Source organism: Rhipicephalus microplus, chromosome 2 (assembly GCF_043290135.1).
Source record: "Rhipicephalus microplus isolate Deutch F79 chromosome 2, USDA_Rmic, whole genome shotgun sequence".
Taxonomy (NCBI): Eukaryota; Metazoa; Arthropoda; class Arachnida; order Ixodida; family Ixodidae; genus Rhipicephalus; species Rhipicephalus microplus.
The window spans coordinates 47,099,973-47,172,061 of record NC_134701.1 but is presented as its reverse complement, the minus strand read 5'-3'; the positions used below and the strand labels follow the sequence as shown (position 1 = coordinate 47,172,061).

The 72,089-nt window shown below is 44.5% G+C and overlaps 1 pseudogene; it reads left to right on the top strand.

Annotated features, from left to right (window-relative positions):
- The first annotated feature begins 36,331 nt into the window (after positions 1–36,331).
- Positions 36,332–37,428, top strand: LOC142783983 (uncharacterized; annotated as a pseudogene).
- The last annotated feature ends 34,661 nt before the right edge of the window (positions 37,429–72,089 follow it).

Genomic DNA, 72,089 nt, shown 5'->3' with positions numbered 1-72,089 from the left:
AGGGGCAGTGCTTTTGTGGACGGAAGCAGCGAGCTTATCCGCCCTCCTGTTGCCTTGGATCTCACGATGCCCTGGCACCCCGCACACTACAACATGTTGCTTGAGCGTGTAGAGTGTGCACAAAATGGAGTAAAGTGAGACAGGGACCGGGTTTTTTTGTTTTTATAGACTGTGCAGGGCCGTTACCACACTGAGGGAGTCTGTATAAATTACTGCTTTTTGTATTTGTAATTGTTTGATGTGTTTAGCTGCCACAAGTATCGCGTAAGCTTCCGCTGTGAAGATACTTGTGCCTGGATGTAGAGGGCCAGCATCCGAAAAGGATGGGCCGACAGCAGCGTAGGACACAGAGGAGTTAGACTTGGAGGCATCTGTAAAGAACTCAGGACTTGTCTATTTGTGTTGAAGTGCCAGGAAGTATGTTCGGATATGGGCAATATGTGCATGTTTTGTAACTTCTAGGAAAGACACATCGCATTCTATAGTCTGCCACTGCCACGGTGGCGGGTATGCTACAGGAGCCATTAAACTGTGTTCAAGCGACACTCCAGTTTCTTCAGCTAGACCCTACAGGTGAACTGAGAAGGGCTGCCTCATCGAAGGCCTGTTTTGAAACAGAATGTAGCTCGACAGATCAATATTAGTAGAGTATGAGGGGTGCTTCTTGTCTGCTTTCACCTTAAGAAAATATACAAAGGACATGTGAGATCTCTGTAGATGAAGCAACCATTCATTTGACTCAACGTAAAAGCTTACTACAGGGCTGGTGCGAAAAGCACCCGTAGATATGCGGATGCCCAAATGGTGCACGGGGTCCAGCATCTTCAAAGCACTTTGAGTTGCAGACTGATAAACAACAGCCCCATAATCTAAGCGGGTGCTAATGAGGCTTCAATACAGATTCATGAGGCATTGCCTATCACTACCCCAAGTAGTACGTGACAACACTTTTATAACATTCATGGCTTTTAAACATTTTGTTTTTAAATAGTTGATGTGCGGTACGAAGGTCAACTTGTTCCCCTAGATTAAGCCTAAGAATTTATGCTCGGCTTTGACAGACAGACGTTGCCCATTCAGTCGAATGTCAGGTCCGGAGTGCATGCCTCTCTTTCGAGAGAACAAGACACACGTGCTTTTTTGTGGGTCAAGTCAAAATCCGTTTTCATCTGCCCATTTGGAGACCTTGTTTAAACCAAGCTTATCCTGCCACTCACATGCCAAGTTGCATGACTTGAAGCTAAGCTGAACGTCGTTGACATATGTACAATAGAACATATTGCGGGGGATGGACAAGTGAAAGAAATTTATTTTGATAATAAAAAGTGTGCAACTAAGTAGACCACCTTGTGGCACGCCTGTTTCCTCGACAAATGTTTGGGAAAGAACACTGCCCACACGGACACGGAATGTCCGGTTTGACAGGTAACTTTCGATTATGTGAAACATTTTTACGCGCACACCAAGGTGGGACAGGTCTCTTAGAATTCCAAAACGCCATGTTGAATCATAAGCCTTTTTGATATCGAGGAACACAGAGAGAAAATATTGTTTATGGACGAAGGCATCTCTGATCTGTGCCTCCATACGAACAAGGTGTTCTGTGGTGGATCTACTTTCTCGAAACCCGCACTGGAATGGGTCGAGCAAACTGTTTGTTTCAAGGATATGTACAAGTCGGTAGTTTATCATTTTTTTGAAAACTTTGCACAAGCAGCTTGTAAGCGCATTAGGCCTATAACTTGAAGCTAAAGAAGAGTCCTTGCCCTCTTTCAAAATGGAAATAATAATAGCCTTTTTCGAGGAGGTAGGGATAGTGCCAAAAAAACCGATAGCATTGTACAAACAAAGTAAGGTTTTTCGTGTTTTTGCTGGTAGGTTTTTTAACATTTCATAGACCACACGGTCAGAACCGGGGGCAGAAGTACTGCAGGAGTTTGGAGATGTTCGGAGCTCAGCTAGACTGAAAGCTTGGTTATATGCCTCGTATCTAGTGGATTTGTGTCCGAGTTTCTGCTTTTCTATTCTTGTTCTGTATTTTTTGAAAGTGTCGGTATAGTGAGACGAGCTGGATACCCGTTCAAAGTGTGCACCGAGGAAGTTTGCCTGATCTTCCTAGGTATCACCCTGAGTGTTTACGAGTGGGAGTGAGTGTACTTTTCTTCCTCCTACCCTACGAAACATGTTCCAGACTTTGGCCTCTTGTGTATATGAATTTATCCCTGATAGAAACTTAAGCCAACTTTCTCTTCTGGCCTGCCGACGCGTTCTCCTGCCTCGAGATTTTATTTTCTAAAAGCTCTCAAGGTTTTCCGCTGTCGGCGAGTTCTGCACCAACGTCCATGCCCTGTTCTGTTCCTTTCGCGCATTCTGACACTCAGTGTTCCTCCACGGGACGTCTTGTTTGCCGGGCAGTCCAAATATTTGTGGAATGCACTTGGCTGCTGCGTGAGTAAGAAAGGCCGTGAAGTACTACTCAGCTTCATCTATGCCTAATCCGCATATGTCAGTCCAATTCAAGTGAGTAAGCTTTTCAAATTGTTCTCAGTCGGCTTTGTTTACCAGCCATTTGGGAACGTGTGGAGGACATTCATATGTTATTGTTGTACTCAAAACTAAAGGAAAATGGTCACTTCCGTATGGATTATTTATGACTTACCACTGAAGTGAAGGAGATGCGATACTGAGGTCTTTGGAAGAGTAAGTTTTGTTGGCAAGGTTATATATAGTATGCTGCCTCTTTCCTATTCAACAGACAAGCACCTGATCAAATGACGAATTGTTCAATGAGACGACCTCGTGCATCACAGCGAGAGTCACCCCACAGACCATTATGTGCGTTCAGGTCCCCAAGGACCAGATAAGGTTCAGGTAGTTCGTCAATTAAAGACTGGAATTGAAGTTCTTCAAGACGGTGGTGCGGAGGTATGTACAAAGAGTAGACAGTGACCAGTTTGTTTAGAATTACTGCTCGGACAGCCACCGCCTCGAGAGAAGTTTAAAGGGGTAATTGTGTGCATTCTATACCTTGACTAACTATAACCGCTACACCACCGGTTGGTGGCATGGCATCATCTCTATCCTTTCGCAAGATTACGTAGTTACGTAAAAAGTTTGTGTTTGTTCGTTTTAAGTGTGTCTCCTGTACATACAGCACTCTTGAATTGTGTTCATGGAGGAGTTCTTGTAAGTCATCGAGGTTTCGAAGAAGGCCTCGGATGTTCCACTGTAATACTTCTGTCTGCATATTTAAACAAGAGAGATGCTGCTGTGTGTACAAAGAGTATCCTGTGTTGGAGTGAGCTTGTAGTGCCATGATCACCATTATCATTTCTCACTCACCGCGCCGCGCCTCTCGCGCAGCTGATGCTAGCTCGAGCTGCGCGAGGATTAGAACGAGCTCACGCACCTGGCGCGTCGGACGGGGACAGCTACCGCGGCTCGGCTTCGGGCGTGGAATAAAGTGGCTCGATTGGCACGACCCCATCGGCCGCCTTCGACATCATCTCACGTCTCTTCTTTTCTCCTCGTTACATTGGTGACCCGGAGAACACGCCCTTCGCCGAGCGGCCCGATGCCATGTTCCCGCAACTCTGCCCGCCAGTGCCGCCGTTCCAATCGACCTACCCCAAGGTTATGGTTCATGCAGCTCGATGCCGTTCTGGCGTTGAATTGCGTCACGGACCAGCCGCTGATGCACGCCATTCTTCAAGACGCCCTTCCGGTAGAGTTGCGTCATCTCTCTGGCACTTCAACCTCCAGTCAGCAGCCTTACGATGACCTCTGCTCTGCGGTGCTTGCCCGCTATGGCCTCACCTACCACCCGCTGCCGTTCACCCGCGACTTACAGGTCTCGTCTGCGTCGCAGCGTGTGGTACCCTCCAGCCCGAAAGTCTTCACTGACCGGGACCTAACTTCCCCGACTACGTCTCCTACAACATCTCGTCCGGCCACTATTAACGCGAGTCCCACGTTCAAATGCCCATCCGACAAGGTTCAGAACATTCGCGCTGCACGCGACCAGTCAGCCACGAAATCCGACGAGCTTCTTCAATACGTTCCTGTAGCCAACGACCGGGTCGTCACGAGGTGCATTTTTTCGAAGTCCTCGGCCGATTGTCCCTCGGGCACTCTCGCCACCCGCATGTCTTCTCCGGCCTACACAGACCCCGATTTCTCAGGCATGTCAGACTCCACGACGGCTTCATCGCTGCATGCCCTGGAGTCTGCCAAGACTACGGATATCCTCACGGTCATTATTCGCCCCTTGGTCACGGAGACTTCAGCGTCGACGATGTCCGAAGGCGCCTCCCCACCCACCTCGACGCTCTGTGCGCCCTGCCAGCAGCGACCATCTTCAGCGCCGCAGTCTCCCGCAGCCGAAGTTAAAGTCATAAGCCGTCAACCACAGCCAAACTTCCGAGAGGCTGCGACTATGACTGACGCAGCTGAGGACGACGTACCTGGCGCGCCTATGGCACTGCAGACTACATATGCCACACATGCTGTAGAGGTTGTCATCGATCATACAGACCTGCACACCAACCCTCATGCGCGGAGAACCAATGGTTTTTCAGGTGTGCCACCCGATCCTCCATCAAAGCTCACGTCTTCTGAGCTTCACAACTATTCCCCAGAGCATTTGGTGCCGGATGCAGTCCGCCACACAGGCTCGTTGGTAACAAAAGCGACGACGTGCGGTCCAACTGCATATCTGCCGCCCTTGATAGTATGCCAACGAAATCGTCACGTTTGGCATAGTACAGAGAGGCCCTTTTTCAAGCTTCTGGCTAAACAGTCATGTGTTGCAGCCTTGGCCTTCAAGACGGCGCAAACACCTACGAGGTTTTCCCGACGCAAGGGCCAACCACTTGCCGTGCACATGACTAGCCGCAATGCACGGCGTTTCCGCATCCGTCGACTCGGCCTCACGCCCCAGCATGCCGGTCGCAGTGCTACGCGGAGGCCGGTGTTTCATCGACAGAGACGTCCACACCAGCACGACCGCGACGCTGCTCCTTGTCGACAGAAGGCTCGGCACCCTGTGCGCTGTCCGAGACCCCGCTGTGGCTGTGAAGCTTCAGTGCTCGGTCATCATGGGTGCATTCCGATCCTTCACACTATTTCGCCCACATTGCCGGCGCGAGCTCTTCAGCGCCTGTCCACAGTTCCAGCTGTGGGCACGTTTGTCAGCCGCGTCTACTCGAAACGGCGGGTGCGCATTCGAATGGTTCCGCTGCGTAATTGTGGGATGGACGTGTCTATGAACACAGTGACCCGGCACTTCCTTCTTTGTCCCTTGCGCTTCTCCCAGAGTCGCCCACCGGAGACACACTGCCTACTGATGGCCCATAAAGGTTGACAACCTGGCCTTGCCAAATGAACACTTTAGGGATTGCCGTTCATGTATATAGCATTTGTCGCTCTCTTTCTTTTTCATACGCCTTCAAATCGCGCAAAGCGCTAGGGGGGAGCCCTGTAGTGCCATCATCACCATCATCATTTCTCAATCACCGCGCCGCGCCTCTCGCGCAGCTGATGCTAGCTCGAGCTGCGCGAAGATTAGAACGAGCTCACGCACCTGGCGCGTCGGACGCGTCGCACCTGGCGCGTCTTCCGGCCCTGTTATTGGTTTTTTGCTTTTCTTGGCGCGCTCCAAGGAGGCGCGCCGCTCTTTCAGTACCAAGGGTACCATCGCATCTATTGCCTCCTCTGAGGCACTGGATGCCAGCAGCATGCGAGCTGGTGCTTTGGATTTTAGGCCTCGCCTGGTGAGGTGAGGCCTTGAGACCAGAAGACCCTGGAGTCTTCGGCCTAAATTTGCTTGGAGGCGGAGTAGATTGAACTACTGCCGCCTTGGGGGCAGGCGCCACAGCTGATGGCTCGCTTTGCGCTGGCCGAAGGGGTGGCGAGGGCTGGTGCGGCGTTGCCCTCTGACGCGCCGCATCAGCATATGTTGTGCCGTAAAATGGCGACACTCTTCGTCTTGCTTCTTTGAATGTGATATCTTCTTTGACTTTAAGAGTGACTATTTCTTTTTCTTTCTTCCAGTTAGGACATGCACGTGAATATGCGGCGTGTTCCCCGTCACAATTCACGCAGTGAAACGTAGTAACACACTTATCAGATGGGTGGCCGTGGCTACCACATCTTGCACAAGTTTCCTGACCGCGGCAGATCTGCGAGCCATGACCAAATCGTTGACATTTATAACACCGTCTTGGATTGGGAATGTAGGGACTAACAGAGAGTTTGATGTAGCCTGTGTCTATAGATGAAGGCAGTGTGCTAGATGCGAAAGTGAGTAATAAATGTTTGGTAGGTATTTCTTTGTTGTCACGTCTGCTGACGATTCGTTTCACATCCGTGACATTTTGCTCTTTCCACCCTTCAAGCAGTTCCTGTTCAGACATTTTAAGAAGCTCTGCTTCTGAAAGAACTCCACGTGTGGTATTCATTAATCTATGAGGTGAAACAGATACTGGGATATCACCAAATGCTGACTGCCAAGTTTTTTATAGTGATGTTTTTCAGGCAGCTCAAGGAGAAGGTCTCCACTAGCCATCTTTGTAACCTTGTATCCTGGGCCAAAGACCTCAGCCAGAGATTTCGCAGCAAGAAATGGAGATATGGCTCTGGCTTGTTTTGTTGGATTTTCACTGTGCACAACATGGAATTTTGGAAAGCATTGTCTGGGTTGGCTGAAAGTTGATATTTTATCGGTGCGTCCCCTCTTAAACGGAAGACGATCTAGGAGACGGGGAAATGCAGGTGTTCCCATAATAGTGTACTTTTTTTTCGGCAGCAATGGCGACCACCTACCATGGAGTCCAACCAGGGAACGCTGAAGCACTTAATAGCATAAGGCTGCAGACGCCAGCCGTACATTGCCACTATAACCAAATGTAACTACTCAAGGTTGAGTAAATACACAAGGTTAACACTTGCCACCAGGAAAATTGGAAGTAAACAGAAGAGAGAAGTCGACAGGACAGACTAAAAAAGAGAGAGATAAAGACGAAGTTGTAGGGGAGAGAGGTAGGAAGAGGTGACTGCCGATTTCCCCTGGTTGGGTCAGCCCAGGGGTGCCATCTACGTGAAGCCGGGGCCAAAGGGGTGTGTTGCCTCTGCCGGGGTGCCTTAAAGGTCCAATCACCCAGCGTTGGCTCAATCCCCAGGATCCCTTTTTCCCCGGACATGGCAAGGCCACGTACGGCTAGGCATGGGAGGGAATCAAAACTCCCCCCGTTAGCTCCGGTCTATATATACGCTAATAGAGAATACGTCACTGTTCTCGAAAAGCGCCGCAACTATGCTTTTTTCTGTTCATGTGTTGCTCCTCAGGCTTTTTTTTTGCTGTTCTAGATAGAACAAGCCCCACTTCTTGTGAACAGTGCTCAATTTTTTATAAGCGTACACTGTTGCGAGAGCAAAATTAGCTTCACCGTAAAGGAAGCGTGATTTGGCAGAGCCGCCACTCTCTAGCAGTCAACAAAGCGAAGGCCGCACTTATAGCTGTCTGTACATTCGCGTGCTATAGTTCCCCAAGCGCCCTTGAAAAGTGCTTTGCAGAGTGCCATCTGCATGGCACATTGTTTAAGGTGGAAGTGTTCAATACTGTATATACCTTTCAAATTAAGGTTTTCTTTGAAAAAGTGTTTCCATGTTCATGTAAATCATCACGAACTGTGTAAGTGGTGTAGGCACAGCTAACCATTTTTGAACCTCAATGCACGGCATTCATCTAAGGCCCTTTCCTGCACACATGCATGCCCAAGGAATGGATGCTTGGTCACAATGCAGACATGCATGCCTGCGAATTATTTATTAGGTACAAATAGTGCTGACCATTTTAACAGCCATATATTTCTTTTAGGAGACAGGCACATATTTTGTGCTACTAACAGCACCTGATCCAATTGTACTCTTTGAAATGTGTGGCACAGGAGGGCTTTCCTGCATTTGAGAGTGCAGAATATTTAGCCCCTAAGAAATTTTAATATAGAGCAACAATATGCAAATACAATCACGTAAACTATTTTACTGTGCAAAGCATACAACCCAAAAAGTCTCAATAGTAAATAGGGGCTGTGATCTACAGCACCTATATTGCAACAGTGAGATCAGTGTTAGCGACAAATTCAAGCTTCTGTTGTCTTAGTGGGACCGACAAGTGCCCAGAACATGAAGTGAGGTGTTTGCACAGATGAAAAGATTATCCCTCATAGCAACTCAATGCTGTTTTTTTTAGTGAAAAGTGAAGTTATATTTTTATTTCTTCATTCAAAATCTTGGAAATAACATGTGGCCCCACCAGGTAGTAGAAACTTCAATTATCTGATGTAGCCTGTCACGTGACCGTAAACTAGTTTATGTAATTAACAATTTTCTTGTTAGTATTGAAATATTGTTTGCTTCTTTATAGTAAACACTATCATTCCACAAAAATGTACATCTAAGCCCATATTAGAAGTACGCACTAAAGTGGCGCTTACTGCTTTTGCATAAATCATTATTACAATGCGTGTCAGCTTGTCTTGAGCATCTTTTCTAAGTGCTCATGAAACTGTGCACGCAGTTTTCAGGTCACTAAGATTTCGGAGCGAGTATTTTTTTACCAACTTGTCTCAGAAATGACGTGTTCTGCTAGTCAGCATGGCCACACATATGTGCAGAGATGTTTTCGGTGATTAAGCTTGGCTCAACTGCCGAGAGTAACGACGACAGGACAATCGATCCACAACACAGGCGCAACAACCTTAAATGCAGGCGCAAGCAACGCAAATATAGAAACTGAATAAAGCCACATCGTCTCAGTATAACAACTTGTTATTTTAAAAAATCGTTTTAAAGCTCGGAAGATATGTGGTTAAGCTTAGTTACAGGTACTCCTGCGAAAGCAGCACACTAACAGGATGCACAAGTTGCCAGTAAGGCTACTGTAATCGCTATCAACTCTCACCATTGCTTGCAGAAAGGGTCCATCTGTGTTTAGAGCCTTTCAGATCGAAAAATATTGTTTATAAAATTAGTCGATAATTTTAGGAATAAATACTGTGGCTACAAACTCTACGAAGGATAAGCTTCCTGTCACGCCAAAAAAAAGCTGGGTAAAAAAAATCAGCTATCAGTCACATTAAATTGTTTCTTGTGACTACACATTTTTTTCTCTCGTCTTCCTTCTTGGTTAGAGAAAACAAAACACATACGGTAAAAAACCGGAATAAAAACTGGGTATAAAATATGTTGTCTATCCCTTTGAATGTTTCTTGTGACTGGACAATTTATTTTTCTCGCCTTCCTTCATGGCTAGAGAAAACAAAACACATACCGTGTAAAATCGGAATAGAGCTCAAACTTTTTCTTAAAAAAAAACGCAATGAAAAGTTGACCTTCGTGTTATGCCCTGGTCATTGGCAAAGAACAAAAGATGTGAACGTTTACCAACAATGAACAGTAGAAGTAAAAAGCCTGCATGGCCATTGTGAGCATCAGTAGCGGCGCCGTTAGGCAAGGCCTACAATGTTTCGGCAACGCCATTTTGCTTTGGTTATCTTTGTCACTCTGCTGTTTTTTCTATTTCCTTTAGAAATGAGTAGTAGACCACGGCTGTAAAAAAGAAGTTACCCCAGTATGCCGAAGTGCATAGCAACCTGACAGCACATTGGGAATCCGGCACACCGGAAAAAAGCGTCCGATACTGGAAGAGCCAAAAGCAGCGCATCACACCAAGAAGAAAAAAAACATGAACGAACTGCAGTGCACCCAGAACTAGAAAAGCTACTCGTCGAATGCGTCCGGGAGCTGTATGCAAGACAGCCTATAACACCTGTATGCAGACACCTGTAACAGCGAAGTGCATCGACGTGAAAGCTCTCGAGTGCACGACTCTGGGCTCACGAGGGTGCACTTTAAAGAATCGCCATCGAGGACGTGCCGATTTATGAAGCGGAAGAGCTTTGCGCTAAGGTGGCGTACTTCTGTCTGTTCGCAAATGCTATATCAATAATGCATTGGTTGGAATGGAAGACTGGTGCACTATGAGACATTACAAGAGAAAAACACGTTGCACTCAAATTCATACGAGTCTGAGTGACAGAGCTCTGGAGCCTTCTGGCGTTTTACGTAAGATTACTGTCGAAATAAAATTTAATACCTCCACAGCGCAGCTGGTTGTGTCGCAGCAATGGTGCACCGAGATACTTTTCGATTTGTAAAGAAAATTCTTCGGAGATTCTGAGTTTGGGAGGAGTCGACCTATATTCCGGTTTTACTCTATATCAAAAATAAAGCTAAACTTTACATTCAGCATGCCACAGCTTTGGCCACTTTGTTCAAAAATCTCGTGGCAACTACTCTAGGAGCACTCAAAGTGAGTTTGAGAAAAATGCGCTCTATCCCAACAAAGGTGTTGAAACGCTTCCGCTGGTATTGGCAAATAAAAACCTAATACGCCGAGACAACGACTGCCAGACGCTCTTCTGCATTTTTCACACTGAAGAGCTTTTCCTGGTCTAGTTGCACGTGAAGGAAGTCACCTTCCTCGATGTTTCCCCTCTAGAAAACACCACGCATGGTGTTGCAGGAACGCACGGCTCCTGTAAAAGCAATAAAAATATTTCACCATTACCAAGAGGCTATGAGAAGCCAATTTTTATTTCTTTCCACATAGTCAGCTATTCTAGAGATTCCTGCGGGTTATACATGACCATAATATAACGTAAAAAATAAGAACAGCAAGTCCAGTATTTATGCGCATCATTTAGGTGTTTGATGTCAACAACATATTATTCAGTAAATCAGCAGTGACAGATAAATTCTCAAACACAATGGTGCCTCAGTGCTGATGAAGGAAAACCACATGAGCAGGGATGTAAGTGATATTTTGCTTTTTGGAGCAGATTCAGGAACAGAAAAAGTGCTGCTTTGGAGCAGCCTTAGGTGTCTTCCGAGCAGAAAAAAAATGCTAGTATGGGGCGGCTAATAATGTTTTCGGAGGAGATGCATGTTTCTAACAACTTCTGTAGTCTAAAGCAACTCATAAATATTTATATTTTTTAATAAACAGGCAGTATGCTACAATGCAGGTAGTACACAACTAGTGTAGTAGCATAATTTTCGTAAATCAAGGGTGAGTGCAGACTTGTCTTGTGTTCAGGTTGGGAGGACATCCCTAGTAAGTGCCCCATTTGATATATAGCTTTAGCACATGATATAACTGAGTTAGCAGTTAAGCATAGTGCAACCAATTTTTAAAAAGGCTGTTCATTTTTTACTGCTTAGCTGTGTTAAATGCCTCTCAGCTGTGTGAACTATGAAAAGCGCAAAAAAATTGAAGATAGACTGAATAGAACTATCTATTTGCTCACACTCAGACACCACGCTCGCTTTTTAAAATTTTAGGTCAAAGCATGACTGAAAGGGCATAACGATACTTATAGCGCAAGCTCAGAACAATAACGGGACGGAAATACAAGCACTTCTTGTAACATTCGTCTTCTCGTCCCTTTGTTGTAGTTCTCAGCTCGCACTAGAACAACCCTCATGTCCTACCAACTAGCCCAAACTGCCACACTTTTAAGCATGATATAAAGGGCTCGTGAAAACAAAGCTCGCCTTCACACGATAACGCGATCTCATCGCAAGTCACACGCACTGACCAGGCGACACCAGCTGGAGTATATCTGCATAGACGCTTTGTTTATTGAGGAACGAGGAACTGCATGGCATCTGCGAACACATGCAAGGGAAGCTCATCTGCATCTTTGCTATACACAGTCCGCTTCCCACAAGAACGCAGCCTAATATGGCGCGAGCAGCAGAGTTAAAGCTAGCGCAGATTGCGTTTGGACAATGCCGGCGGTTGTGCATTGTCCTTTTATGAGCAACTTTTTCATGACCACTATAATGCTTATATAAATAATAATACAAGCCCTATTAAAAAGATTGGCCAGCACGGCCTCGATTTTGTCACCCCTTGAGATTTTTCAGGACTTATGTCACTGAGTAGCATACGAAGATGATGGTATATACAGCTTGCTTTTGGTTTCCTTTAGGTTCACTGGATGGTTAAATGGTTCAACTGCTATGTTTTAGTTTGCCATTATCATATCGGGGCAGGTTTGGAGCAGATAATAGAAATATTTCATTTTGGAGCAGCATCAAACAGTATTTCTCTTTTGAAGCAGTTTGAGCAGCACTTCCATCAGTGCATGAGAGGTTAAAGCCGTATGTACTAGACACAGAACAATGAGATCAGCTTTTCCATTTGCACAGGGGAAGCAGAAAAAAGCTGTGGACATGCAACCATTGCACATTGAGGGATATAAAGGAAAGTTGCATTTTGTATGTAAGGAGCACTAACACCTGAGCGAGTTGTATAAATTTAACGCTGTGAAACTTCACACACGAGTCAGACAAACAGGCCTAGTTTGTTTTTTGTACATGGCACCCACGAGTACAATATGTGTGTATATTCCGGTGTATATACATGTAGACACATGTGTGAAATACGCATGTGTATATGCGTGTACAGATTCTTCCTGTCAACTTACATGTACACAGTTTGCATTGACGTCACCATGGCCACCCTCTTAGGAACCCCCGCTGTTTAAGATGCTGCACGAGCTCTAGCAATGACATCAAACTAACGCTATGCCTCTCGCATTCCTTTATGTTCCCCCTTGGTGTGGCTTGCCAATAGAAGAAAGCAGGGAGAGTACAGAAGAAGGTGGAGACCCAATGATTCTGTTGTCTTCAACACTTCTAATTTGTAATGAGATAAAGAGCCATGATTTTGCCATCTTAGGGCACCCAGCGCAGAGAACCTGTCTGTGACATCACGTAAAAATAATGTACTATATGCACAAACTGTGTATGGTTGTTGGTTTCAGTGCATCTTAGCATGTCAAATCAAATTCACTTGTGCCCTGCTGGAACGCATGTGGTTTGTTGTATTGCAAACAATATTTCGCACGCTATTGCTCCACATTTGTGCAGAAAGAATAGAAATTTTTTCAATAGCTTGCAGGTCTAACTACACATGACAACAATCTTCTGCTTTTTGTCTGCAATAAATACATGTCTTCACAAAAATTCAGGGTGACAATATAAAACTTGTTTATTTTTTCGATTAGCTCACACATTTGTTCCGTGTAAAATAGCTACACAAATATTACGCTTTGTTGACCGTAGGACTACTACCGTGAAGCAAACCACACTTGTGAGCATTGTTTGGGGCAATACTTATACTCAAGAAGTAATGTATGAGGAAAACTTTCAATAAACTTACCCCCTCTTGAACAAACAAAGACGACAGACCACCAAGTTCTTTGACATTTTCAGACAGAATCTGAAGGACTGCAATTGCCAAGATGTCTGCAAGGATGGCAATAAAATTGACAGTGAACACTTAGGTGCACTTTTTAGTGGTTTTCTAAAAGCGAGAAAAGTTAATTTTGTTAAGCATTTGCCGATTTCCCAAAACATTCTTTATCATTGCATGCAACTATGCCCAACACTACATCAGCTCTTTTTCATTCAGATATCAGACAACATGCCACCCTGGTTTTCCCGGTAGATCATTGTCAAGAAATTTCAGTTCAGCACTAGACATGAGTTGATAATCTCAAGAGCTACAGTTAAAGGACCAAAGATTCATACACAGAAGTACTCTAGAAGCTATATATTAAGTACAGACGTGCTATAATGGGATGACCATGAGACGAAACCCAGGAAGACTTATTTGTCAAGAAGTGGCAGTCTAAAATGTGCCCTGAAGCGTTTTCAAGACTACTCACGGCGCGTTCGTAGCCTCTCTGGAGACATTTCTTGCGCCTGTTCAAGCAATACCATTTGTAGCTGTTTCGCAAGAAATCTGTCGTGTTTGAGCCATTTTCACAATTTCGTTGATCCCTTCTGTGATACAAGGCGTTGGGTCAATCTTCATAAGTCTTGCAAAGTCATTGCAAAACTGCAGAAAAAAAGAGAAAAAAGTGCATACAAAGTGCTATGAAAGTTGGTACAAGATCTAATATAGCATTTGCATAAGGCAATTGAATAGGGCTAGCACAACAAGAGATTTATGACTGTCAGTCTTCCTTGTACCGCCTTTGGGTGCACACTTCCACCAGTTTATGCCTGGGGGATCGAGATCACCCGCCAAAGATACAGAATGTCAGCGATAATACCTACGTTCTATCAGGCAGAACGAGTCATCCGAGTTTTTTATTGAAGATGGCTGGAAAATTAGGCGGACGGTAACACACATTAACAGCACAGGTTACAAATATCAATACTTGTAGCACGACCTATAACATTTCAATATTAACTTCTGCTTCAATATGTGGGCGTGGAAACCGTTTTTTACCGCAACAAACACACTGGCAGACAGCGCTTCTGTGGTGAATTCGAGTCTTGTAGTTCACTGTTCGTCTGGCCTGTAGTGGGGCGAGAAACTCGAGCAGTGTTTCACGTAACATCCCTTTCACCGTCACCATGCCAGTGCACCTCAGCCGAAGATGCCATTAGATTCAGCTTTACTTCAGTTAAGCAAGCTAACAAGCTGTGTTTCATTCATAGCAAATAAACCGACTTACCCTTTCAAAGACCATCATGTACGGGTGCTTGACCTTAACCTCACGAACACTAGCTGACGCTACGTAAGAGAGTGTCAGGCGACCCGTAAAAGCCATCCTTTCATCGATTTCACCTTCATCGGGAGAACTTTTGCGGGCCTCAGAGATCAGACTATCTGTATGCATTGTGAAGCTTATTGCATCCTGACAAATTGTAGACATAAAAGAGGCGTAGGGGAAGCAACATCAAGATGTGTGATTTCAGCATAAAAGCATCTGCCCTATGTAGAGCAAGACTGCAGCATTATTTACATCTCTTGAAAAAATGATTGGCTTATTTACTATAATTTATTCAAATACAATTTCATGAACACATCACTACAAATTAGAAATGAATTCACCAGCCAATGACATAGTGCCAATGAGGCATCAAACTTCAAAATAATTGTTGTCATACATTAAAACTGTATGTTTGAGTACCCCCCAATTGCTTAATTTAATGGGTATTCTTGATTTTGCCTGCTATTGTTCTTTCTATTTGATGGTTTTAGTTTCGTCTAGGCAAATTTATTGGTCAATATTTTACTAACCTAATGAATTGATACATCCCAATTATTTCAATACCACTTCAAAAACTTGGTGAGTTTCTTAGTGCTTTAATAAAAACGGAAGTATTGTAAAGCAGAAAATCAATATAGCATGCTCCTTATAAACTTTGTGCACATTATTTTCAAAACTAAAAAGGACACTGTATTTTACCGAGAAATTTACCCAAATAAACTTGAGGATGCCGCAGTGAGCGATGGAAACGAAAATGATAGATTTAACCTTAAGAGAAAAGAGGAGAGCAGAGTGGAATAAACGGTACTTAAGGGTATCATAATTGAAATCAAGAAAAAGAAATGGACATGGGCCGGGCATTCAACACGTAGACAGGATAACCGCTGGTCATTAAGGATGACTGACTGCATTTCCAGAGAAGGCAAGCGGGTTAGGGGGCGACAGAAGGTTAGGTGGGCAGATGAGATTAAGAAGTTGGTGGCTATAAATTGGCAGCACCGAGCACAGGACCAAGTTGACTGGCGGATCATGGGAGAGGCCTGTGTCCTGCAGTAGACGCAGTCAGGCTGACGATGACGATAAAGATTTTAGTGAGGAATTCCCCTCACCCACTTTAGCACTTTGTGCCGCTGGAGCTCCACTGCAGCTGTTTCTTCAGACCCCTTCCTTTGCGATGCAAACTTGATACGGTTGTCACCGACACAACCATCATTAGGGAGACCCCGTCGCAGATTCTTGAATCTGTAGCGCAAGGCTATTTTACACTAGTTCTGAGGGGTGTATGAACAATGAAATAATACCTGTTGTACTCAAATTTTCAAGTAACTTACCACAAAGAATAGGCCCATACCATTATTTCAGTAGGCAATCTATAAACAATTAAGGAATAAGCAAATCAGTTCGAACACCGGTGATGAAAGAAACTTAAGCTCAGTACCAGTGTTGTAATCACCAAAAACAAGTAACTAAATACATTACTTGTCACTCAAACAAATGAGGACTAAGAGATTATTGGAAGTTTTCTGCAAAAAAGCTGACGCGTTACCCTTACTGACACCAAAAAAGAAATACCGGATGTCACTTATGACTCTGTCATTACAATTTTGAATGAGTGTTAGCAGAGTGAGGTACTGGGCTAGTTGGTTTTTAATAAATAAAAATGTGCTACAGTAGTGGCGGAAAACAAAGTTAGAGAGGAGACAAAAAATGAAGCCGACAGTACAAGCACAAACCATCAACTCAAATCGTCAGTTTCAGCTCCATTGCACTAACCCCCACGAAAATCGAATTTATCAAAAGCCAGAAATAGCAATTTATTCAGCATACTGAGATAAGAACTTTCAATCAGCACCACGTCTGGTAATCGCAATCACCCCACATGTAGCACCCGAAGACAGTGGAGCCGGGTCGCCAGGCCCCACCCGCTTCGTAAACCGAATTTCCTCTTTCTAGGAAACCTTCTTTCTTCAAAGTTCGTTCAATAAACTTCAGTTGATAGTTTGCGCTTGCACTGTCTACTTCATTTATTGTCTTCTCCCTAACTTTGTTCTCTTCAGCAACTGTAGCGCAATTTTTTTTCAGTTCGCTACGGCATCTCGTATTAATTATTGTCCGAACGTCAGAAACCCTCATAATTATTTTAAAGAGGCTCATATTCACAGGTTGCACTAAAATGGAGACCATTCAATGATTTGCCTTAAAATACAATATTGAACATATTTTTTAAATGTGGAAAACCTTAGCTATATTATACGAGCCTCAGTTTCCATTTAGGGTTACACGCAATGGTTTAACGCTTTGTGGCAGTTTCTCAATGTGACATTAAGCACAAAATGAGAATTCATGGACAACACTCTTTGCAAAGAAACCGTTCCTTAACTCAACAAGAATACAATAATTTTGACAGCGTGCTTTTACTAATGAAACATATATCCAAGTTCCTTAAAAAATATTTCTTAATTGGTGAAGAGCATGAAAAAAAATGATGAACAATTTTCGTCACTTACACCCGCCCAATTTTGCAAAAGCTATTAGAATTTACGTGATAGTGTTCAAAGTCACAGATGTTCACTCAGGAATTCAATGACTAGAAAACTTCACCCACATTCGCAAACTGAAGAAGCAAATGTTTTGGGAACAAAATTCGTAAACAGCAAAAACGTATAGTAGGCACCACTTTGCAATAACTGCAATTTCTGGGAGTTGTCTTCAGAGAGCTTTTCTTACTTCTTAGTGAACATGACAAATAATCACGTGACGGACACATTTGTGGTATTCTATTTTTACCACGAAGCGTTCTGACACTGAGGTAAATGAATGTCGAGGAAAGCTGAACCAATGTGATGTCTATCAGACGACCCAGAAATTGGTATGAAAATCAATTAGTAACATGACACAACACATTATCGAAAAATGTTAACGTAAGAATGTTACATGTTAACCCTCGAAATTGCAAAGAGTGCGTTTAAAAAGCGACCCATTTTCGTTAACACCTTTACTTGCAACGCTTGTTCAACAATATGTCAGCACTAGCAATCAAAATTGATTTTACACCTGTGCCACATGGGCACTTGAAAGGCCTTCAAACTGATATTTTGTTGACTGAATGGCCAAGTATGAGCAGCAAAGTGGATATCGATTATCTTTTGGTGACAAGAAAGTGAAAATAAAGATCAGCAGTGCCACGCAGCTTGTAAGAGATAGTCCTGAGCTACGTAGTTGCTGTTCAATTCTGAAATGTAGCAGCTTGATGGTTGACAGAGTTGTGGCATTTCGAAGGCCATCAACTGAATAGCATATCGAAACTTACAATGCAACACTCGCATTATCTGCACCTGCAGTACTGCTAAAAAGAACAGGAACATAAGTCACCACATAGTACTCGGGTAGTAAAGGTTTCAGCCACAATTTGTGAGAAAAAAAAATTCAAGAGTTCATATAGAGCAGTTCCTTTACACAAGTCAATTCAAAGGTGTGAAGATGCAAGTACTACCTCTGCCTGTGTCGATTACGAAAGCTTTTTAGATTACCATAGCTTTTTTTTCGTTTCATATCAAAAAGCACATCAGGCAAAGCTTTTATTTACAGTTTTTACCTTTGCAAAGGACCAGAATACTGCTATCTGAGCAAGCCCTCAATGAGTTATCACACAAAAAGTATTTGTGTGATAATGAGTCTGACCAAAATTGCTTTATCGAAACCCCACAAAGATCGATGTTCCCAGTGAAATAACAATTTAGGTACAGCTACACTTCCCAATGCAGCCTTGAGTTGTGGGTATTTTTTCAGCAGAAGTGAGCTCACTCGTGAATAAAAATGGCGAGATGGAAACCTGAATTATATTGGAAATATTTGGTCGGTTTTTTGCGAGGGCTTAACGTGTAGAGTAAGTAAGGCTATGAGTGAAGGGCAGCGAAAATGTAGGCCATCTGGAGTTCAACTACGTACACAGCTAAGGCACATTGCCAGGCTAGATCGTTGGAGTTCATAATTTATATGAGTATACCGCACCACGACAAGCACAAAAAGAGAGAGACACACACACAGCGCTAGCTAGCAACTGATGTTTTATTTGCGATCACACATGCTATTTATACTGTAACTGACTGATAAAATCTGAAAACGATCATGTTAAGGTACAGCTCAGCTCACGCATGCGTCATCGCTGATCGCGACAAATAGCACTTGCCAACGTCAAAGTGAACATTGTAGATACTTCATGAGCTGACAATGCTTTGAAAGGCAAACTAGCACAGTTTCATTTCACTTTGTCAATTTCTCAGAGTTCAACAATTTCACGCATAGTACTGTCAGGGCCTTATAGAGAATATAGGTGACACCAGTGTTGTCTATATTACACTCCTTTGAATTCTGATTGCTTTGTTGTAATAGGCCAATCCGGCAAGTTTGTCAACGAAAGACTTGGGGAACACAAGTACAACTTAGAAAAACTGTATATGGTCGTTTGGCCCTTCACTGTCAAAGGTGCGGTTGCGTCCCAGTGTTTCAAAACACCTGTATTCGCTATACGGCACGTGACAGAATTACACGTGAATTACACGTGACAGAATTACACGCGAGTGTGGCTTCCATAGCTTTGTCAGCTAATGAATTATCTACAATCTTCACTTTGACCTTGGCAAGTGCAATTTGTCGCAATCCACGATAACGCATGCATGAACTGGGCTGAATCTTAACTAGATCGTTTTCAGGTTTTTCGGTCTGTTATTGTATAAATAGCATGTCTGATCGCAAATACAACATTATTTGCAAGTTAGCACTGTCTGTCTCTGTCTTTTTTTGTCCTTGTGGTGCGCTATACCCATATAAATAAAGTGCGCAGGCCTATGCCATTTCACTTATATGAAAGTGTAGATGACATGGTAGAGCACCACAACCACTGCATGATCGGGGTAAAGCGAAAATATTATTGTTTGTGTTTGCACCAATGTATAATTTGTTTTTGCCCCTGAAGAAGATAGCAATATTTTCGCAAATGCCTGTCAGGTGTTTTTTTTTAATTGAACGATGTGAAGACTCAATGACTTGCTGCGCAGAATCACCTATAGTAAAACCTATTTCAAAGACTGTCTGAGCCACACAAAATGTTTGCATTAGCATGTTTTTTTTAGATTCTAAAAGCTCTTTCAACTCAAGTTAGCCGGAAATCTTCCATTAGTAATTATGTGATTGTGACAATTTTATAAACTTTCAGCATTATGAAAGTAACTGAGTAGCAAGTATACACATTTTTGTTCATTCTCTCAAAAAAATGTCAATAAGAAGACCTGGCGCTCGCAACTCTACATTGTTGTAAAGGCGAGATTTTTTTGTAAGGCAATTTTATGACCACTGAACTGATAATTTACAACGAACTGCTAATACATACACTTTAACAACGAGTCAATTTACTCACAGTGTGATCTTTCTTATTTCTAAAAAAAGCATGTCAACAATTTTCCGAAACACTGCCGATGAAATGTGGCCGCCAGCGGTAATGCTTTTATGGAGTCTGACGAGGTTTGGGAAGACAAAATTGTGTCCATGGTTCTCTGATAGTGAAAGCCTACAAGAAAGCGTCAGTTTACAGACGAGTTCTGAATAAAATACGATTGCTATAAATTTTGAAGTGCCCTTGTCACTAATGGCAACTCACAGAAGAAGTCATGTTAGCTGTGCCGCTGAACACAATTCTGAATAACATGCCACTGATGAAGTTTTAGCCCATTTTTCGCAGTTTTTGAGCAAATAAGAGCAGAACTTTTTTATGAAAGAAAAATTTTTCTTCTGCGAGACTATGATTGGTATCATGAGCCTAGATACTTAGGCAGCAATTTCTTTAGCAAATTTTAAAGTGGTCAATGAACATGCTCCGACATTCATCACTGAATACATCACACACCCAGTAATCTTACTAATAGAAAGCCAGCCTTGAATATTTTTTGGAAAAAGGGGTGAAATCTCTACAAAATTTGAGCTTATTAATACATGTTTAGCGTTCAGTCCGTGACACATTTATTAAAGAGGTCAAGCAATTAACGCTCCGAATCGAAGCAATTATCACGAGCACCAAATATGCTCCTAGTCTTTGGCTTTTTCTGCACTGCTGTTTGTGCCCTATCTGTCATAAAAATCGTTCAAATAAACCTGTAATAAAGTCAATGTGGTGCAAAATAATAAAATTCACTGCTACTAGTGTAGTGCATATGTGCAAACTTTGAGTCCAAAAGTTTGCCGCTAGGTACTTAACAGATGTGAATGTACCCGAGTTTATATGCGTTACCGACATTGGCATGGCTATAAGCACAAATCATGAAAACAGTAAGCGCAGAAGGCACAAAATGAATTCTTAGAGCACAGCAGACACATATGATTTGATATGTCGTAACCATTCTTTATTTTTTATTCAATGATTACCCCGCTTAGCGCGAAGGCGCTGCAGCAGAGGGGTTACTTTGTCAAGAAAAACACATCTTCATTAAACAGCACACTTGTTCATTTCATAAGTGATTCTATTCTCTAATGGAACGAACACAAAAACAAATTAGCTTACAAATTAGATCTGGTATGGTACTCTAGAATCTTGAAACAATGGTCATTTCGCGAAGAGATATAATGAGAACTGTGAAGGCACTTTTCTTTTCGAATGCCGGTTTTACCAAGAAATATTTGGTACAGGAGCTTTAGCCACAGTTTCTTTCGACGCGATGAGAGTGATTCCCACCCTAGTTTATTTTTTATATTGGTGCAACTGTCATTTCTTGAGTACCGGCTTAGGACAAACTTTGCAGCTCTATTTTGTATTTTTTTCAAGTTTGTAACTTAAAGTACTTTGCCAGGGGTCGCACACGGCACAGGCGTATTCTAGCATAGGGCGAATGTATGTTGCATACGCCGTTGATTTCAAACATGCCGGCGCTTGTGTCAGGCTGCGCTGTATAAAATATAGTGAATTGGCGGCCTTCGCAACAACTGAATCAACGTGTGCATTCCATGAACAGTCGGCCGAAAAAGTTACACCTAAATATTTAGAATGCGGTTTTTGTGTTACTATACTATTAAAGATTACATACTATGAAGCTAACTTGGTTCTTTTACGCGTGAAAGTAACATGAATGCATTTATTGGCATTTAATGTCATTTTCCACCTTGAACACCATTCTTGGATGCTCGATAAGTCGCTTTGGAGCAGGGTGACATCACTCTCACTTCTAAATTTTGTGTACAAGACACAGTCATCTGCAAACAACCGTATATTGGAATCAATTCCTCAGCAAATGTCATTTATATATATTAAAAATAAAAGTGGCCCTAGGACTGAGCCCTGTGGCACACCTGAAGTGATGTTTACAAAACTTGATTTTTTGCCATTTAATACTACACACTGTTGGCGGCCTGAAAGGTAATTATCTATCCACACCATAACTTCGCGGTCAATGTTTAGCGCTGCAAGTTTACTTAAAAGAAAAGAGTGCCACACAGTGTCGAAAGCTTTTTGGAAGTCCAGGAAAAGGCAATCGATTTGTCCGCTATTGTCTATTACTGATTTAAATCATGATTAAATTCAAATATTTGTGTTGTACAAGATAAGCCCTTATGAAAACCATGTTGTTGAGACGCCAGCAAGTTGTTTGTTGATAAATGTGCCATTATTTCTTTATACAGAGTTTGCTCTAATAACTTGCAGGGTATGGACGTAAGTGAAATAGGTCTATAGTTGGTTACGTCTTTCTTGGACCCACTTTTATGAATAGGAACTGTATGTGCAATTTTCTAGTCGTCTCGGAGGGCACCGGAAGACAAAGACTTTGTGTAGATTACGTGCAGGTAAAGAGGAATTGACTCAGCACACTGCTTTAATACTCGAGGTGAAATTCCGTCCAGTCCAATTTATATTATCGGTAAGTTCATTCAACTGAATTCCATTCACACTTAACTCTACTGATTGAATTTTCGGCATGGAATTTGTGCATTGCGAAGCACTAGAGCTATATTTCTGCAAGTATACGGAAAGGAAGTAGTTGTTTAAAGAGGTAGCTTTCTCAATGTCGTCTAATAACTCCTCCTTATTAAAGACAATTTTGGTGATTCCCGAGAGTCTGCTCCATAGCCTTTCATGTATTGCCAGAACGCCTTTGGATTAGTTTTTATTTTGTTTCCATGTTTTTCAAGATAGTGCTACTTAGTCACCTTTCTATTGAGCTTAAACTCTCGAGTCACATCATTCAAGCTTTCAAATCACCGATGGCATTTAGTCCTTTTATATTTTAAATATATGCGTATTCTTTTTCTTACTATTCTTAAGATACGAGCAGTCATGCAAGGTTTGTTTCGCTTTCTAAGTTTACCGCTTTTGATACTGGGTATGTAGGTTTCAGTAAGCTGTTTGATTTTTTATTTAAACTTAACCCATAATTCTTGCACGTCACAGTGATCTGAGAGACATTCAAAAAGCGGCAGATGATCGAGAAGCTTCCTTGATATGCTAGCGTAATCACCTTTGTCACAGAGGTACACCGTTCTCCTCTCCTGTTTTGTTTGTTTTTCATTTTTCGTTGGGGCAATGGCGACGACAGCATGGTGGTCACTTATTCCTGGTACGTCATTTACTGAATTCACCATATCTGGCGAGTTGCAAAAAACAAGGTCCAATGTACTATTGCCTCGTATTGGAGCATCAACACATTGGATTAACCCGCAAGAATCTACAGTGTTCTTCATCTCAAGGTTTAAGGTTCCCCCCGCTGTCATCTCACAAGTTCCGTCACGCCAAAATAAATCAGGCAAGGTAAAGTCTCCCGACAAAATGAACAAGTGACAAAAAGCTTCCAAAACAATTTCATGCAAAAGCTTTAACGCGATTACGGACGAGTTTGGAGACCGATAGAAATTACCTGCTACAAACGAGCAATTGTCTCGCATAGTAATTTTGCACCACACGGATTCTACTTCTTGATGACCTATATCTAATTCAGATGAATTTAAAGAGCGACGAACTAAAAGAAAAACGCCCCCACCCTTGCGGGATCTATCTTTTCGATAAGCAGCAAAGTCGCTGGGAAACACCTCGCTATCTCTAATAGAAGGGTCCAGCCATGATTCAGTTCCGAATACTAGATCAGCTTTTACAGAATCGATAAAATCCGCGACTTCATCAGCTTTATTGACAACGCTTCTGCAGTTCACAGTCAGTGTTATCAGATGTTGTATTTGACGCCCCCTTTTTTCTGGCAAGGGTCATTTTTTTTTACAATTTGAACGACTTCTTCCTTTTCTTTGTCCCACCTATATGTTTTACCATCCACAATTAACTTATCAAAGTTCAACCTAGCTCGACGTTTTTCGTTCATGTTGTTGGTTTTAACATGTTCCCAAAGGCTTTTCCGAATATGTCTTGTTTCAGGTGCATAATCTTGCTTGAATTTCTTAGCTTCGGAAACAACACGGGACTTTTCTTTGTAGGAGGCAAAGCTGACGATGATAGGCCTGTTTTTTGATACATTATAACGACCTATACGATGCACTCTTTCCACTGACTGCATTTCTAAATTCAAGTTTTCTTTGCAGATGTTTTTGAGCAGTAGTTCAGACTGTTCCCACGTTTCTGATTCAGAATCGCTGACCCCAAAAAAGACCAGGTTGTTTCTTCGTTTCTATTTTCCGAGTCGACGCCCTTGTCATGCAGCTGCTTAACTTCTTTTGCTATTGTCCTAATGCTGTTTTCTTGGTCGCTTAAATGTTCTTTGAGCGTGATAATTTGACCTTCAGTCACACGTAATTTACCGTTAATTTCTGCCATCATTTCTTCGTGTTTTGCCTATCTGGTGTCTATGGTCTCTAACTTACCCAAAATTGTAGCCTGACCAGTTTGTAAGGTTTTAAGCAGTTCGAACTCTTGGGCATTTAGCGGACCGGGATTCAACTCAACATCACCGGAAAGTATTAACAATAATGCAAGGTACAGAACCTTATGCGTGAAAAAACGAAAGCGGTTGCTACGATACATTATCGGCTTTTGCGTTCGGCGAACAGATACACCACTTGTGGGACATGGAGCCGGCAATGCACACAATAATCTACAAATCGTAATTGGGCAATTATCACTAACCTGCAGCAACAGAAGAAACGTTAACTGCATGTCGGCGAGTGTGCTGGCTCCAAATCCCACGTAGCCAACATGCCGCTCGATTAAATACAGTTCATCTGTGTCACGTGATTGTCGTCGGCCCATGGCGATGTGATGGCTGTCCTCGTTGATAGTCGCATTCCTTTGTGGCTTGGCGCTTATAGTCGTCGGAAGTGTCCCTGTTCCACCGGCTGCTGGCGCTATCCATGGTGATCCTGTCGAAGAAGGCACGTCGCGAGCGTGTGCGATCGCTGGCCCTCCATCCAAGCCGCAACTGTACGTAGATGCAACAGCGCCAGCAACCTGCAGCAACAGAAGAAACGTTAGCTGCATGACGGCGAGTGTGCCGGCTCCAAATCCCCTAAACGGGCACGTGTAGCTGTACCATAAACGGGCACGTGTAGCTGTATTTCTCATGCTGCAGTTTAAGGCGTTCTTTCAACATCTTTTTTTACTCTCTTCCTACCAGTGCACCGTAGTAGGCTATAATGCACCTTCAGGTTGACCTCTCTGCTTTTCCAATCAAGGAGTATTTCATAACTAGGTGATTAAAGAAACCATGCATCGATTGCTTTCATTTTCTCAGCTGTAAGGCAAAAACATGATATTGCTTGCACCATAAATTAAGCATCGTACCTCGCAGCAAGGCAGCAATGTGCAATATCCCCCAATCTCTCTCAGCACGGCCTTTCTTCCTTAAGAATGGCTGTAGTGGCTCACCAGGGTGATTCAGTCTAAATAACCTCACACCAAGTCATTACTGACAAAAGCAATGCTTTTCCTGATTTCAGCAGTGCTTTTTTATGTGTTGCGACAGTCATAACGTGGAATTTTGCAATCAGCTTAGCAAGGTGTCGTGACAGTAACAGTTGTTATCATTTAGTCTATTTTACACTAAGAATATCCACTGCTCGAGAATGATCACAGATAAGCATAATCCCAAGCAGCCTGGTGTTGCCTCTTAGAAGGACATTATGGCTGCTAGTGCGTAGATCCTTGCGTTAAGAGAGGAAGATATACTGCAACAACAAGGTGGCACAACATGACCTGCCAGTTGCCTTACACGATTTTATTGCTATACAAGTCTCAACTCACTAGATATACAGCCCACAATAAGGCTAATTAAAGTAATGGTTCAATGTGTTTCAGAAAAGAAGCCTTAAAATGGACGGCATCATACAGTTCTACGTCAATAAAAAGCGCATTGTATCAAAGGGAGACAATCCTCGCTGTCCAAAGGGATCGTTCACGTGTTCCCACAAAAAGAGCAAGCGAGAGTTCAAGACTCGTGTGGCTAAGCTACTTCAATCTGTAGTGATTGGCAAGTTTATTGTGTCCTGCTATATGACACACTTGCATAGATTTTAAATCGGCGTTCAATTGATTCTTTAGACTTGCTTCACAAAATTTGTTCCGAACCATCGCAATTGCTTAGTGGTCCCTTTAACAGCTAAAACCAAGTACTGCCTGTGACCCTGTGAGAACCTGTACAAATATTAAAAAAAGGCCTCCTATACAGCCTATGAGTTTTTTTGCATTTTAGTGCGGGTGCAATTTTGATGTGAGGTTGACTATTGAAACCAGACATGCATCAAGTAGCCCAACAGCGACATAATAGAGTGAAAGTGTACTAAGACATTGAAATGCACTTACGTATCAAAGGAAACAAAGGAATCGTTTTCGTGGAATGGCCAGCCACAAGCCACCGTATTGTATCCTGTAACATGCTGAAAGAAAATAGAGTGAGAGAGAGGCCTCTAAACGAATTCGTATACGAGGAGGGACTTCTCTAAACATGTAACAGCAGGACAAAATACCTCTGTAGAAGTTGATGAACAATGTGTCTCTCACTATCCATTTGTGGGCGCACTTGAACTTTTGACAAGTCACGTGTAGTGTACTCAGGAGAGACATCTATATACTCTTCGAACGTCTTGCCTAGTATTTGGAAATGGCAAAGCACAATTGTGTTTCATGCCGTTAAGAGACCTATGGAAATTATGAAATGACAAGGCCGTAAAGTGGCTCTGTTACACAAGCCGCATACATTGTGAAAATGCACAAGCATAGTCGTGCTTAAGGTTTAGAAAACAGTATAGCAATATCATCCTGGATGCGCTGTATGAAGCAAAACTCGCTAATAAATTATATGCTTGGCGAACGATCTTATACTGTACACAAACTAATCAGCACCCTGTGTGAATGCCCGTAAAGGGCATGCCACACATGAATCTTTTGATTGCAGGAGAGCGCAAGATTCCTTTACAAAAAGGATGGCCCGAATTCTCACACGACTTACTTGAAAAAAACGAAAAAAACTAGCAGATTGCATGCAAAATGGGAATCGATGATATGCGAAGCAGCACCTAACGAAACGGTGACGCGGCTGTAAAGACGCAGGCAAGGACAGAGGTCTGCAACCCGCTGTTCGTCGCTGGCGGTTGGGACGGGAGTGATCGGTCTTCTTGTTGGTGCTAGCCACACTGTTTCTCGTCATGTGAAACAGCTTTTAGCAATGTAAACACATCTCATGCATTTCGCGGAGAGCCTTCGTCAAGCGGTCTGTGGTACATCTGCACAATGCTACTTTAGGGCGCACAGATAACAAACGAACAAAAAATACGTCAACTTGCCTGAAACGAGCCCCCGTCAGGTCCACTTTGCCGCCGAGAACTGGGCACATGTTGATTGCCTCCTTGAGTGAGCTGAGGGTGGCATCTTCGAGTACGTGTGTCCTTGCTGCACCAATGTGCGGTACACTAACTAGGCAGTGTGGCATTGCACGTAAAAAAAAACGCACACACGGAACCACTGGCACCTTCAGAGAGCTGCGCCAAGCAATATTTCGCGGGAAACCGCACAATGTGACAAGTGTTGCCAAGTCACAAATACTAAACCCGCCAAAGGAGCCCTAAAAATTCACTAAAAACGCGAAATAAATATCTAAACGCATACAATAAGTTATTTTTTACTAAGCTTTTTCAAATATTTTAAACTCAAAATAATTTATGTTTACCTATTAAACACACTGATTTTTTTTACAAACAGGAAAAAGACAAACGCCGTGTAACTTAGCTTATCTCATAGTTTTATACAAATGTACTTGAGCAAGGTATAGTGTACTAGAATTATTCTAATAAACTATATGTTAAAGCACGCAATTCGCAGTAGATCTGGCGCTCATGCTACCATGAACAAAAACAGTAACATTGGAGTCCACGCCGACACGTTACTAATGAAGGTTCTTTCCTTCATCCATGCGTTAATATTTTATTCCGTGCCCCTGTTTACAAGGAAAAAAGTAGGAATTTTCTGAAAATGCCTTTCATTTATTGCTCACAAGTCCGGTCCTCTTACAAAAACTCAAGGCTGTCCAGAAGGCCCACGATGCGGCGGTGAGGCTATTTAGGCCTCCCCTCCCTGCGTGAGAGCAGCCCGCGATCCTACCCCTGCAAAACGGGGGTGGAATCCTTCAGGAACCCAATAAATTTTTCCATCCCTCCACCTACTCTCAAGATAGACGCAGCGGATGTAGTAAATCCCATATATTTTACAAAAAAACTGCCTATCCACGGAGTGAACAATTATCCGTGGGTTGAAGATTTGGAGGGCTTTATCGGTAACTCGGGAATCGTCCGTCCGTCCGCCCATGCGCACGTGCTCAGTAAGTCATAGAACTAGGTGGTCCCGTACCAAGAGAGACATGCTAAAAATGTACTCTGCTTAGTTGAAGTGCTTCATCCTACTACTGGTGCTCCCATAGTTGTTCCATCTGACAAGAGTCAGCTTTTCCCATTGCGCAGCAATGGCAGCAGTTTTTTCGTCTTACACATTCAGAGATTCCTTCAGATGCATGTCTTTAACAACCCGCACAACATTCCTAACTTAGAGAAGTGAAACTCTTTTCATCACCCGCACATTGCCAGGTAGTCTCTGTTGGAACTGTTTCAACAGAATAGACAGAAATCTGACACACTGTTTTTCCAATGGACGTTCAGCTTCATAAAAAACACGCTTACTGATTTCTTGTTGACCTTGCCATTTTCCCCTAATCAGCATCACAACAATCCTACTGCACTTTGTGAACTACCCCGCTTAGATCGCTCGAAAGTGTGTGGACTTAGTGATCACGTGTTCTAATGCTCTCAGTGGACCGAAGGTTCTCAGAAGAGAATCTCAAAAAATAATTCGGGTGGTGACACCACCTTCACATTTCGGCACAAAACACTATGACGTAAGAAATTTTGAAGGCGCCTACAGGGTCCCGTGTAGCTTGCTATCAATGAAAATTATGTACACTGTAGACTGGACGAGCCAAAAACTCAGCACAGGTCGTTTAGAAAAATTTATTCGAACCAATACCACCAATGTAGTGTACTAGAACTCTGTAATGAAAGTACCGAAAATATATTTTGAATTTGATCATCTCAAGCGCGCAGATTTTGTCGTGCGATTTAAAAATGAAGCTTCAACATTGATTGTCTCTGCCAATAATTAATTTATGAGAGTGAAGCATAAGAAATTAAAGTTCTCAGAGTGTTCTTTCGTGTCACTTTTAACAGCTGCCAGTAAATGCTTGAAAGAATAATTTAGCAACTTGTATCTCCTTGGCAGATTTTTAGCTACCTTTAGTACACTGCCATTCTTGCTCCCTTTGCGTTTGGCAACCCTGTTCGACAGTCTTTGCCAGGAAGGATCTCAGATGAAGCACGCTGCAAATGCAATGCCTTTTTCTTAAATGGTGCTGTTTAGTGGGATCGTTGCCCTTTGTGTGTGTTATCGCTGATTCAAGGCCCGAACAACGCCGACCGGCTTGCAACAAACATAACAATGGGGGATTTGCAGCCAAAGCCTCAAGCTAATAACGTGCTGTTTTCTAGGTCATCGGACGCAGTTGCCACCGGACGCAGTTGCCACCGGACACGTGGCGTCCCCCTTTACCTTGCACCGTGACTGGCAATCACCACTTCATCTGAGGCAATCAGCACCACACCGGCGCTGCCATTGCTTACCGCTTCGACTGCTCATCGCTTCAAGCACCCTCAGTTCAGCCCCGCCGTAAAAAGGATCGCTCACGCCGACCGAGTGGGGATTTGCAGCCAAAGCCTCAAGCTAATAACGTGCTGTTTTCTAGGTCATCGGACGCAGTTGCCACCGGACGCAGTTGCCACCGGACACGTGGCGTCCCCCTTTACCTTGCACCGTGACTGGCAATCACCACTTCATCTGAGGCAATCAGCACCACACCGGCGCTGCCATTGCTTACCGCTTCGACTGCTCATCGCTTCAAGCACCCTCAGTTCAGCCCCGCCGTAAAAAGGATCGCTCACGCCGACCGAGTGGGGATTTGCAGCCAAAGCCTCAAGCTAATAACGTGCTGTTTTCTAGGTGAGTGTGTAGCTACTTGCTTGCCCTTGCTGAACTTCTAACTGGCTGCATATCCCCCAATTGCACACTGTCTATGTATGACTAAGTATGGGTATTGATTTGTGCACTTACCGCGCCCGCATCGGCTGTTTCACCCAGCCGAGAAAAAATACGGGATCATGTAATCTTTTGTGGCTCCGTCCGTGTTCATTAGGTCGCCGTCACTTGCTGGGTGGACGCCTAGTGCTTGTGTTTTTTTCGCTTGCTCATTTGCTCATTTGTGCGGGCGACGTTGAGCGTAATCCAGGTCCTGACAAGGTTGACCAAGTGGTGGCACTGGTAAAGGAATTCACTGCTTCAAATGAACGTTTTCAAAAGGAAGTGACGAACAAGCTAAAAGACATTCACACTACTGTAACAGACCTCAAAAGGCGGCTCTCCAAAATAGAGGAGCGTCTTGAGAGCGTTGACAACTTAAGTGAAAGAGTCAAGGCTGTCGGCTCTGTTGTGCAAGAGTCTCAGGAACAGTTGAAAACCATTGAGCAAAAACAGACCCATCAAGCCAACCTTGTTGTAGATGACCTGAACAATCGAATGAGGCGCAATAATCTCGTGTTCAAGGGTGTTCCTGAGCAAGCCGCTGAAAAATGGAGCGATACAGAAAAACTCATTCATGAATTCGTCACGGAAAACTTGGGAATTCAACCAGGTGAAATTGAGCGAGCCCATCGGGTCGGGCAACGCAAACCCGATCGCACTCGACCTGTTGTTGTCAAATTCCTAAACTTCAAGGACAAAAGCAATATTCCGAAAAATGCGTTCAAGCTGAAAGACCTGGCAACCCCGCGAGTGTGGATCGAGGAGGATTTTTCACCTCGTGTGCAGCTAATTAGAAAAACGCTTCGTGATTTCGCGCGTGCGAAGCGACAGAAAAATGAGAAGTATAAGTTGCAGTTTGACAAGCTTATAATGGGCAACGTAATTTTCACCGTCGATTCCTCGAGCAATAAAGTGGTCCCCATCCCGAGACAAGACGCTCCCGCGATTTATGAATGACGCCCCATTGAAACCGAAGTTAAAAAGCTATCTATTATTATAGCTAATTTTAGAAGTATTTTTCGAAAACAAGATCACCTTTGTGCGTTTGTCGAATCCTGCTCGGCAGACATCATAGTGGGAACTGAAACATGGCTGACAAGTGACGTGTGTAACCATGAATTGTCTTTTACTAAAAACTTTATCCTGTTTCGAAAGGACAGAACGGAAACACGAGGAGGTGGTGTTATGATTGCAGTAAAAAAAGAACTTCAAGCGCGTCTGCTTGATACGGGTTCCTGTATTGAAATTTTGTGGGTATTGGTCCAGCTTTCATGTGTAACTTGTGCCGTTGGGGTTTGTTACCGTCCGCCTGACTCAAAAGAAACCTTCGTTAATTGCCTAAACGAATCATTGAGCCTCGTATATGACAGATTTCCTGGCTCTCCTGTGATTCTCGCGGGCGACTTTAACTATCCTGGAATAAACTGGCGGACGGGCACAGCCGATAGCGGCGCAAGGATAGCTGAATGTAAGGACTTTCTTGACGTGATTTCGTCTTACGGTTTAAGCCAAATAGTTTCTATGCCAACACGGGGGGATGCTATCTTGGATCTTGTGCTTACCACCGAACCGTCAAACATGTCTGTTAATGTGTTAGACTGCATCAGTGACCATAATGTCATCCATTGTGAATTCGAGTTAACGCGTAAAGAAAGCGTGAATGAAAAGAAAACAATTTATGATTACGCACGTGCAGATGTTGAAATGATCTATAGCGAACTCTCGTCCTTTTGCGTAGAATTTTTCAACGGCATGCAGCATCGCGACAGCAATGAGAACTGGATGATCGTCTGTCACAAGCTAATCGAACTCAAAGAAAAATACATTCCAAAAATACACATATCTGTGTCTACAGGGAGCGCTTGGTTTACCTCCCACGTGAAGCGATGCATTAACAAGAAGAAGCTCTTTTATTCAAGAGCTAAAACCTTGCAATCTGACGATGCCTGGAAGGCTTATCGCGAACAGTCGCAGTTATGCAAAACCGAAATTGAGGCAGCAAAAGACAAATTTTTCAACCATGACATCTCCAACATGTTAACTGTCAACACAAAAAAATTCTGGAAAGTAATAAACCCCAAGCCGTCGTCTTCATGTTTCATATCGATAATGCAAGGCAACGAGTTCCTCCCGCCCTCTGAAGTCGCTACTGCGTTCAATTCCTTCTTTTGTTCTGTTTTTTCTCGTGAGCTTCCTATTACCGACAATATTCACCTCGGCTCCGTTACCTCCATCATGGAGGACATCGTGATCACTGAAAAGGGAATCGAAGCTGCTATTGATCGTCTTTCTAGCAGCTCTGCTCCTGGTCCAGATGGTATTTGTCCTAAACTGCTAAAGTTAACTAAACCTGTTATTTCTCCCATTTTTGCATGCCTTTTCCAGCAATCGATTCAGTCAGGATGCGTTCCTGACGGATGGAAAGTTTCTAAAATAGTGCCAATTTTTAAATCCGGAGACCCGTCATCTGTCACCAACTACAGACCAATCTCGCTGACCAGTATACCATGTAAATTATTAGAGCATATCATATCATCGGCAATCATGAAGTACCTAACAAAGCACAACCATCTTTTCAGCAACCAGCACGGCTTTCAACAGGGTCGCTCCTGCGAGACGCAGTTATTCGAGCTGGTCTCTGACATTTACGAAGCTGTTAATGACTCATCGCAAATAGATGCCATATTTATCGACTTCGCCAAGGCGTTCGATAAGGTTGCTCATAACCGTTTATTACAAAAACTTCGCTATTTTAATATACATAGTCAGGTTGTGAATTGGATAAGGAATTTCTTAACCGACAGGTACCAATTTGTAACTGCCAATAAATTTTCTTCCTCACGATCACTGGTCAAGTCAGGGGTGCCTCAGGGCTCTGTATTGGGGCCTATTTTATTCCTGTTGTATGTAAATGACATCAGCAATAGCATTTCATCTACAGTTCGATTATTCGCAGATGACTGCGTAATTTATAGACGAATAACTACCACCTCTGATAGTGACGCTTTGCAATCTGACCTTGCGAAAATTGCAGATTGGTGTGAACAGTGGCAAATGGAGATAAATACTTCGAAAACTAAGGCTGTAGCCTTCACTAGAGTGTCTAATCCTAAGCTTACTCATTATTTGATAAATGACTCAGTCATCGCGCGTGCGCATACAATAAAATACTTGGGAGTTCATTTATCTTCTAACATTTCATGGAGTGACCACATCGAAGCAATCTGTAGCAGTGCATGCAAAACTCTTGGTTTTATCAGGCGTAACCTTTATTTGGCAAACAAGTCTACTAAATTATTGGCCTATGCGACGTTGGTTCGCGCAAAACTAGAATATGCATCTTTTATTTGGAACCCGCACCAGTCTTATCTCATCAACAAACTCGAAGCAATTCAAAATAAAGCAACCCGCTTCATTACCAAAGATTATTCACGAACATCAAGCATAACTAACCTAAAAAAATCTCTGAATCTAAGCACCCTAGAGAATAGAAGAATCATAGCACTTCTATCTCATTTCCACAAACTTTATCACTCATCATCATCGTTCTGCGTACGCCACATCACGGCCGCCCATCGTATCTTTCCGCGCCTGGATCACCCCTTTAAAGTACAACCCGTTTTTGCTCGAACAAACTTCTTAAGTAAATCCCCCCTCTTTCTCGCAATATATCACTGGAACAAGCTACCTGCCGACGTCGTTTCTTCCCAAAATCATGAAGATTTCATGAATAAACTTAAAAGTTATTTTAATGAAAGTTAATATTGTTCCTGTGCATATCTGTTTTGTTGTAATTGTTGTCGTTGTTCTTGTACGCGGTATTTCAATGAACGTGAATTATCCTTTCTTTGCATCCTTTTGTTGTTTTGAACACTGCGAAAATTTTCCTTAGAGTTTTGTTGTCCTTTTTTTTTTTTTTTTTTTTTAGTACTTTCTTTATTTTTCCACGTAGCATCTCTGTACTGTTAAGTAATAATATCTCTACATATGTATGTGCATATTTATATCAATCGTTTGTATTTGTTATTCAAATTATACACTGTAATTGTAACAGCTTTATTGTGCTACAACTCCCCTATGTAATGCCTACCCAGGCCTTTAGGGTACTTGAATAAAAAAAAAAAAAAAAACAAAGGTAAGCGTTATGAAACAGTGAACCTGTGTGGTGCTTCTCGCGCACGAAGGTTTTGGCGAGAAATAAAAACTGAACTTCGACAGTTATTTTAACTGCTAATATTGAACTAGTGATAGGAAAACATATGGCATAAAAGTTTTAGAGTGCTTCTTGTCAATCTAAACAGGGCAGGAATACTTACACATTCATCATTGATCAATTTGTAAGCATTGCTGCCTTTTTTGCGCCATAAGTGATGAGGCAAGTGGATCCTGTACAGCGCATGTCCTCGTCACAACGACGCGAAAGCGCTTTATTGCGCATTTTGCTCGCCGTCTCCTTATGTCAACAAGGGAAAGTGCTACATGTTAATGGAGAGGTGGTGCACCGGAGCTGATTGAGCAGCCGTGCTGTGCGGCATTGCGGAACAGCATAAGCAGGCATCCAATTTCGGGAGGAGAGGGGAGCTAAGATTTATTTCAGTGCCCCCTTCCCTTTGAAGATCATAGTATGGGATTGACATGCCCCCTCCCCCAGGTCGCACCACTCCTCCTCCGTTTGAAGTCAACATGCGGGCTGACTTTGCACCCCCTCTCTTAGGCGATTTACTCGGTGGGTGGCCTTCCCCTCTGCCCCCCTCGGGCGCCATTTTTAAATAGGAGGACACGTCAGTGTTTAGTGATGATGAAATGTGCATCGGGTTTGACTTCCGAAAACCACGTCATGATTATGAGAGACGCCGTAGTTGAGGGCTCCGCGAACTTCGACCACCTAGGGTTCTTTACCGTGCACCGAAGTCTGAGCTCATGGGCCTAGAGCATTTTCTCCTCCATCGAAAATGCAGCCGCCCCAGCTGGTATTTGATCCCGCGACCTGCGTGTCAGCACTCGAGTACCTTAGCCACTAGACCATCGTGGTGGGGCCCATGGACGGTGAAGAATGAAATGATTTGGGTGCTTTGAGCTTATGTCCGTCAAAAAAAAAACATTCCCAGCGTAAGCAGCCAAAACCCTCTTCAGAGCAGCAGAGCAAGAGGTGTGACCAACAATAGTCCTCGCCGACTGCCAGTTGGGGTGTTGCGCGCACCTCGCAAACGTTTTCGCACGCCAACAAGACTTGCTTGACCTCGGCAAGTCACGAGGGGGGAGGGAGAGCCGTATATGTTAAATCACAGAAATGGTCGATTTGACCTGAATGCTCGGATTATCACGCACCCCAATTGTGTGAAACCAATATATAATATCTTATAAGTGTAATGAAGGAATGATGATAACAAAAGGAAACAGCAAGCATCATCGCAGAGTAAGGCACCACGAGATCGGCGCTCGAGCTCCTCCATCTTCCTCATCCTGTCGCTATCTCCAATCTCCCACCTGCCCGTTTGGTTCGCCCAATAAACCTCTTTACATAAGCAACGTTCGCCACTAATAATTATTGCAAGACTGCCAAACAACACAAACATGTCGAGTAAGCAAATTTGTTGTGAGGGGTCCTTTACTCTTACTTGAGAACGATTCACGCGTGAAGCTTTTTGATCCATTTCACGAAATGAATGAATAGAATTCACACTCACAAGTCATATTTGTATATGCAGGAATCGTCATGCAGGAGTGTTTCTCAAAATAAACTACTTGTCTTTTCAGATGCCAGGAGTACGGTTCTTTCGTTGCTCCGATGTGCCTCTACGCACTTTTCCTTAAAGGCACTATTTAGGCTCCTACGTACTGCCCATGGCCATGAACCAAACTGGGTGTGTGGCTTGGGTGGCAGCATGGAAACGTTTCGTCGGTTCTTTTCATGCAAGAGGAATGTGTAGAGGAAACATGCTGCCCACATAGAAGGTATGAGCACTCGCGACAGTGCGCAGATGATGATGGCACAAGTCTGTATAATGCACCACCTGCCATACCTCATCATGAAGAAGCGAAACCAAATGTGCCAGTCGAACTGCCTGATCACGTCAGGTCTTCAAGCGACTATGACTATTAACTGGCCGCACTTTTGCTCAAAGGGAAGGAAAGGAGGCGGCTACCCGAATCCATAGTGCACGAGTTAGCCAACGATGTGATTGATTTTGTTGAAGCCATTGCAGACCGCCAGCAGATGCCATCTGACAACGAGCCAGCTGTGAACTTGCAAGAAATTTGCAAGGACAAGCTTGACCAGCTGCGGACAAGATGTGGCCGTACAACTTACTGGAAGGCATATTTTCTGCTTGTTGAATCCCGAACAATAGTGTTGCATGAAACTGACACCATGGAATACGTTCCTCTTTGTGACGTACTCAAGGCAATGCTTGAACGTTCACAACTATCAAATGAGTGCAAAAGTTACTCAACGGATGGTTACAAGCGTTCGGTGTTTGATGGAAGTGCATTAAAAAATCACGAATACTTTGAGGGTGATACCAGCAAACTTTGTTTACCAATCTACAGTGATGAGTTTGAAGTGTGCAATCCGTTAGGCAGCAAGAGGGGAAAGCATAAAGTGACAGCTTTCTACTTCTCCGTGCTAAATTTTGAGGTGAAGTTTCGGTCATCTCTGTCAGGTATTTACCTCTTGCTCCTTGTCAAAGATAATCATGTTGCCACCTACGGCTGAGCAAAGATTCTTGAGCCACTAATTGCCGATGTCAATGTATTAGCAAACCATGGCATCATTGTGAATGGAAATATTGTAAAGGGATCTGTTCTACTTTTTACTGGTGACAATTTCTCTAGCCATTGAATTGGAGGCTTCAAATGTACGTTCAGCCAAAAAGCATTTGTAGGTACTGCATGGCTGTGCAAACCAAAACTGAGTACAAACACTTGGAAGGCGATTTCATTCTTCGATCGCCAGCAGGCCACGAGCATTACTTGAGCATGTTGAATGCAGGGCTGCCTACTTTGTCTCTATATGGAGTCGGAGAGACATATTCTCTTTCCTTCACTGGTTTGATCCGACACTACACCTTCCGGCAGATATAATGCATGATCTGCATGAAAGAGTTATCCCTTTTGCACTGCAGCTAATAGTATCTTCATTATATGAACAACAATTCTTTTCACTTGGTTATTTGAACAAAAGCATTTCAGAGTAGCTTTATAATCCTCAAGATATCCGCAACAAACCGAAGCCCATTTCGAAGTCATATCTTCAAGGAAATGCGGTATTCAACAAGGGATCGGCAACACAAGCATTTCGCCTATTTCGCAACCTAACCTTGCTCGTTGGTGAGTGAGTTCCTTTACACAATGCAGTCCGGCAGCTTTACCTTCTTCTCAGAGAAATTGTTGACATTGTCCTGAGGCACGAAATTCCAGGTGAATATATTGCCTACTTGAAAAGAAAGATTTATTTCTTCAGTCTTGACTTCAAAGCTTTGTTTCCGTCAGCAAAAATTCTATGTAAAATGCATGTTCTCATACACTACGCTTCACAAAATCAAAAATTTGGACCATTGAGCCAGCTATGGGCAATGCGATTAGAGTCAAAGCACCAGTATTTTAGGGACATTGCTCAAAGATACGCAACAGGAAGAATACCTCTCGCAGTCTTTCAACGAGGCACCACTTTTTGCAGTGTTTTTTGTTTAGCACAGGTAATGAAAAATCAACTCCTCACAGTACAGGTGCGCGGTACGTACTGAATGAGCACTTAGCTTGCTGTATTACAGATTTCATTACTCAGAATGACCTTGCTTGTAGAAACGCACTGGTTGTGAAATCTGTGACTGTTGATGGCAGGACATACAGTGAGGGATGCTGTCTCGTCAGAAGTGTTCCAGATAATGAACTAACAGAATTTTTGCTTATGTATCAAATATTTTATGTGAGCAAAGTGCTGGTTGTTATGGCTAAACAGCTTGAGACTGTATGTTTTGATGAGCATCTTCATGTGTATGTTGTTAGTGCCGTAGAAAAGAACAGTGTTCTAACTTCATTTTCAGAGTTTGAAGTAGAGCCATCGTGCATGCTTGAACACAAGGGTCGAAACGTAGTTAGCCTGCACCATTCGTTGCTTTGAACATATCAAAAGAACTTAATCATGCAAAACTGTAAACAAACAAACTTACACATCACATTGAAAGAGTTCTGACACAATTTTTGGGCATCAAAGATATTTTTTACAATGCATGTTGTGGTACGCTCTCCACACAGCGGAGCCAATGCATACCACAATTCAGTTTAAGTTTAAACCTTTCACCATGTGGCATCAAGAAGACAACCCCACCAAAATACGAATTATTGTGAACAGTCAAAAAGATTCACTGTCTCTGCGAACTCCTCCGTCTTTTATGTGGCCGAAACTGGTGTTGGAAAGGCTCGGCGATGATTCACTCATCATTGTTTACGTGCGTCACGTACAACTTACAGCAGAGAGGAGAAAGCTGTGGATAGTACAGCCGGGTTGCTGCTGCCCACCACCACTCGAACACACTCCCACAATAATGATTAATTTGGCGAACTTCCCTGATGTCCTGAAACAATAGTTTCTTTGTTACAGACAGACTAAAGTATACAAGCTTTGTTGTTATTGTACAAGGTTGTCAAATATATGCATATATGATTACTGCTGTTTCTGTGAAATTACTGACATGTAATAGTGTTCTGTATTTAGGTAACATATGATCATATTTCTGTCGTTCTCACAAAGTACGTATTTTTGAGGTCACCTACAGTCATTTTTTGCCTACTAACTCAAATATAATAGATTTTTGTACTTCATAGCTTCTTGATTATTGGCAACGGATCCTTTCCTTGTATCTGTACTTAGCCTGTATACTTTGTTTTTAGGTACTGTAGTGGATGATGCTTGTTGGTTGATTTGATTATTTACTATTTATTTGATGAAATAATCTTTTTGGTGTATTTGAAGATTTATCATGTTATTTTTTGTATTTTTTCCTGCTGTGCTTGGATATTACTATGAATATTCTTTTTTTCGGACCTTTAACTAGCCTTTGGCTATAGGTTTGACAAGAGTTTGCTATCTGTAAATACATCATGAAATAAACATACATTCAAGCATTCAAAAAATAAGTATGTCAGACTATGCTCATAAGTAACTGTGAAAACTGAAATTGGCCTTTGAAAGTATAGCATAATTCAAAATAAACTAAAATTATTCCAATGCATCATGATAACATTTTGGTGTTCCCGACACCAACACAAGGGAGAAAGCACCATAGATTCGAGAACAAATATGGGTAGCTGGCAGTGCATAGAAGAAGATGAACCGGAGCACGCTATGTATGTTAATGTGATGGACGGAGTGTGTTGGTCTTTTAGAGCGATGGAATGGATACCGAAGAACGGGAAATGCTGCTGTCAGTGCCAGAAGGCCAGCTAACGTGAAAAAATCACAAACGTTGTTGCTGTAAAATAAAATAAGGTCCCACTGCATGGTGCAAGTTCGAGATCATTGAGAGAGGACTTCGTGCTCTATAGGGGATATTATAATAGGCTGAAAATTAATACCCATAAAGAACATCTCCAAACTCATTGCTGGGCACTCGTATTAACTATGTTCATAGCTTGCACTAGAAAACTATATCTGTGACTCGCTCTTATCACATCGCTATGACATTGCATGCAGTGATGAATGAACCAAAATTTTTATATTTTGTGAATAGTTGTGAAACTCTGTCTAGAAACCGAAGTACCATGATCTGCATCAACGTGTATCACTTCTGTTAGTGGCTGCAATAATTTTGCAGAAGAGGTCAATAGCTCCATGGGTGAAAGTCATAATCCACACAAGTGCCACAACCAATACAAACGTTATGTTCGGCTGGGCGTTGCCGCCACTCATAATATCCGCTACTTTGGTAGAACTAATGTGACCGTGGTGGCCAACCAGGCGATCTCCATAAGCTGTTGGCTATGTTCGCTGGCCGTGTTGCTCACACATTTTTGTTGATGACTGTACATCCTTACGGGTGCTCTTCAGCACCCATTATTTGTAGCACCCTTCTTTCACCCTGTTTCGCACCCTTTAATTGTATGTACTCTGCTTTTTTTAAGGATGCTGTCATACATATAGGGTGTTGAAAGGTTGTGCTGAAGGGTGTCGCATCTTTTCTTACACCCTGAAGGGTCAGAATAGGTTTAGTGTGCAGGCAGATCGGTTTCTGGCGTGGCATCATCTAGGTGACGCACGAAACGAACGTCGGCGCGCACGCGCTCCGGGTCACGTCGAACTGTATTGGCGCCTTGAGTGTGGCAAGAAGTCATGTTCCTATATGACCCGCATCTCACAATTATCATGTTTGCACCAGTCACAAACCTTCCACATCCGTTCACGTGACGTAATACCGAATTTGATGCATGTAAAGCTAGCGAAAGGGCCACGAGCGTATTATGAGTGCGCCTTGTAGTCTTGATGTTACATGAAATGCATTTCATGATTATCGTATTTGGACGTGTCTTTTTACTTTCTAGTACGTAGGCGTCATGCAATACTGAGTTTGGTACATATGTAGCTAGCAAAACGGCAGCGACTGCATCATAAGTGTAGCATGTAGTTGTCACACAGTTCCAAATAATTAGGGAGGCGATCGCCGGGTTAATTCCAAGGGCCGAATTATCGGCCCCCCGAACCGTACCACGAAAGCGTGGACAATTTAGAAGTGGTCTTTTTGGCGCGCCAGCGGACGCCGGCTGTGTCCCAAAGAACAAGTCAGAGCCAAGAGTTGATAAACAACCAAAATTATATTCTCAATAATGGCAGATCGAAAACAATACACAAGAATGCACACTCCACAATAGTTGCTTACAATATGTCACCAATCAAACAACGTACTACACAGTACAATCAGCCACACTCGAAACAACGGACACAGACAACAGTACGCACTACAATGCAGTCGCATGCATTGAACAACCAAGACACTTAAAGACTAAAGAGATAGAAAACCTATTCAGTCCAAAGTTCTTGGAACAAAAGTCTGGATGATACTCTTCCGAGAATCACTCACTCAAAGTCCAGCGCTGTTGTCGTTCTGCTGCCCTCGAAGTTTCTCTTCCAGGAAACCTCGCCGAACTTTCTCTTCCAGGAAACCTCACGTCTTCAATAGGCCACTCTCCAAGCTTCAAATTTCTTCGCCAGAAACACGTCGGCTTCACACACGCAGCTGTTGCCACGCGTCTTCACTCGATAGCGGTAAACACACACCCTTGCCTGTAGCTCGAGTCGTCACCCCTCAGGTGGAAATTCTTTTCTTCTCCTGCTTTGTCTCCACGGACAAAACCCTCACCGACTACACGGCGGTATACCCTGCGCGCTTTGGCGCGAACTTCCGTCTTCTCCTGATCTCTCATCTCCGCTGCTCGGTTAAATACCTTCCGCGCGACATTCTAGAAAGTTCTCATCATTTCGTCGACGCGATGCGCAGTGGAGGCTGGGGGAGGGCGCGAGACTGTACGAGGGCCGTCCCCGACAGATGACTCAACCCGGCATAACACGCCCCTCTCCTTCTAGAAATTTTGAGTGCTTGCTCGGCCGCCGATGTGGGGTGAGGAGGTTCGTCGGCGAAGCCACGCTTCCGAGGGGAGAGAGTCGCGCGGCCGGGGAGCCTTGGATGTTTGTTTTCTCTTTTTTTGTTCTTTTATTGTTGACCTCGCTGCGTCACTCGGGCGTTTCGTCACGAGAATTTGTCGGCGCGCCCTTTTTTGACGCTCGTTCTGTGACACTGCCCCCCACTTTAAGAATATTATCTCATAATATTCAAAACCACACAAACGAGCGCGAACAGTCCCCACACTCTCAAAGACTGTAACATAGTCCGTCGTTCATGACACGTCACATTCACAATATATCACTCATTACGATTGGACATTACAATTCAATCTCACACACATGAAATATAACCGCAGGTACATGAGTACGACGCTTCATCACACATTCCAAACAATACAAACGTACAAGGTTCTGTCTTTACAACAATTATACAACACTATACATCATAGCACAAACATTTCGACACTTGTGACACAGGATAACACAACCTTACCACAACATATGGCACTCAGCACTGCCAAACACATTCTGATTCGACCTCGACACCTATCCAGTGCTTTCCGAGCGGCGCTTGCGCCCTTTCTTGCGGTGCTCGCTCGATCTCTTCTTGTGTTTCCACGTTCTTTTTCGGCGAGCCCTTTCCAACGACAATATCTGAGGGGGCGTCTCAGCCATCATTGTCACTTTCGACACTGCAAACGGGTCATGACGCTCAACCGATCCTGCCCGGTTATTCACCCGCTTGTTCACGTCCCGACATTTGGCCTGGCTGGCCGACTCCGTCACCTTTACACTGTTGCTCGGTTGTGGTCGTGCCGACGTAAGTCCAGCTGCCCGGTCCGTGAACTCATCCAACACGATCATCTTCTCATTCACTGTCTTTTGCGCCGCGGCTTCACCTTGGGCTCTAGTGAGATCCATCACGGGATGCTCCTCCCCTGTATCTCGCGGTCGCTGGGTTGGCGAGGGCTCTATCTTAGGGTCTTCTCCCAAACATTCCGGATCATTCGGTCTTCGCGCCCCGTCGATGTTTCCGATGACAAGGTCGTACAGGGGGGTCATCATACAAAGAGCGGTAACCTTCCCGCTGAAGTACAGGGTTTCCACCTCAATCTCTGCTTCGGGAAGCATCCGAACTGTACGGTCGATTAGGCAAACCGGTTTCGTTTTGCCTGTTAACTCACTTTCCCGTACCAAATTTCTCCGCACGATAACCGTGGAGATACCGGTGTCTCTTAACACCGTAACCTTTTTGCCCGCAACTTTTCCAGGCAGCGTTGGCATTCCCTTTGTAACACCGGTTGGCTGTTTTGCCATTACAGCACCCACAATAGGAATTTTCTCCCCATTTTTCAACTCTACGAATCCATCTGTGACGGCATTATTACCGGATTTCGGTGCCGCTTGCACACAGGATACCTGGTGAGTTTGACTCGCTCTGTTCCGACATGCGTCTGCTTTGTGCCCAGTCTGACCACAATTAAAACATTTTACTACCGTAGGGCTCGTAAAGATCGTTCGACAGTTTTTCGCTCGGTGACCCACTCGGTTACACAGAAAACATCGCGGAATGCTCTCCGGTGCACGCTCCATTTCTTCGGGAGCCGATTTCTTCGAATCTTCAGGACAATCCTTCTGGACCTTGGCCAAATTAGTGCCACCTTGCGCTTCCAAGAATTGATCAGCTAATTCAAGCATGTCTTCAAGTGACTTAGGTCTCCTCTCTTTCAAGTAGAGCGACAGGCTTGGGTGGCAACTAGTAAGAAATTGTTCTCTAATTAGGAGCTCTCTAAGCTCATCGTACTCCTGTGCTGTCCCTGAAAGTTCAATTCATCTGTCGAAATAATGGCAAAGTCTGGCGGCATACTGCGTAGCCGTCGCACCATCAGCTGGCTTTCCTGTCCGAAATCGGTCCCGGAATCCTTCCACAGTAAATCTAAATCGCTTCAGCAAAGCAGCTTTCACCTTTGCGTAGTTGGCTGCATCGGTCGGCGTCCGCCTGCCGTACACACTGAGCGCTTCACCACTCAAGGAAGTACTCAAAGCAGTTGCCCATTGATGTTCCGGCCAATTTTGGCTCCTTGCAATCGTATCAAATCTATGAAGGTACGCGTCAAGGTCGTCCTTCCTCTCATCAAACGCTACGAGCAGCTTGCTTGGGTTTAAGCGGAAGCCGTGGTCCTCCCGTTCGCAGCTTTCAACTCTAGCTTGGACCGGAGTTTCACTTCGCTGTTGCATACGTAGCCGCTCAAGTTCTATCTCGTGCTGTCGCTGCCGTTCTCTTTCCTCTCTTTCTTCTTTCACCCTCCCAGCTGCCAGTCTTTCTTTTCCAGCTCCAACTTCAATTGCTGCTCTCTTTCTTCTCTCAGCTGTCGCTCCTTTGCCTCTCTTTCTTCTTTCGCCCTTTCAGCTGCCAGCTTTTCTCTCTCCAACTCCAACTTCAATTGTTGCTCTCTTTCTTACTTCGCCCTTTCAGCGGCCAACCTCTCTCTCTCTCCACCGCCTCTTTCTCCTTCTGGCTTACCCACTTCCGTAGTTCGGCGCCAGAAAGACCCATCTTCTCACCAAGAGCTACTAACTTATCGAGATCCATTGTGTCTCGCAAATAAAGTCTTGCCGCGTGCAAAAAGTATCTGCCTAAATCAGTCTATCGGAACACTCCCCTGCGCTCGTTAACGAGAACACTGAACAACACACAAAATCGGTCCGATAGCAGTATCAACAACTCGAGGCTCTTTCTCACTACTTTGGACACACTGCGCACCAAAAAGTCCTGTCGCGGACGCCAGAATAATTGTCACACAGGTCTCATTAATTAGGGAGGCGATCGCCGGGCTAATTCCAAGGGCCGAAGTATCGGCCCCCCGAACCGCACCACGAAAGCGTGGACAATTGAGAAGTGGTCTTTTTCGGCGCGCCAGCGGACGCCGGCTGTGGCCCAAAGAACAAGTCAGAGCCGAGAGTTGATAAAGAACCAGAATTATATTCTGAATAATGGCAGATCGAAAACAATACACAAGAATGCACACTCCACAATAGTTGCATACAATATGTCACCAATCAAACGACGTACTACACAGTACAATCAGCCACACTCGAAACAACGGACACAGACAACAGTACGCACTACAATGCAGTCGCATGCATTGAACAACCAAGACACTTAAAGACTAAAGAGATAGAAAACCTATTCAGTCCAAAGTTCTTGGAACAAAAGTCTGGATGATACCCTTCCGAGAATCACTCACTCAAAGTCCAGCGTTGTTGTCGTTCCGCTGCCCTCGAAGTTTCTCTTCCAGGAAACCTCGCCGAAGTTTCTCTTCCAGGAAACCTCACGTCTTCAATAGGCCACTCTCCAAGCTTCAAATTTCTTCGCCAAAAACACGTCGGCTTCACACACGCAGCTGTTGCCACGCGTCTTCGCTCGATAGCGGTAAACACACACTCTTGCCTGTAGCTCGAGTCGTCACCACACAGGTGGAAATCCTTTTCTTCTCCTGCTTTGTCACCACGAACAAAACCCTCACCGACTACACGGCGGTATACCCTACGCGCTCTGGCGCTAACTTTTGTCCTCTCCTGATCTCTCATCTCTTCTGCTCGGTTAAATACCTTCCGCGCGACATTCCAGAAAGTTCTCATCATTTCGTCGGCGCGATGCGCAGCGGAGGCTGGGGGAGGGCGCGAGACTGTACGAGGGCCGTCCCCGACAGATGACTCAACCCGGCATAACACGCCCCTTTTCTTCTAGAAATTTCGAGTGCTTGCTCGGCCGCCGATGTGGGGAGAGGAGGTTCGTCGGCGAAGCTACGCATCCGAGGGGAGAGAGTCGCGCGCCCGGGGAGCCTTGGATGTTTGTTTTCTCTTTTTTGTTCTTTTATCGTTGACCTCGTGGCGTCACTCCGGCGTTTTGTCGCGAGAATTTGGCGGCGCGCCCTTTTTGAGCGCTCGTTCTGTGACAGTAGTCATGTTGTTAAATGACACGCATCTCATGGCTGTCATATTTGCACCAGTAAACGCATTCGTCATTCATTCTCGTCCCGTATTACCAAACTTTGTATACGTGAAGCTAGCGAATCTGCCGCGAGCCCATCATGAGCGTGGCATGTAGTCATGACTCATGACACACATTACATGCATGTCATGATTTCCGCGTTAGGAACTGTCACTTGTGTTCGCCATATAGTCATGTCGTACCAGAACACTTTTTCAACAAGCCATGTGAATGAAACCACCGCAAGAGCAGCAAGACCATGAAATATAAATCAGGACATTCATGACATACACATCATAATATTCTTGTTATGGCGAGTAAATTATGGTCTTCATAGAGTCATGGGATGCCATAGGGAATGGGATATCGATATCAATAATGAAACGGCCAGGAACATAGATGGACAGATAGATAGATAGATAGATAAATAGATAGATAGCTAGATAGACAGATAGATAGTTAGATAGATAGATAGAGATAGATAGATAGATAGATAGATAGTTGGATAGATAGATAGACAGATAGATAGAAAGATAGATAGATAGATAGATAGATAGATAGATAGATAGATAGATAGATAGATAGATAGATAGATAGATAGATAGATAGATAGATATGCTCAATGTCGCCAAAGTTCGCTAAGAAAGGCTTCTCAATTAAAATAAAGAGAGTGCAATTCCAGCACCTCGCAGTGCCTTTCAGCGCACTGGATGACACTATAGTCTAATTTCCACGTTTTCAGCACAAGTTTTCTGTAGATAGATCAGTGAATATCATCTCGTTGACTCCTTCGTATTTACATCTACTGTTCGAAGAGTAATTCATTTTTCGTGCTTCAATAATCACGTGTACTGTTACGAACGCCACGAATGTAGTATTCAACTCCAAGTCGATATGACCTCAGTAATATGTTCTTGCTGTACTTGCGGCACGCGAACAAGGATGACAGAAAACGTGTTCTAGGATACGTCAAAAACTGAATTGTTAAGTGTGCAGTTGGCAAGTACGATGTTTTTTACACAGAATTGTCACTTAGTGTCGTAATGTGGACACCACAGATATCTTCAGTTACGCTTTTTAATTATTGCGAAACGTGCCGCGTTCACACTCTAATTCGAGGAAGTACATAACAAACTGATAAACTCTCTGTGGTTGTCCCATGTTTCAAGCCACTCACATTGGCATTTATGAAAATACTTAATGAAGGCTTGAGGACGACGTTATTTATAATAAGAAGGAAAAAAAAAACTCTAGCGACGTTTTACAGTGAGGTGTTGTAGCATGTCGTACTCGCAATGTGGTGTGAGCGAAGAAGTCATGGGTTGGAATTCTTGCCATGTGTCAATTTTTTTTAATTCTTTTTGTTGTAAAGTTCGTTATTCAGTCATAATGGCACAAGACTGAAATTGTGAAAAGCGATTTGAAAGTCTTGTTCTGGCCTGACTTGTGTTATTTTTACTTCAGGAGTGCTGCTGCTACCTTCAGAGGGGCCATACGAGAGCGAATGTTTTCGACAAGTCGGCAATCTACTATAGTATCTAATAGCTCCTAACAGTGCAAGCAAGGACAAGGCATAGAAAAAAACGCAGACAAGCGCTGACTAAAAGTGCAGTTCAGTTTTGAAAGGGGACAGGATATAAACAAAGCGACACGTGAACAGCAAGATTACAAAGTACTACTTCAAAAAAAAAACTTTTGATGACACCTGTCAGACTACGCCACTTGCAGTGTTCATGCTGACGAAAGATACAGAGAACTTTTTTTCGTCAAGGCAAAGGGCGTGACTCATATGCAGGTATCATCATGATTTGCAATTTTCGCTGCCTCAGTCATGTCACGCGCGAACTGAAAACCACATTGCCCCATCACTCGGTGCTTTTCGAATGTGTTTGCATGCAGAGGTGTGCAAACACATTCAAGGGCACTTCGCCCTATGAAGGGCCTAGTGCCTGCTGTTCATTTGGCGAATATTGTTACTGCGTTCACTCAACCGGTGGTTTAAGCATGTGCTGGTTTGCCCAACATGGTGTTTAGCGCTCGCCAGTCAGACTCTGTACGTCACACAATCCACAAATTTCATGTAGTGGTTCAAGTTCAAGTTCAAGTTTATTCGTTGTTATTTCGTGTACACAGAATGGCTTACATAATGCATACAGTTCAGGAGGTCCTAAAGTACAAGGGTGTGAAGGGGACCTTCCTTATTAGTGGCGTACATAAAACGCTAACATTGGCAAAACAGTGAACAAATATCAAACGCAATCAAAACAGAAGGATGTGTGCTAAATTTATGTTTATTTTAATGGCTATATGTAAAGCATGACATTACCAATACACAACTGTAAAGTGGTGATGAAATTAAATTTATTACAGATAAACAAAAGGCTTCTTCCACTATATATTTTTTATGTTGTGCTTAAAATTGCAGTGACCGAGATGAATTATTTCGTAGAGGCATGCAGTTTAAATGATAACTGCCATGAAAGCAAGTCGTAAATCTGCCATAAATTGATCTTTTTTTGTAAAAAAAGGCATTTTTTCTGAAAACCCGGTTTTGTTGTCGTTGGCAAATACATGATGAGGAATACTCTCTAAATATATTTCACGATGAATAGGAGGAAGTGTGATGAGGGACAATCTGTGATAAAACAACTCTTCAATCGGTGAAATGCGCAGATATCGATAGACGGGTGTAGAATGGGAAGGCAATGAGGTATATGTCATTATTTGATCGCCTGGTTTTGAAGGCACTGAAGCGGTTTGAAATGAATGGCGTATGTGTTACCCCATGATGATAGGCAGTATGATCAACGGCTGGTAATATTGTTACGAGAAGGAGACCGACTTGGAGGGGTAGTCAGAGATGTTTCGCAGCCGGTTAAGCAAGCAGCGCGAGCCACGCAGATTAGCTCGCGCCAGTCTATATGCTTTCTCTTCTTCAACTCCCTGCACTGGCACGTAGCATGCCCCCGGCGGCGGAGGCACCGTCTCGGTGCTTTAAAGGACATTATCTGACGCATTCTTGTTGAACTTGATCCGCAAGACGTGTACAATATCACTGGACCGCGCAGCAGATGATGATGCATAGATGTGGTTGATCTCGTCGGTGACAGGTGTTACTTGACGCAATATACGGTAGAGTCCCGTGTGTTGAGACAGAAGTTTTTTTGATAGGCCCAGCCGACGATGAGGGGGGACCAGAGTAAAACGAGGGTACCGGGAGCGAAATGTACGTCTCTATGTTCCGCATTGTACCGGCGACATTGGTTGGTTTGCGACGCCATCAGCCGAGCGCGAGCGAGCTGACGGGCATGTTCGGCTAGCGAATCGTGTCATGGGCATACTCGCTGGTGGACGAGGTGTGAGCTGAGATGACTAAGCCCAGCGCTAAAGTCGGCTCTCTTCCGTACAATAAGTAGAACGGCGAAAAGCCCGCTGTGTCGTGATGGGAGGAACGATACGTGAAAGTTGCTTAGGGTGAGGCAAGGTCCTAGTCTCGGTGGTCGGGCGACACCTACATAGCGAGCATATTTGTTAGAGTGCGCTTAAATCGTTCCATGAGGCCATTTGTTTGAGGGTAGTAAGCAGTTGTCGGTGTATGTTGCGTGGAACAAGAACGCAGAATGTCGGCGACGACTTGGGATAGAAATGTACGGCCACGATCTGTGAGAATCTGTCTCAGAGCACCCTGAATCAATATAACGTCCCGTAACAAGAAGTCAGCGACGTCGATTGCACAGCTGGTCGGTAGAGCTCACGTAATAGCGTAGTCTGTAATAACGGCTATCCATTTGTTTTCTATTGTTGATGTGGGAAAAGGACCAAGCAGGTATAATCCAACACAGTAAAATGGTTCCGCGGGTATGTGAATTGGCTGAAGATGGCTAGCGGGTAGCAGCAACGGTGTTTTACGACGTTGGCATATGTCACACTTGGCGACGTATCGGCGTCTTGAGCGAGCAAGGCCTGGCCATAAGAAACGGCACCGGACGCGCTCGTACGTTCGGATACACCAAGGTTTCCAGCCGTGGGAGCGTCGTGAATTTCGGTGAGAACACAGCGGCACAAATGCTTAGACACAACAATGAAAAGGTCGGGCCCGTCTGGTCGAAAATCGCGACGCTATAGCACACCCTTTTGAATGACAAAGTAGCGGACGGAAGCGTCATTTGGGGAGGATTCCGTAAGGCTGATGATATCAAGCAGCACTGGATCGCGCTTTGCTTCCCCAATATTAAGGTAGTCGGACACTGAAAAGATAAAGTTCTCCGTTGGCTCCTCAGTGTCCTCAGGATCGTCGACAGGGTATCGGGAGAGGCAATCTGCATGATTTGTGTAGGCGGCCAGATTTGTAGATCCCCGAATAGGAAAGCTCTTGCAGGCGCAAAGCCCAGCGACCAAGGCGGCCTGATGGATCTTTCAAAGAGTTGAGCTAGCAAAACGAGTGGTGGTTGGTAATAACTGAAAATGGGCGTCCACATAGATAAGGTCGAAATTTCGCCCCTGCCCATGCAAGAGCCAAGCACTCACGCTCTGTGATAGAATAGTTACGTTCAGGGGCGGACAGGAGGCGGCTGGCATATGCAATAACGCAATCATGATCCTGTTGTTTCTGAGCCAGCACTGCACCAATGCCATGTCCACTTGCATCTGTACGGATTTCCGTAGGGGCAGCAGGGTTGAAGTGTGCCAGAATCGGAGGAGTAGTGAGAAGAGCGATAAGAGTTGAGAACGCAGAACCCTCTTCGGAGCCCCATGAAAACGGGACGTCTTTCTTGAGGAGCTGCGTAGGCAGCCTCGCTATATGTGCAAGACTTTTTACGAAGCGTTGGAAGTAGGAACATAGTCAATAAAGCTGCGTACATCCTACGCAGATCGTGGTAAAAGAGAGCTTTTGACGGCGTTGATTTTTGTCGGGTCTGGCTGTACGCCGTTGGCATCTAATAAATGGCCAATACTGTAATTTGATAGCATCCAAAGTGACATTTAGACGAGTTGAGCTGCAGGCCAGCGCGACGGAAGATTCCTAAGATGGCTGAGAGGCGCTCTCTATGAGTTTCAAACGTTGGTGAAAAGACGACGACATCGTCTAAGTAGCACAAACAGGTGGTCCATTTTAATCTTCTGAGCAGGGAGTCCATCATTCGTTGGAAGGTGGCTGGAGCGTTACAAAAGCCGAAGGGCATGACCTTGAACTGATATAGGCCATCGGGGGTGATGAATGCCGTCTTTTTACGGTCCATTTCTTCTACCTCTATCTGCCAGTATCCGGAACGATGGTTTATGGAGGAACAATAGTGGGACCCATACAGGCAATCAAGCGCATCATCTATTCTTGTCAGGTTACACGTCTTTTTTGGTAATTTTGTTAAGGGTTCTATAATCAACGCAGAAACGCGATGCACCGTCTTTCTTGCGGACTAGCACTACAGGAGAAGCCCATGGACTGCAGGATGACTCAATGATGTCCTTGGCGAGCATTTTATCGACCTCACTTTGGATAATGTGACGCTCGGCCGCCAGCACCCAATATAGACGCCTATGAATAAGATGCTCATTACCAGTGTTTATGTAGCGGGTCATATCAGTAGCTTTCGCCAACCGACGGCCGGAAAGGTAAAAAACATTGATACAGGACAGCCGAGCCCAGTGGACTCAGTCTGCTGTGGCGTTAAGTTGAAAGCAATCATCGACTTAATAGCACTGTCGGAGCAAGTGGCAGATTTATGTGGAGCGTGGGGGTCAGAAGGAGTGGTCATCGTAAAAATATTTACCGTATTGTCTTCTAAGGTGCAGAGCAACGCCAAAGAGATCCAGAGATCCCTTGTGGCAGCACTTGATGTGTCAAGCTAAAGTTCACAACTGGAAAGCACGTAGAATTTCCTGCGACGGACAGAATGGTGTGTGGTAATGTAATGCCACGGTTTACGAGTACATCGGTTATAGGGGTCAGAACATAGTCACCATCGGGAACTAATGGTATTGAGACGAGCTCTCGTAGATCAGTGTCTGTGGAGGGAGGCGCGCGTGTCCCGTTGTGCAGAGTCGACTCGGCCGTTGTGCAAGAGGTTCTGTTGCGAGCAAGTGTGCACGGAGCCTTCCGAAGGAACAGTCTATGAGGGCAGAATGCGTTGACAGGAAGTCGAGGCCTAAGATTACGTCGTGGGGGCATTTACCAAAGACGGTGAAGACAACAACTGTGTGTCTATCCGCAATGCTTACTGGAGCGGAGCGCATTCCAACAATAGATGCTATTCCGCCATCCGCAACATGGACGAACTGAGCGGTCACAGGTGTGAGAACCTTCTTGAGCTTGCGGCGAAAATCACTCGTCATCATGGAAAGTTGAGCGCCGTTGTCGACAAGAGCAGCGACAGGTACGCCATCTACTTGTACGTTTATAAGGTTCCATTTTGTCGGTATCGTCAAGAGAGGATTTTAGGTCAGTCTGAGCGATGAAGCGCCACCTCCGGAGGCTGCAACACTTAGTTTTTCGTCGGGGAACCTCGTGAGAAGGCGGGGAAAGACGGTCGGCGGAGCTGTGAAGAACGAGACTGGCGACGTTGTGGGGATGAAGAGCGGGAGTAGCGGCATTCAGTAGCAGGTGCCTGGACAAAATGATCTCGACTGGTCACAAGGCGATAGGCAGGGCGTACATAGATGGGACGAGAGGAGGCTTGTGCAGGACGACCCCAGCGACTTCTGCAATGGCGAGAAATGTGCTCGATTCGGTGACACGAGAAGCAGATCAGCTTGTCATCGTGCGTTCGCCGTGCGGACGGATTACGGAACGTTTAGGGTGATCCTGTCGGGAAGGGACGTGCAGGCGTGTATTGGGGCGGGTAGTTGGTGCGGGGAGGCGGTGAGATGGTGTGAAATATCAAGCTGGCAATTTCCTGCCGGACGACTGCATGAATGAGGGGCAACGTAATTGGAGGAGAGGGGTCACGCGACGTTGGTCCCACCTTATATGGAGCAACTTCAAATTCGCGCCTGACGAGTCACGTCAAGTTGGAACAAGTGTCTGGTGGATGATATGGGTCGAGACACGAGGACATCGCAGCGGTGTTCGGAAGGTGCTGGAACTGATGGGAGAAGAGTCTGCTTTCAGCTTCTTGGAACCAGCGGCCATGTTGAATGATCGCGTCAACAGATGACACATTGTTGAATACGAACAGGTTGAAAGCATCATCGGCGATAACCTTTAGGATATGCGCAACGTTTTCAGGCTTGGACATGTTTTCGTCAGCTTTGCGGCATAGTGAGAGACAGACTGAATGTAACTGATGTAGGGCTCCGCAGAAGATTGTGTGCGAGTCGCCAGCTCATTTTTCACAGCTTCACGACGACTAGAGGGGTTGCCAAAGAGCTCACAGATCTTTTCCTTGAAACTGTCCCAGCTTGTTATGTCATGCTCGTGGTTGTCAAACCAAACACGAGGAGTTCCGTCGAGATAAAAGATGACGTTTGCGAGCATAAGTGTGGGATCCCACCTGTAAGTAGCGCTGACGCGTTCGTAGAGGCGTAGTGATTTGTCGACGCCGGAACCCTCACGGCCCGAGAACACGCCGGGGTCTTTGAATGCGGGACGCGTCACGAAAGTTGTTGTGGGCGCTGGGTTGACAGGCTGGGCAGAAGGGCGGGCGAGCAGGGAGGATGTAGCTGAGTCTTGAGTAGTCATGTTGAAAGCCGCGAGGGAGCATCCGCTTCGGAGTTCCGTGGTGAGGACGGGGATCGCACAACTCCACCAAATATGTTACGAGAAGGAGATCGACTCGGAGGGGTAGTCAGAGACGTATATACAGCCGGTTAAGCGAGCAGCGCCAGCCACACTGATTAGCTCACGCCAGTCTATATGCTTTGTTTTCTTCAACTCCCTGCACTGTCACGTAGCAGTATAAACGTTATAAAGCGACTAAGGGGTATGAAGTTGAAGAAATGCACATATTTTATTGATAGTGCAGATTTTGAAAGACACCTTTTTCAAAAGTGAGTTGGCGTGAGTATTATATTCAGGTGTTCATCCAGAGTATTAACCAGAATTTTAACATCATCAGATGTCGGTATATCATAACCATTCAATGAGACATCTATGCAAGAAGTAATCACCGCTCGAGGGCTATGAAAAAGCACCAAAGTTGTTTCTGTAAAAACAATTTTAAGTTTGGTATTTATATACAGTGAGTGAACGTTTATAAATTTGTAGTATGTCCTGAAGTCGGGCGACTGATTCATGTGGTGAATAAATGTTCGTGTCATCAGCATACAGCAAACAGTTAGAAAAGGCGGGCGTATTGGGTAAATAATGAATAAGAGAAACAATAAAAACCTAATTTAGGGCCTTGGGGAACACCGCCGCTACGTATTTTATTTAATGAAAATTGACCAATAATATACACTACTTGTGGCCTGTCGGACAAGTATCTGCGAAATTAGTTCATTGGAGGACAAGTAATACCAAAAGGCTGCAGCGTATTGAGAAGAATAAAAACCTTTAGTGTGGAAAATGCTTTTGTTAGATCAATGACAATGACTGCTACGGCAAACGCTTCATCAAATATTTTATTGCTGTCTGTGAAACTTATTAGGCCTGTTCTTTCGAGTAACCATTTCTAAAACAAAACTGGCGTGGGGAGACAAGAATAAGTTTGTTTAGGTAGTTCAATAAACGAGCGTACGAAAGCTTTTCAAGTGCTTTACTAAAATTGGCAAATACAACTAGAGCGATAGTTGTTATTGTCATCAAGAGCACCTTTTTTTTCAACACCGGAATTGCCGCGGAGACATAAAGAACAATATTAATATTGAAGGGGACAACGAGACTGGCAGTTTTTTTTTTTCAAAGATGGCCTGTATTACAGCCGAGCAATTTTCCTCTTCTGCGATAAGAACACATTTAACCTCTCTGATGATTAACCCGGGAAACAGTTCCCATTTTTTTTCTAGCGAAAAAAAAGGGAACTATTATTTTTGTGGCAATCCGGGACATGTGATGTTTCTTCTTTGTACTTTGATTTTTTTCGGAAATACACTTCAGCTGTAAGTTAGCATTTGTCGGCGTTGTTTGTTTCTTGTCTTTTCTGGCGATGTTAAAAACTACTGTTAGTGTTTCATGCTACTTTGTTTCTGCCAGGGTTACGTTATTTTATTGTAGCCCTTTCTAGTGGTGTTACTGTATTCTGCTTCAAAAAGATGTGACTCCTTGAAAAAAAAGAGTGTACGTGTAAAATTATTCTTCCCAGAGAGTGTCCGGTATTTGTTTATTATTTATTATGTATGCTGTAATGTGTCAATAAAAATAACCAAACTACACTTTTGGCTAAAGAAGCCTGGCTATCTGCCTTGTGCGCTGCTGCTTTGAGTGCTATCGGTGGTGTCACCAACGACGGAAGGTGGCAAAAAGCGAATGCGTTCGACTCATAAGAAGCTTGCACAATGTGCCCGCTCAACCCTGCTATTATTTTCAAACTTGGTTTATATTCAGGTTTGATATTACCGCTAAAAGTATGTTTTGGTGAGATGGTTCACGCCTATTTAAACTGATTTATTGCGCAAAAAGAACAGAACTTTTTAAAAAGACACACTGCCGAAGCTTCTCGAATATTCAGACAGCCACGATGTTTGTTACGTCTACTAATCTATTTGTGTAAGAGTTACGGGACTGTTTTCATTGCCGTAGACGAGCGCCATGTAATGAAGGCGTTTATAACGTGCATTCGTCTAATGTTCTTTGAGTGACCAACCAAGACAGACAAAAGAATTGCTATTGCAACGTAGAAAGGACTTCTTGTATCTATAATTGTTCTGAACTGTAGAACAACAACGCAAGTCCTGCTTGTACGCAAGCTTAAGAAACATACAAAAGACACACATTTTCAATATCGTCCACCAAATTCAACTCTATTCAGCTGATTATGAATAAAATAACAAACAGAAATCTAATAACTGTTGTATCAGGCGTCAAACAGGTGCATAATAATGTGTGAAAGCTATGGCCTTAATGACCAACAAACAGATCTATATGTGGGATTTAACGTCCCAAAACCACCACATGATTAGGAGAGACGCTGTAGTGGAGGGCTCCGGAAATTTCGACCACCTGGGGTTGTTTAACGTGCACCCTAATCTGAGAACACGGGCCTACAACATTTCCGCTTCCATTGGAAGGCAGCCGCCGCAGCTGGGACTTGATCCCGCGAACTGCGGGTCAGCAGCCAAGTATGACCAACGAACAGTCAGATACTTTTGTTTAAAGTATTTTAAAGACCAAAGAAACATCATGACACACTTAAAACTTCATTACAATCACGTAATTTTGAAAATATTATCCCTAACACAACTGTAGCCACAATTTTCTATCAAATGCATTTTATGTTAGGCAAGAAACACTGAGCTTTACTGTGGAAGTGCGCACTCGTGGCATTGCGCATATTTAAACAGGAAATACCCACGCGTGTAGTGTGTATTCATTTTAGCATACTAGATTCTGCTCTCGTACGTGAAAATTAGCAATAAATTCAATTCTAGAAGTAATGTTCGTCGTGTAAACCAACTGCCTGACGCCGAGTGCTTCACGCCAGCTGGATGTCAAGGAAAACGGCGGTCCTAATGGAGGCCATTTTGGACAGTGACCAACGAACAAAAGGGCACGTCTGAATCCTTGCCATTGATGTGATGGCAGCTAAGCGAAATCACAGTTGATCGTCGGATGTTTGGCCAGTGTGGTCACGATCTTTACACAGTCCAACAGTAGACAGATTTAGTCGGGCGTCCACAGCAGCTCTGAGGACGCAGCCTGCCAGCTGCAGCCTGCCTATTTCAAAAGTTGCAATGTCCAAAGAAGACGCAACTGTGGCAAAACAACAAGCTAAAGTGGTCTTGTTAGATGCGCTACTGACTGCGGAGAGCGCACTCCCACTGTCATCGAAAGAAATATTGAAAAGTTGTAGAGAGTACACTTGGAGCATGCCAAAGCAGTGGAGGCGAGGAGAAGAGTGTTGTTGTTGGGCGTGAAAATGTGTCGAGAGATGGCGCTTCATTTTTTTTTCGCAATGGCTGCACACATTTTATTCGGAATTCATGAAATATTAGGGGGGGGGGGTGGCATAAGGTGCAACCGCTTTCTTTTCAATGGTAACTAGGCAACCAGAACACTTGCGCCACCATACAGGCACATGAACCGGACAGCCTATAAGGTGTGTAACGTTGGCTAGCGTTATACTTGTAATCGTTGATGTCGGCTGCGTGAAGTACGGAAGTATTAGGTTGGCTTGTGTGAGTTGAGACATAGTGAATGCTAACAAGTGGGACAACACGTCAATTCAGAGGTCATATTGCAAATCACAATTGTGAACAATGTAACAATATCTGTGTGTTTCTGCTCATATATTATTGTGTGTGGTATAATACCTTCAACACCTCCGCACTAGCAAGTTTCGTAGCAAAACCTTATACATATTCACCCATAGAACAGAAACGTAGCATTATTGATTTCAATCAAGTTTTTACATAAAACTGCAGTTAGTGTACCTTGAAAAATCAGGAAGCATATAGCACTAAGGCGGTAACCTATGCAGAAGGGGAGGATTCTGGGGTAAATCGTTACTTTATTTAATGCAAATGACAATCCTGTAGGACTTGATAGAAATGTTACGGGAACCATTTTGCTGCTATGGTTTAGTTCGTGTTTTCACGAACCAGCTAAGTGCTGCAAATGTGTAAATTCTGTACTTATTTGTACACTGCTGTGCCTTCAACCCCATCTTCCTGTCACGCATGGCTAGTAAACTCTCCAAATACGGAGTTTCAGTTTGTGCGTATGCGTGTCTCATATTTGCTACTTATATTGCAGACACACCTCCGCTCCTGTGCACAATCGGCACCCCTAGCCGCTATAGCCCGAACCTGAAGGACGCCGTCGTCAAGCAGCATGTACCGAACGACACCATTTGTGACTACATCATCTTGGATATCGAGCAGTTACCGGATGGCGGCTACAACTGTGAGTGCTCCAGAAATATGAAGCAATGACTAAACCAGAGGGTTGTAACAATTGCAAAAGTTAAGGTAGTGATTATTCGTAGAATAATTGCTGTATTGCTACAATAATGCATTCGATGCATCCGAGCATCCGATGTCGAAGTTTGCAGCTCTTATCCCTGCTGACGGCAAGTTATCTTTTCGTTGACTTCAAGAATAAAATGATTAACTTGAAGGGGTAGGAAGCACATTTCTTCCGGGAATAAAGTATTATTTCATCTGAACAATTTTTCAAGGAACTAACACTTATTCCACTAATTATTCACCTGTAGTTCTTCACCTTCGCCTCAGCCGCCTCTTGCATGAGAGTATGTAGGAACGAAAAACTGCAGAGACCAATTCAAGGCTTGAATTGTTTACTTTCTCAAGCAGTACGTCATGCACACCAGCGTTGTTAGCCATCCGTTGTTGTCCAGTTTAATGAAGGAGCACAGCGGGTCAAACGACTGGTAACTATTGTTCATCAATTTAAAGCCCAGCGCGGTGTCCAGGTCGCTTTTTGTCCTGCTTAGCTTGTGCGGTAAAAATAAAAACATGAAGAACTAACAAGCCTAAGCATACGTTCTTGCAGTAGAAGGTCTCGTGACTCCAAGCCGACGTTACTGGTGGGATGGGGACAGTTAGAAAATTCAGGCGAGTACCCTTTTTGCCGTGCAGCTAGCGTCACACGCAGCAGACGAAGCCAGCATTGGATGAAGCAATAACGCGGCTATCACGCCATGCAGTTGCAGTCACTTTTGTCGGCTGGCGCGAACGAAGATAAATGCTAATCATCCAGTATCCTGACTGCTTGTCACGTGCCCCGATTCAACTTGCTGATTCTGCTTCCGCCGAGGATGGTGAAGATCTTGTTTTCTTGGGAGCTGTGACACTGTCAGAGATGGCCCATCATCAGCGATCCGACCCTGAGATACTCCCCTTGATAAAGTACCTACAAGGACAGTCTGTCGATGTTCCACAACCTTTTGTCCGCTGCTTGTAAGGGTTCGTCCTACGAAACTACATCCTGTATGAAACGAACTTTGACATCAATACAGCGACATTCCTGTTTGTCGTCCCTTCACTTCTGCGACCAGAGATTTTGGAGGCTTGCCACGACGATCCATCAGCTGGGCATTTAGAAGTAAGCAGAACGTTAGCGCGCACCCGCACTAAATACTATTTGCCGAGGTTGCTTAGCTCTGTACGACGCATTGTCAGGACCTGCCGGGACAGCCAAAGACGTAAAACCCCATCGCTAAAACCAGCAGTTCTCCTTCAAACAATAGAACCACCACGGGCCCCATTCACATAAATGGGAATGGACTTACTGGGCCCATTTCCTTGGTTGTCATCATGAAAACGGTGGATAATAGTTGCGACCGACTACCTAACTCGATATGCCGAGACAGCGACTCTTGTTAAAGCATCAGCCGTTGAAGTAGCCGAAATCTTCGTCTCCAACATCCTACTGCGGCACGAAACTCCAAGAGTGTTAATCAGGGACTGAGGAACTGCATTCACGGCCGACCTGATGAAATGTATTATGAAATAGATGCACACCAGTCATAGAAAAACGACGGCATATCATCCTCAAACGAATGGCCTTACTGAACGACTGAACAGAACGCTGGCTGATATGCTGTCAATGTACGTTGATATAGAACACCGTACTTGGGATAAAATATTACCCGATGCAACATTCGCTCATAACAATGCGATGCAAGAGACAACACGGATGACGCCATTCCAACTTGTTTTCTTGTTTTTGGCCGGACGGTAACAACTTTAAATGCAAAGTTACATACTGACATGACACCCAAGAATGAGCATGACGTTAACGCCTACATACAAAGAGCGAAAGAAGCCAGACAGCTGGCACGATATCGCATTCTCCAACAGCAGAAAACCAACACGCACCGATACAATCGGCGAAGAAAGGACGTCCAGTACGCACCAGGAGACAGAGTATGGGTGTGGATTTCTGTACGAATACGTGGCCTGTCAGAAAAACTGCTTCGCCACTATTTCGGTCCGTACAGAGTGCTCCGTCGCTTCGGCTCGCTCAACTACAAACCGATGCCAGAAGGACAGGATGTTTCATCCCGACAGTGGCATCGCACGGAAACTGTGCATGTCGTCGGGATGAAATCGCATCACGACAGGCAGTGAAACAGCGAGGACGCAACGTTGGTAGACGTTAACGACATCCACGACGAGGGTTTGTGAATGAGCGCCATGCAACCAGTTTGACACAAGCATCAGGATGATGCACTTTGGAAAGGGGGGCAGTGAGACAATGTGACCACAAGTTAAGCACGCTAGCCAATACTTGTGCCCTCCATATGGTTTGCGACACACGGTTCGCACACAGCTGCGGAGCCCAGCTGTGTGCGAACCGTGTTGGAAAAAAAGAAGAACGTGGAAGGAGAAGCAGAAGTGAACTCTCACGACAACTGGGAGATTTTGTTCTAGCTGCGTTACTATTTTCAGGCACAAGTTCGCACTGCCTACGTTAACTTATTAAAAGTGTTCATTGAATCGTGCATTTCAATATTTAATGAAAATCGAAGCTCGTTGTTTAGTGAAACACCTTGCGTATTCAGTATCAATTACGCCAGAGCAAACGACAATGTTTACGTGGTTGCGCTTTCCGGAGAAAAAGCAGATGGTGACTCCAAGCAAATATTTTCGCTCCCTTCGGAAGAACGATAAGCATGCCCAAGTGGGCTGTGCTAGGCTGTCCAAGTTAATACACATGATCTGCGTCGTATGAAGTGTCATTTCTATAGCGACGCTTCTTAAAGCCACCGAGAAACCCGGCTGTGCTAAGGGAAGGCAACAATACAATAAAACACGTAAATATCAAAGTTAAGCCGTCACTATGCGCTTTTAACCCTCAAATGAAGACGACGGACACTTTCACCTCCCCTAAGTGCATTGGCTATTTTCAAGTGGTCTGGTGCAGTGCTGCGGCATCTCACCAATTAGTGCTGAAGATGAGCTTACACTTAATGAAGAACAAGGTGGGTAAATGCTGCAAGCATACTCGTGAAAGAAAATGCCTTTTACCCAGTTGTTCAGAGGGAAAGTGAGGTGTGCATGGACGTGTTCAATAGCGCGAAGACAGAGCCACCTGAAATGTTGAAAGTATGTCCCCCTAAGCGAAAGGTCCACAGAAGAACACTGGTTTGGTGACATCGAACACTTCCCGAGGTATGGTTATCAGCGCTTAGGTAAACTTTGTGCCGCAATGCTCTTTTATGAACGTGTGCGCCAAGCAGCAGCCGCTCGTCTTTGCCACCGTAACGTCGCAGCACGCCACATCGAGAGCGTCTACAATGGTTTTCATTCTCGTTTCTTTCTGTTAGTGTTAATCTAAATAGCAGCTAAGAAGTCTAGAAGCATCTGAAGGAGCAAGCAGTGAGTGAGGCTATAAGAAAAAAACCAAACACTTTCAGACTAATTACCAACGACGTATGGTGGACTTTACCAAGGAAACATATAACAAAAAACTACCCAGGAACTCGAGAAATCATTTTCACGCCATTCATTTTTTGACGCTGTTGCACATAGCTCAGTGAATAAGGTGCTCATTCTGGATGCTCGAACATCAGCGCGGTATTAAGTACAGTAGCAGACGTTGCCCGAAGAACAAAGTCTGCTAAACAGTAGAACGTGCGTGTTCTTGTTTTTGAGCTTGGGAATTCTAATGACAGCAATGTAATAGCGATCTTCTTTATACACATTGTATTCTTTTGTTATTTAATTACTGCTGCTAGGCGTTTTCTCATTATTGGGCGTTCAGCCACATTCGTTACGCTTGTTAGCTCGCAAGATGAACTCTGTTAGTAATAGATTACAAAGAATTTTATTTACGGAACGTATTAAATGCATACTTGGCACAAAACGTCTATTAAGCAATGCTATGAGCGGTAAAAATTATCAACAATCACCAAACAGTGCGTTTATATATTACCTTGGTGCCCAATTTTTTTCTGCCACTCGTTGATGCGATGGCAGCAAGAAAATAGTAATCTCGCTCCTTAAACTCAATTCACTACAATATGATCCCTTGACAACTTGATCAGCTACCGTGACCCAGCAGAAATGCTATAGCAAAAAAGGAAATGGGATGCGGAAGATCAAAGCATTGCTTGCTGCTTCAGTTGTAGCATTTCCCGTCACTTTCACACATCAAAATGTTTCAAAGAGAACGAGTTGTCGATGAATTCGTTCTTGAACTGGCAATTTCCAGCTTCCTGGTTAGCTTGATTGGCAGAATGTACGGCACGGAAAGACATCGGTTTCAAGTTCGAACCCCGGACCAGGACGAATTTTTCGGCAACTAGGAGGCTTTTTTTCTTTCTGAAAAATTCGTATAAATTTTCTTGTGGCTTCGTGCTACGAACTGGTGGTCGTTTTTTTACCACTTCGGCTCAATGTATCTACTACAGATTCTAGCGTTCGAAATCTTTTTCCAGCAAATTCAAGCACACGCACTGAGTCATCTCTTCATTTGGCAAGCACAAAGTCATCACCACAAAGCACCTGTATAATTCAGTCAGCACCATCTTCAATTGACAAAAAGAACCACTTGAACTTAGTGCCATGATCCAAGCTTTGTCCACCGTGATTCATGCATTGGTTTCAGTTATTGTAGAAGGAAAGGTATCTCAATACGTATCTCTTAACCAGATTCTTTGAATTAAGAAAGGCTCCATGTAAGTGACACCATGCTTCGGCGACGGTGTGCGTAAAGAACAAGGAGCAGACGATCCATGGGGCGTGACAAGGTCGCAAAACGATCACAGTGTCTCCTCGTTTTGGGAGACAGCTAGCAGCCACGCCACTTCCGTGGTAAGTCCATAGAGTTTTCCAACCGGCTTCATCAAGTAGGGTCGCCCTCAGCGTGCCCAGACACAAGCAATTGATTTTATCGTCCGTTGTGTTCAATTATCTTTTAGCGATTTACAAGATGTATAAAGGCACTAATTGCTTTTAAAGACAATAACGTTTCTTGAGATAGTTCAACGCAAAACTTTTGGTCTGTCTCTCTGTCTGTGTGCCTTTCTGTTTGTCTATATGTGAAATGAAAGAGCCCCATTACGCCCTCATTCGCAGCGCCCACCAATACTGCTGTGGTTTCTGTGTTCATGCTTGTCCAATTATCAAATAGAAAGCAATTATTGCGCATACCTAGGGAACAATATCAGCAGATATATGTTGTGTGGGGAGTTTCTTCACACTAGTTGAGGCATACATAAGTACTTTTAAGAACTGTAGCATTTACTACGCTGCGCTGACAATGCGACACTATGCACAGAATTGTGAGTTTCCGACGCTTTACTAGGATGACATGGAGCTGCCACCTACCTTAAATTGTGCAAGATTGTTCCACGTTCCTTTCTCAAGTTTGTTACCGCCCCGTTACATTACGTTCAGCGCAAACCATGCTTACAGTGTTTGAAAACCTTCGAGGGTGTAGTACATCGGTTTGTTAAAATCACGCCCACTTCGCGAACATTACAGATATTCATGGAACCTACGTTGCCACTACCGATAACGCAAGAACATTCGATAGCAAGGGTGTAAATACCGACACGCTTTGCTGCCGGTCAGTTGAACGACGGCCGATGCGCTTTTAGCGGCTATCGGTGCAAGTGTGAGTCGCTTTTATCTTACATTTAATTTGTTGGCCACAAAGTCGGCCCATTTAAAGAGTTTCATCTGATCATCTAGCCTGCTGCTTTGGTCCACTTCATGACCCTGTGACATCTGGTAGAGGTGCTGCTTCTTTGATGCACCGGGCGCCTCCCTCAAGCCTCGAGCCCAGCCCAATCACCAGAGAAGACGCCGATGCCAACGCTCAATAGTGTGCGAGCCGCAGGCAGCGGGGACTGCAGCCACAGTACGGACCACTTTCCAAAAAAACAGGCAACCTCGTATCACGACAGCGATGGTGGCAGCAATGACCACCCCCGCGCAGCCTGCCTCAATCGTCCTCCGGCTGCCCGATGTTACGACCGTCATCAATATTGAAGTTTTTCGTCCTGTGTGAACGGGACGAAAATATTTCGACGCATTCCAAGCAAGGGTGTGCCGTCAAGACGGATTAATTTCTTCTCGGCAAAACCTGAACGAGGGGTTCGAGACTGGTTCGCGAAGAGAAAACGCACGAGCCAAGAGAGGCCATTGTGAGCTCGACTCAAGAAAGGCCATTGTGTTTGCTGCGAGCAAGGCTTTCGAGGCAGACAATGAGGCAGCTGGACGATTTTTGAGGTGATCCAGGATCGGTAAATCCCAGAACCAGCATAGTAATTGCAGTTCAGGCTGCAAGCTAAAGCCAAATTGGTTGTGGCTGAATCTTGCGAGGTCAAGCGGAGCCCCGGAATATGTGCAGCTAAGCTACAGCTTCAAGCAAATAACCAGGAATGGAATGTGGGGGTGAAGAAAAGGATAACGCGCTATGTGCTGCAGCCCTTGCGGGAGCCCCCTTCGACGACGAGAGATTAGTCGACCACTCCTCCTTCCCCCTTTCTCCATAGGACAGGTTGAATGGGCTGGCATACTCTAACGATATGCGGGTCCACCACTACATTGTCCTACCTAAACAGTCAGGCAAATTTGACACGTGTACTTGCAGCCAGTTTTTCGAACCTCACCCAGCTTCCAGAAGAATCTTGGAAACCATAGTCATCGGGCGTGCACGAAGCTTGGCGACGTGCGTTTGACACGTGTACTGTCGGCCGGTTTTTCGAACCTTACCCATCTGCGAGTGGAATCTTGGAAACCAAAGTCATTGGACGTGCGCGAAACTTGGTGACGTGTGCGAAAACGTCGGTGCAGTGCTTTGTTGACCATATTTGGGCATCGTGTTGACTGTGCCCTCTCCGCATGCATTGTGTGGTGTCTTTCCTCTCCTTCTTGGGTAGAGCACCTAGACCATGGAGCGCCCTATGAGCGGAAGCCGCGGACAATGTGCCCAGGGTGAGCAACAAGGCGCTATATAGGCCGAAGACTTCCGTGCATTTCAAGTTCAAAAGTTCTACAGTTCAAAAGCTCTCATGCACAGTTTTGACTTCTCGTTCTAATTCTCAATTACTAACCATGTAAATAAATTGTTGCCGTTTTTACGAGCGCCTCATCTGACTTGTTCGACGATGGGTCCTAGGACGGGGGCCCGCTACCAAACTAAGACCCGCGGGACCCGTAGTCGCAACAACTGGATGGCAGCGGTGGGATTGCGTCAACCCAGGTTGCAACCACTGAATTCAGCGGAGAGATGGCGTCAACCCAGGTAGCAACGACTCGACGACAGCAGTCAGATGGTATGACCCCATCGACTTCGAGAGGCGATTGGACGACAACGGTCGGATGCTCCGAGCTCAACGACTTGAGAGGCGGCCGAACGACACTTTTGGGATAACACGAAGTCATCGACTGCGAGAGGCAACCGGAAGGCGCTGCTGAGATGCACGATGCTGGAGGCGTGATTGCGAGCCGGGTGAGTCCCGACTTTCTCTGTTAAACTTTACCAGGCATTTACTAATGAGTGAGTAAAAGCTGGTAGGGAGCATAGCTTATTTGGTCATTGTGTAACTTGCGTCGGGCAGATAATTGTGAGATAGCTTGTTTAAGCTATAGTCTGTGGGTAACGGCAAGGTTAACAGTGACAGAGCTATTTCAGTCATTGGGTTAACAGATAACTTGCGTCGGGCAGATATTTGTGAGATAGCTCGTTCAGGCTAAAGTCTGTGGGTGACGGCAAGGTTAAAAGTGACAGGGCTGTTTTAGTCATATGGTTAACAGATAACTTGCGTCGGGCAAATAATTTTGAGACAGCTTGATTAGGCTATAGTCTGTGGGTGACGGCAAAGTCAACAGTGACAGAACAGTATTCAGTGTAAGAGCTTAAGGAAGGTTTTGCAGACTAAGTTATCAGGTAACTTGAGGCAAGGCAGAAAACTAGGGCGGTCGTTGTTGTCATGGTTAATTAGTTGCAAGAGAGGAATCATTCGTGGAACAGAGAACGGTACTGGAAGCAGTCATGAATCTGAAAGTCCTGCGAAAACCCGTATTGCTAGCGATCGCAGAGGAGTTGAAACTGGACGTGTCGCATTCCCCAAACAGAACAGAACTGATTCAGCGGATCGTGCGGACAGGGACAAGTGACGAGGACCTCTCAGAATATGTCGAGAGCATTCAACAGAGAAAAGAGGCAGAAGAAGCCGAAACGATCCGTGTACACGAGGCTAAAATACGAGCTTTAGACGAAGACATTGCAAGGATGAATCGTATAACTAGGGCACAGCATTGGAAGCGTCTTTTGTCGTGTATATGTGCAGTATGTGTAGAGCCTGAAAGGTGCAGTGAAGTGGCGAATATGGTGCAGATTGAAGTCACCGAGAAAGCCGCTGTTTGCGAGGTACCGGCCGAGAAAGGTACGCGTCTCTACCAGTGCGACATGCAAAGTGATCCTTCGGCGGAGAGAAAAGAGCAACAGGTCGTTGTTAGTGAAATTGCGCCTAAGGAAAGTACGCGACTCTTCGAGGGTGCGAAGGTAGTGCATGTAGAGAGCGGGACGGGGGATGGTATGTAAACTGCAGCAAGTACAAAGAGTGTTCCATGTGAGACCGAGGCTGATTCCAGTTGCCCTGATGGGGTCATTTAAAATATTGGTGAGCTGGAAGCAATGATCGAGCCTCAGCAGGGGAATTACTTTTCGGACGTTGAAAGAGAGGACAACAAAGGCAGTCCTAATCGTAGCGAAGACATAACGCTACTAGAACTCGACAGTACTGCCAGCGAGGGCGAGCAGTACTGTTGAAAGTATTTTCTACAGATAGCGTGGGAAATGCCTCAGAGGGTGGGAAAGTACATTGCGAGGCTGTCGTAGGTGTACAAACAGGCGCAAGTTCGGTGGAGGATCTTTTCGAGGAAAAGTCTAATCCCAGCAGCATGAACAGAGATTGTGGGCTGTTAGAGACATGCCTCGTGCAGCGGCACGTAAACGATTGTCCGGACGGTAAAAACTACCCGGAAATCGAGCAGGAAGCTACTTTCCAAGAGCTCAGATCTGTGGAGGGCCCAGAGTCTGGTTTTGTTAGGGGTAGCGCAGATAAATTAGCCCGTCAGAGCAATGGAGAGGGGAAACCGAAGGGCAAAGGCTGCAGAAAGCGTGGTGCACAGGCACACCTGAACTGTAGGGTTGCCGATGACGCAATCAGAGAAGTTTGTAAAATCAAAGAAAGCTTGTACGTAAGCATCACCGCAAAAGAAGGAAGCTGGGACGTGCAGCACCACAAAAGTTGGAGGCAGAGGGCACACCGCAGCGACAACGGAAAGGTTGGCCGCGGACAATTCAATAAAAAGTTCTTTGACGCGTAGGATCAGGCGAAATTGGCAAAAGAGGAGTAGCGGAAAGGGACACGCGTCCTCAAGGAAAGGTGCGGTTGAAAGAAACAGGTTCGCTTAGACAAAAAAGGTCGACAGGTTCCTAAAAGAAAGGCTGCTGGTCCTAAATTTGGGAAGGAACAAAATGCCACAGGACAGTGGCGAGTCTTTCACCCGCAATTCGGGAGTCTTCGGTGTCACGAAGAAAACCGCTCAAAATCAAGAATGAGGCGAGATAGCAAAGTTGGGCTAAGAGCTCGCGCTCATTGTGGCCTCTGGTGATCGCGAAAGTGACAGAGAAAAGGACCGCCATGTGCAACGCTGAAAGCGTGAAGGTCTGCTGCAAGCTTTTCGCAGAATGTGACCCAGGGTTTCTGGAAGGAAATCGTTTGAATACTCTTCCAGTTTCATTCTTTTAAAGTAAAGTTTACTTTTGTCAGTAAGGTTTAAAAAAAAGGACTGGTTTCAAAAGGTTCGTGCCATACGCAGTATGTTGTTTTCGTAAACATTTGCAATCAAATGCGCCTTTAGAAGATTTTTAGAAGGTACAGAAGCGTACGTTTGGTCGGAAGATGTTACAGCGCTCTATAAGGGTGAATAGAGCTAAAGCACCCGAAAGAACCCAGCGCGTTCTTTATCCAAGGGGCTGGCATGATAAGGTAACATTAACCAAACAAGACTATTACACAAGGTTTAGTTCCTTCATCTTGGTTTGGATAGAATGCTTGGGAATCGTGCGATAGTTTAAGCGGAGCGTTACGTGTTACCGAAAATTGAGGTTAGAGCAACATTTCGGACCATTCTAGGATGCAGATGAATTTATTCTGAAAGATTTGAGTCTGTCAAGGTGTGTCCTACTAGAGACGTGAATAACGGTAACGTTTGAGCTTGGGTTATAGCGTCCGCAGAGAGCTGGCGCGAAGACTTAAGTTGTTCTTGTTGCGTAAATGGAACTCATGCGAGAATTCTTCGTTTGAGCTTTTCATTGTTTTGCAAGTGTCCTGTTTAGGTGGTGAAAAATCCTAGTGAGGGCAGCTTGAAAACTGGCTTACTAGATTACCAAGTAAGTTATGTAGAGGTGGAGTGTTGTCCTCTCTCGGGGCTACTGCCTTTGTTCTCCAAGAATGGCCGCCTGGTGCGTGGAAACCTCGTTTTAAAACAGTATACGTTTGACATACGTTTCAAAGGGAAGAATACCCATGGGAACGCTGAGTGTTTAAGTCGCTGTCCCTGACGCGAACGGCGTTCTCGAGAGTTCTGAAATATTTTTTTCTGGCCTAGACAAAGACCATTGATTAGGTTTTGTTGTTTTGTTGCGTTTAAGAGTTCGTTGAACTCATGGTGAGTACATTGAAGGCATCACAATTCAACGTTTCAGGTTGGATGTGCTTCCAGTATTGTTATTCTGTTTCACTCAAACGTAGGAGAGGAATTCAGAATAACTAATGTACTTCTTTTATTTAGTTGTAAAAGGGTAAATATGCCTGGTGGGGTTTGACGGAAATGTCGGGCGCTCACTAGGTGAGTGGTTGTGTTTTATATGCCTATGTGATTTCTCTTGAGCCAAAATGAAGCAGGTAGTCCCTACTTCATCAAGGACAGTCTTCCCCAGACCAGACGTCAGCGCTGATCTCTTCGAACTGTGGCTGCAAACCTCGGCCCATCGAGATCTTCACCCCATCGCGCGAGAGACTGTTACGACCGTCATCATTATTGAAGTTTTTTTGGCCTTTGTGAACGGGACGAAAATATTTCGACGCATTCCAAGCAAGGCTGTTCTGTCAAGACGGATTATTTCCTCTCGGCAAAACCTGAACGAGGGGTTCGGGACTGGTTCGCGCAGAGAAAACGCACGAGACAAGAGAGGCCATTGTGAGCTCGATTCAAGAAAGACCATTGTGTTTGCTGCGGGCAAGGCTTTCGATGTAGACAAGGAGGCAGCTGGACCATTTTCGAGGTCACCGACGAACGGGAAATCTTGAAACCAGCATGGTATTTGCAGTTCAGGCTGCAAGCTAAAGCCAAATCTGTTGTGGCTGCATCTTGCGAGGTCAAGCGGAGCCCCAGGTTATGTGCAGCTAAGCCACAGCTTCTAGCAAACAACCAGGAATGGAATGTGGGGGTGAAGAAAAGGATAATGCGCTATGTGCTGCAGCCCTTGCGGGAGCCCCCCTCAACGAGGAGGGATTAGTCGACCACTCCTCCTTCCTTGAAAAATTGACTTGCTGCACAAACTTGAAGAAAAAACAAGAGAGACAGGAAAGAGTGCAGACTACCAACTGTTTATTGTCGTTTTTTTGAAGCCAATATATACATGCTACGCTGCGCTTCAACGATGCGCACAAAACCAAAGACGCCGCAAACAAAGCCGACCAAATCAAATCAAAATTGACTGCCACCACAATGACAAACGTGAAAAATGGCAAAATACAAAAGTGATACCTACCACAATCTAAACTGCTTACTCCCAAGGTGTGCGCTCATCTTTTATCTTTTATTATTCATTGCACCAAGCATCAACTAAAGCATGAAAAAATGAAACCATGTTCTAGAAATTTTCGTTTTAAAACCCTAAAAAAATAGCGCTTAGCACCAAATAAAACAATAAATTATCATTTTCATATTCACTCCAAGCAGCCCCAAATTAGAAACCAGAAGAAGCAGTAAGCCGAGAGAGTCAAAAACTATACTAACATAAAATCTAACAAAACATTCGGTAGCGTCACATGGGAAAGAAAACAAGAACACTAATAAACAACACAAAGAAAGATGAATGGAAGAGAACACAATGCAAGGCGTTAGCCACAACACTACACATGACCCTTCAGGAAGACCATTTCCTGTCCGAAAGTGAAATGGAAGGCATGCTTATGCACTTGTCATCATATTGCCTGATAAAGTACGCCTCAATTATTTCTCTTTCGGTCTTTTCACGCGCCTTAGCCATGACTGACGCACTCTCGAAACGGGGGGTGCGACCGCATGTCCTACAGTGGAAATCTAAATGACCGCCATTTTTTCCTTTTACGGCCAGATTGTGCTCACGCAAGCGTTCGTTGAGGCAACGCCCCGCCTGCCCTCTGTACACCCTCCCACACGACAAAGGAATCAGATATACAACCGCAAATACACACCTAATGAACACGTTCGCATGCTTTTTTGTGCATTTTGCCTTCTTCTGTTTAGTCATTAACGAGCAGATCTGACGTAACTTTGTAGGCGCAGAAAACAGTACATCAACACCGTACCTATTAGGCACCTTTTTTACATTATGGGAAACACTATGTAAGTAAGGCATAACATGAATAGGCCTCTTCTCCCTTCCTTCGACAGTTGGACCCCCGCCCTTGTATTTTTAAGAAGGCTTTCACAAGCGCTAGCTAAAAACTGTGCTGGGTTTCATTTTTTCATGCTTTAGTTGATGCTTGGTGCAATGAATAATAAAAGATAAAAGATGAGCGCACACCTTGGGAGTAAGCAGTTTAGATCGTGGTGGGTATCACTTTTGTATTTTGCCATTTTTCACGTTTGTCATTGTGGTGGCAGTCAAATTTGATTTGATTTGGTCGGCTTTGTTTGCGGCGTCTTTGGTTTTGTGCGCATCGTGGAAGCGCAGCGTAGCATGTATATATTGGCTTCAAAAAAACGACAATAAACAGTTGGTAGTCTGCACTCTTTCCTGTCTCTCTTGTTTTTTCTTCAAGTTTGTGCAGCAAGTCAATTTTTCAAGTATGAACCAACTAGTCTGCAAAAAAGTATTCCTCCTTCCCCCTTTCTTCATAGAATAAGCTGAATGGGCTGGCATACTTTGACGATATGCGGGCCTATCACTACATTGTCCTACACAAACAGTTAGGCAAATTTGACACGTGTACTGGCAGCCGGTTTTCCGAACCTCACCCAGCTTCCAGAAGAATCTTGGAAGCCAATGTCATCGTGCGTGACCGAAACTTTGTGACGTGTGTTTGACACGTGTACTGTCAGCCGGTTCTTCGAACCTCACCCAGCTGCCAGTAGAATCTTGGAAACCAAAGTCATTGGACGTGCGCAAAACTTGGTGATCTGTGCAAAAACGTCGGTGCAGTGCTTTGGTGACCATATTTGGGCATCGTATAGACTGTGCCCTCTCCGCATGCATTTTGTGATGTCTTTCCTCTCCTTCGCGGGTGGAGCACCTAGACCATGCAGCGCCCTATTGGCGGAAGCCGTGGACAATGTGCCCAGGGTTGGCAACGAGGCGCTATATAAGCCGAAGGATTTCGTGTATTCAAGTTCAAACGTCCTACAGTTCAAAAGCTCTCATGTACACTTTTGACTTCTCGTTCTAATTCTCAGTTACTAATCATGTAAATAAATTGTTGTCGTTTTTACGAGCGCCTCATCTGACTTGTTTGATGATGGCTCCTAGGACGCGGGCCTGCTACCAAACTGAGATCCGTGGGACCTGGAGTCGCAACACTGAGGAGCCGCCACCCTTCCGCGGATTGTCATTTGAGGACCAGGAAGCCTGGCTCGAAGCATTGGATCGAGTCACCGCTTTCAATGACTGGACCAACGAAGATAAGCTTCGACTTGTGTACTTCACCTTGGAGGACGCAGGTGGTATCTGGGTTGAGAACCAAGAACAAACGCTAACAAAGTGGGAGATATTTTGTGCCAAGTTGGTCACAACAATCACGAGCATCGCCTGGGCACTTCTAGAATCCGAGCCCTTAACCGCAAATCTAAGGGAAGCAAACATTGGAGGTACGGTTGCTGTACGACGAACTACCAAAGATCTTTCGCCACCGCTGACAACGACGCCACTACGAAATGGAAAGCATCCGCCACAAGATAAAA